Raw genomic sequence first — 72,089 nt, 5'->3', positions numbered from 1 at the left:
GCCGCAGGGAGGTTGATCCCCGAAATAAGCACAACTGAACATTGTATGTCATAGACGCTTATTATAGCTAACTCTATAGGAAACTAGACACCATTCTTCTGTCGGACGTTAATTACTAATTCTCGGTGTCTCACATTTTTATTATGTAGGTATTTAATAAAATGTGTAAATAAATAATATCACAGCATCATATTGTGAGAATAAATATTAAGTAATTAGAATCTGCGAACATATTAGTAGTGACCTCTGTTGAGAGGCAGGTGAACCAGATCCCAAATAGCTGGGTAAAGAACACCTTGGTAAATCCTACCTGGGGGATTCTTACAGAGTTCCTAAGAACCTTCGTGAAACAGCCCCCCCAAAAAAGCCATTCGTGATGCTTAGTGAATCTAGTTCTGAAGTGGTAGAATTTTGATGTTGTCTTTGTTAGTTTTTCTTGTGTTTATTACCTGGCTTTTCATAAATTTATTTAAGTTTTCGCTTGATATTGTTTTATTTATTTTTAATTTTCTGTTTAATAAAAGCATTCATGTTAATTGACTTTAATTCTGTCCAATTCTTGCATAAATTTATGAAACGCATTTCTTATCCTATAGATAAATATAATAATAAATTTTAATGTTATTTATAACACCTGTTCTGGTGATGAGAGTGCGTTTGTAGTTCATTATTTTTGTGAAGCAAGTAAAATGATCTCGATACTTTTGTTCCATGTGCGATGTAAAATGTGTATATAAGTTGTATGTGCGCATTTTACATCGAATTAAACATCATTTATACTATTACTACTACCTTCAAATGTCTCCCAAATATACCATTGCAAAAATTAGGACAATATATTTATAACATTTTCGAATACTTTAGCCAATTTATTTTTTTACGAATGGGTTAATAACTCTCATCTGAAACAATACATTGATAATATACATATATATCGCAATATAAACGTCCTCTCTATCTGGGATGGACTCCCCCCACCCCCCTCCAACCAAATGTATTGTAACAATTTTCTCTCATCCCCTGGACGGACCCCTGAATGTATCAACGATGTCCCTTCTTAAGCCGGACAGAGAGTCCTCACTTCACATTAATAAAAAACTATCCAACTCATGTGGGAGGGAGAGATCTAAAATTTCTGCTGTACGCTACTTTTAGGGAAAGACCAATAATCAGGAGTCTACTTTCTGCCAACGGCCTGCGTCAGGTACACTGTTATATTCAGTGGTGATAAACTTCAAATAACAATTAGAATTAAGTTAGTGTTAAGGCACTCACCAAATATAGTGAGTCTAACTGGTGGGAGGGCTCTCCCAGAGTAATTTACTAATGATGAAGCTCTCAACCTGAAACATCCGAGGCCCAGCCCACAGAAAAGTTATTCACCTGTTAAATAATTTACAGATGTCTAGAAGATATGACGGGATGGTAACAAGCACTGGACACTGAAACCTTATCCTAGAAATTAACAGTTTATTTCACAAAAAACCCACCTGACTCGTAACAAATATCAATAAACTTTTAGAGTGGAATCTAGGAATATTACAAACACCCATGTGATATCAGTCAACAGTGCACTCTATAGTTAAAATAATTATAACAGCACTACAGGGCACGGCACGAAAGAACTGAACTTAACTGAAAGACTCTCCATTCACAAGATTGGAGTGAAGCTGTTTCACTTCACCCATCACCAGGCAACTGCCTCCCTCTAACCCTCTTACCAATCAGAGGCAGCGCTAAATCCGTCTAAACTTATCGAACAGAACTGACTTGCTCTTCCAGTCAAGTTTGCCCACATACTTCCTAGTTATAAATAACTTTACAAATTCACTAGATATATCATAACACTCCACTTATTACTCCAACAGTCCAACACATATCATCCTAGGTATTTTTTTTATCTAAATATTCGTGGACCGGCAGTAGCGTCGCCACTGGGAATTTGCTCAACTGACAAAGCTCTTTCTCACGCTTTGCATTTCTCTCATTTCTGCTTGTTCCTCTTATTAAATATACTATTCAAGTCGTAACAGTTTGCTTCTTTTTTAAACAGACCACTATGGTTGTTACACTCTGCTTCTTTATTAAACAGTTTGCTCAGGTCGTAACACTTTGCTTCTTTATTAAACAGATCGCTCAGGTTGTAACACTTTGCTTCTTTATTAAACAGACCCCACAGATTGTAACACTTTGCTTCTTTATTAAACAGACCCCACAGATCGTAGCACTTTGCTTCTTTATTAAACAGACCCCACAGATCGTAACACTTTGTTTCTATATTAAACAGACCCCACAGTTCGTAACACTTTGCTTCTTTATTAAACAGACTACTCAGTTCGTTACACTCTACTTCGTTATTAAATTGACCACACAGGTCGTTACACTCTGCTTCTTTATTAAATTGACCACACAGGTGGTAAAACTCCTTCCAAGCCAGAAGGAAAAAAGAATTACTCTACTTGAAGAGTTGTGGCATTTTTTTTTGGCTGTTGGGGGAAGTTCACAAAGTTAAAAGTTAACAATTCCAACATAAGTATACCAAATTTAACATAATAAACCAAAATAATATATCCTGGTATAAACAACCAAAGACTTCAACAATACATATAAACTCTTCAACAACATATATAGGAAATAAGGAAATACATAACTCATCATCTCCATCGAAGTCACCATACTAATCCAAAATGTGAACATCAACTCTCAATAAGCACTAAACCATAATGCACAAAAATTATTCCAATCCACCAGATCACAAGCTCTGAAAGTCAACACCAATACACAAGAATCAATAGGCACTGTACTTTATTCACAAAAAGTATATCAGTCCAATACATCACAATCTCTGAAAAAACACAATTTATTTCCATCATTACACACTAATAATTTTTTTTAAATGCACATGAAATATAGTGTTACGGACCCGAGTCCAGCGTCCGAGCACGGAGCAGTGACGACCACGCCTTCTGTGGGTCAGCTCCCGAAACCCCCTCCAAATGGACGACGCCATCTAGTGAGGACGAGATATACCGGCCACAGGGGCTGGTTTCGCGCCTTAAACAGCTAGTAACATAGCCGCTGCTGACCTCTGGTGAGGTGACGCTTAGACAGCAACGCCATCTATGGAGTGGATAGGTGGGCGTTTGTGTCTATGCCTGTAAGTGAGGTGTCTTAGGCTGTCCCTAGTACTGATGACGTGTCTGATTACAGAGTCGACCTGGGACTGCTGGATTGGACGATGGGCAGTCTACCCAAGGCAGCCATAGTATCTCCACGTGTTTGCTGCAGAAGCTGTGAGTCCCCCCCCCCCCCCCCCGGATGAACACTGTTGTGTTAGCCTGCCTGTGACGAGGCAGTTGAGGAATTGTCGTACCCGGGGATGACTGGTGGAGAAAACTAGCCAATGGGGTGTTGTGGTGAGGAGAGTGATCAGCGGAATCACACGAGGCTCCTGCCTAGGGCTCGCAACCCTAGTATCGGTCGTGGAGTGTCCTACACAGCGTGGCTGATTGGAACCTGCCAGCTACAGGCTGGATTTGTGGTTGAAGGCCTCCACGACGGTGCACCCAGTGGGACTGTGATTTGGCTGGCCTGTGGCCGGTGTAGACTCGCCTAGGGAATCTAAGGATTCATCGTGAGGCCACAAGAATAGGACCAGGGCTACTCGTCTCGAGCACTGTGAAACATCCTGAGTCTTCGGAAGAAGAAGAAGTCATTGTACATAAGTGTAGTCATAGTAACTGCGTGTGACGGTTTATATATTTATTTATGGTGGTGGTGTAATAATATATTTAGTTTAGTGAATTTGTATCCCTTCCCCTTTAATTTAATTGCGTTACGGAACACACCCCTTGAAAGCCACTACTAACTTGGGGCCGGATACCCAAACTCTAATAACATCAGAGAAGAACCCCAGTTGCGACCAAATAGGGCCGTAACATATAGCAATGTGCAATATCACACTCCTCACACATAATCCAAAATATCACCAAGATCATCAGTATCCACAATGACATCCTAGTCATAATCACCATCATCAAAATCATGAACATCAGCAAAGTTAACATCATTAATGTCCATGTAACAATCATCAATATCGCAAATATCATGAACCTCTTAAATTTTATTATCAACACAAACCTCAATATGATTATAAATGACAACATCTTCAATATGAAACTCAACATCATCATAATTACCAATTAACATAACCCGTGTTATGGCTATACCGTAGCAACAAAATTACTATCAGCAATATCATAATCACTAATATCATCAAGGTCCAAATTCTCAGAATCCAGATGATTATCCATATCACCCCTATCATCATCATCAATATTATACTCATTATCAATATTTCAAGCATTTTCCATATCAGGAACAACATGACTAGCAAAACTATGATAAATATCATTAATATCAACATATTCCACATTACCAAGAACACCATCATTAATTTAAACAATACATACTATACATACCAAAGACTGTACAAAATACTGCACAAAATACCTGAAAATTCACAATATTATAATCCACCAAAACAAATTGGAACATTAGTTCACCATACCTTCAATCAAAATGACATTATGAACATACATTATCAATCAACATATCAACAATAAAAATCCCGAATATAACACATTTCTACAATGTTACCAAGAAGTCTTGCACCTCAGTTGATCCCTTGAATTTAACTTTCCTTCTGAACCATTGTAATAATGGAGTGTAACCCTGGTAACACTCCTACCAAAGTATCTGAAAGATCCCCCACATTCTCATAAATTATTCCCGTATATATTTACTTGGGACAAGGTATTGTGCAACCGTTGACCATTTATCTCCTCATGGCTTAGCTTTACCTGCAACCACCATATAATCAAAACATGTTACAGTACAGTGTTCAATAGAACACTTAGAATACATTAGAGTAAAATCAGATGTCTGTAACACATCAAACAATTTGGAGACTTGAGCAGATGTTTCTTCTAAGTGTGTGTAGACACCACGACGTCATCGAAACATGGTCTATATAAGGGAATATTAGCCAACAAAGTTTTCTGCAGTCTACACATGGTCTACACGTGGGAATATTAGCCAAAAACTTTTACTGTACAGGTAGAAATGTAACAGGAACCATATTTAGCCTAAAAGGTTTAATGACCAAACCGTCTTCCCGTAAAAAGTCCACCTCAGGCTGAACAATGGCAAGCTTTGTCAGGACAGATCCACAAAGGTTTTAGTCTTATTGGTGAGTAGGCAGTCAGTTGAACGTCATGGGTGATGACCGACGTCTGAGTAGGAACCTCTCCAACCAGGGTCAAGAAGTCATCAGGCAACTACTCTCTTGAGGTGATGTTGAAATGGTTTCGGGGCTTAGAGTCCCCACAGCCCGGTCATCGACAAGGCTTCCCTTTTATTACACGCCCCCCAGAAAGCAGACCGTAGCAGCTGTCTAACTCCCAGGTACCCATTTACTGCAAGGTGTACAGGTGCATCAGGGTGAAAGAAACTCTGCCCATTTGTTTCCGCCTCCACCGGGAATCGAGTCCGGAACCTTAGGACTATGAATCCCTAGCACTGTCCCCTCAGCTGTCAGGCCCTCACCTCAGTTGCTGCATGACCTCACGTTGAGTCTTCTGTAAGGGGGACATCTTCTCCTAATTGAATATCATAAGAGCTAAAATAGTTGGAATATAAATTAGTTGGATCTTTAACAGAGTCAGTATTGCCAGTAGCTAACTTAATAGAGTGAAATAAGGCAACAGGCAAGGGGACCCTGGAACCTCTTCAACCAGTTCAGGTGCTCAACCAGCCCATGTTTTCTGTCACCTGGCATGCTCACTCTATAGCATAGTTTAGTCAGGTCCTCCTGCATGACGTAGGGACCCTGATCTTTGTGGGACATGGAGCTACCAGAACGAGGCTTAAACCAACCCCTTCTCTCCTGGATCAACTGTATAAAGTGTAGCACTGTGATTATGATCATGTTGGTCTGCATCCTGTCCTGAACTTGCTTGAAATGTTGAGGAGCCACTTCTCTCACTGCCTGCAAATTTAGAAAAATAGCATGTTAGAGTCTTCAGTCCACTGTTGCTGTTTGACTGACTGGCTGACTGCCTTTACTGAGTTACTGAGTGATGGTAGAAGCTATTTCATCAAGACGGAAAAAATTTAAAACTGGTAGCCACCTTTTAAGATGTAAAATGTTTCCCTCATTCAGTAAAACGCTTAAAATGAGGTACAGCGCTAAATGGTTCAAGGTCTGACGGGGTCCTTATTCCCTTACACACTTAACCCCGAGCTAACTATTTCACTATCGACTCATCCGGTCTTATTCTCATCGGTTACTGTTTACATTTGGATAATGAAGGTCTTAGAGGCAGCCTTGAACTCAGTGATAATGAACAAGTCAATTTAAAATCCATATAAATAAAAATGGAAATGTTCGTTTGTTCAAAATCGCTAATCTCGGAAAGTTCTTCACCGATTGCCTTGAAATTTTCACACAACGTCCCATTCGCATCCGAGCAGGTTTTTATATATACACTATATAGATGTCACGTATGTGACGGGAAAAACACGTTTTTTTTTAAAGCTGTGTTTTTCGTGTTTTTCATGTGAGGGAAATCTTTGAAACCTCTTTACCGATTGCTTTGAATTTTTTACACAACATTACATTCGAATAGGCGAGTGTTCATATATACCTACTATATACATGCCTCACCTGTGACTAAAAAAACGAAAGTTCTTCACCGATTGCTATGAAATTTTGACACAACGTTCATTTGAATACATTCGTGTTTTGATATACCTACTATTTAGATGCCACACCTGTGACAGGTGAAAACAGGCGTTTTTTGGAAAACAGCGCCATCTGTTGCACGTAAGAGCAACACACGATATATAAAGTATGTTACGATTCGATTTCAATGTTTCCGATTGCATTGGTAGGTTATCTTGAGGTTATCTTGAGATGATTTCGGGGCTTTTTAGTGTCCCCGCGGCCCGGTCCTCGACCAGGCCTCCACCCCCAGGAAGCAGCCCGTGACAGCTGACTAACACCCAGGTACCTATTTTACTGCTAGGTAACAGGGGCATAGGGTGAAAGAAACTCTGCCCATTGTTTCTCGCCGGCGCCTGGGATCGAACCCAGGACCACAGGATCACAAGCCCAGTGTGCTGTCCGCTCGGCCGACCGGCTCCCGGTATATTGAATTTTTATAGATTTTTATTTATTTTCATTTTGATTTAATTCATTTGTGCGACGTTGCGTTGGAATTGAGCGGTGATGTATACCATACCGTTCATTTCTTGGGAATAGCTTATTTGTTTCTTTTTTAATTCTCCTTCATTTCTTTTTTTAACTGTTCATCATATTTTTCAATGCAATTGAAGGTGAAATTAATCTGCGTCGATTGATCTGTGTTTGAACAGAAATATTTCGTTACCATTTTTTGTTTTTGTTTTGAAAACCAGAAAATGGACACGTTTATTTCACAGCTGCAAATGTGCAACAATCATCTATGAATCCACCGGATAAAACGTTAACTGCTCTCTTCACGTTATGTCAGAATGACGCGTTTGCGAAAACACACAGTATTCGGAATTGCCTACGTACAAACATACAAAGCGAGGCAGTCACATATAAGTCCGTCGACACTGTTGTGGAAGCAGATGAAGCCGTTAATTATCCAACAGAATTTTTGAATTCACTCGATCTGCCAGGGATACCTGGCAGCATCCCATATATTGAATTCAAGTATATATTGAATTCACTCGATCACATGTATTGCAATGGAAAATCGGCTTGCCAACAATCATGTTGCGAAATATCAACCAGCCAAAACTTTGCAACATCAAGTTGCAAGTCAGCAACGTCGTAGAAGCAATAACCTTGACAGGACCTTGCAAAGGTGAAAATGTCCTCATTCCTCACATTCCTATAATTCCAACAGATATGCCATTTCAATTTGAGAGATTGTTATTTCCAATTCGATTGGCGTTTGCACTCACCATCAACAAAGCTCAGGACCAATCTTTAGAATTGTGCAGTTTATATCTAAATACGGATTGTTTCTCGCATGAACAATTATATGTTGAGTGTTCTAGAGTCGGCAAACCAGACAATCTCTTTATCTCCATACAATGGAACATCAAAAAATACTGTGTACCCACAAGCATTGTGAAATTAAACATAACAGAAACGTGCGCATTCTCTTTTCTTTCTTTTCCATTAAACCAGACTGAGCCACAGCAACGCGTGGCGGGTACAGCTAGTATAATAATAATAATAGTGTCAAGACTAAGATTTTCCACATTTGTCTTATACATGTTTACTTTGCTAACAGCGCATGCTTGGAATTTGTATGTGGGAACATTGCTCACCTAACGGAGAGAGAATGAATGGCGCGTTTGAGGTATAGCGGAGGTCAGACCGCGGTGTGTTTGCCGACCTCGCCCATCTCACTACACCTTAAACCACCACCCCAGATGTGTGTAATGGCGAAGTTCCTGGGATTGATCTAAAATTGCATATATTCATTCAGTAGTGGAAAACACATACGTGTAAGTCTCCTAGTGCTGCTGCTGCCTCCAGAAGTTGTCTTTCCCACATTCAGTAAAAATTTCTACTGGCTTTACCTGAGTGACTGTTTTACTGGCAGAGATTTGATTTGATAGAAGAAAATTGAAGACTGGTATACGATGAGGCTCGTTACTCAAGAATCAAAAGCAAAATTAAAAGGTCTATACCTCAGGCTATAGTCATTATTTAATATGAATACAGAGACACGCACTGCTGCTTAAGTGTTAAATGATAATAAAAGAATAAAAATTATATATAAACGGGTTTACTTTTCCTAACTATTTATTTATTTATTATTTATTATTCTGTATAGCGAGAAAAGCATGTAAACTGTTAACTTGTGAGTGACAAGTGTGAGGGGAGGGAGCGGTCGGGTATGGTGGGCGGTATCGCCTCATTTAGCCTCAGTTATGTGACAAACTTTACAGAGGCGAGCCGCCTCCGAAGGCTCGCTCTCCGCCCAAAATGTTTCCCTCGTTCAGTAAACGCTTACTTACTGACTTTAAGTTTACTGAGTGGTGCTGTCACTGATTTGATTTGATAGAAAGAAAAACAATTTAAGACTGGTAGACACTTTTAAGATGAAAAATGTTTCCCTCATTCAGTAAACGCTTACCTACTGACTTTGACTGAGTTTATTGAGTGATGCATATTTGCACTGATGCATAGATGCACTGATTTGATTTGATAGAAAAAAATTGAAGACTGGTAGACATCTTTTAAAATGTAAAAAACGTTTCCCTCATTCAGTAAGCGCTTACCTACTGACTTTTACTGAGTGATGCTAGCACTGATTTGATTTGATAGAAAAAATTTGAAGACTGGTAGTCATCATTTAAAATGCAAAAAATGTTTCCCTCATTCAGTAAACGCTAACCTACTGACTTTGACTGAGTTGACTGAGTGATAAGAGCACTGATTTGATTTGATAGAAAAAAATTGAAGACTGGTAGACATCTTTTAAGATGTAAAAAATGTTTCCCTCATTCAGAAAACGCTACCCTACTGACTTTGACTGAGTTTACTGAGTGATGCTAAATGCGGGGCAGTAGCTTGATTAGATAGAATAAAACTGAAGACTGGTAAGCGATGAGGCTCGTTACTCAGAGTGAAAGCAAAATTAAATATACCTCAGGCTATAGTCGTTATTTGTTGAGAATATAGAGACATGCGTGTAAGCCCCCCCCCCCCACCCCTCAACCTCGGAGGGGAAGATGTAAACAGACTTGTGTGCTAGGTGTAAGGGGAGGGGAGTGCGGGACCTTCTGGGTATGGTGTATGGTAATGTCTCATTTAGTCCAGTTACGTGTCAAACTCCCAAGAGGTTACCCGACGCCCCGAAGCCTTCTTCCTCAGCAAAATTATATATAAAGGGTTAACGCCTTTAACTATTTATTGTCTGGTGAAAGACATACAAGACCACAGGCTGATATATTCCTACGATATTATTATTAATATTATCGTTGTAAATCGCTTAAGTGTTTAATAAAAGAATAAATTTATATAATGTGATGACTTTTTCCCTCGTTTATTGTGGACTGAGGAAATGTGAAGTGTGGAATTGTCGAATGTTTGATGATGACTGACACCTGCATGGGAGGGGGGTGAGGGGAGGGTGCGACATATAACACCACCTTAACGCGCGGGGCATCAAAGACCACACACCGGTACAGTTCTCCTACATTGCGGTATGTGGGCTGCCTCATGGCCTATGTGCCGCTGCGTTGCTGCTATGTGGCAGTGTGAGCTGTAACAGGAGTGAGTATGGTACGCCGTATTGCTGTCATTCCCAGCAGTTGCGTCTCACTCTTCAAGAGGAGAGTGGTTCAAAACACTGGCTCCTGCACACATCCATGTGCCATGTGGTGACACTTCTCAGGTCTATGTGGCGGTATGTGGTCCTGCTCCGTACCACTCTAGAAGGTAAGGGAGGGGAGGGAGAGGTGTGCCTCCACCCACCCTGTTTACAAAAACAGTACGGGTAAATTCCCACCCTCATTTGTTATTGTGACCTCCATCCGTGTACACCTCTCGACTCCGACATGAAGATATTGGAGACCCCCACCACAGGAAAAGAATTGGTAAAAATATTTACACTACATAAAACAGAGACCCGCACTATCAGTCAAAGCTGCCGCCCGCTCCCCATCCCTTCCCCTCTCCCCTTAAACTCCTTCATGTGCCCTACCCCTAACCACCCATCTTAAGAGCCTGGTCTCCTACCATGTTAGAGGTAGGGCCCCCCCCTCCCCCTCAACATATCCTACATACTGTTATTTAACTATATATATCTACACGCAATAACTCTATGGCATATACTCATATATATTCATCTACTACTATTGCTCACCTGTTCCTATACTTACACTTTACCCTACATGACCCACATCGCCCCACATGCCGCTGCCCCAATCCAACATGATTACCGAGTGACTAGTGCAGCGCGGCCGGACGGTACGCCTGCACACCCCGGGTAACCCCCAGAACCCTTTGTGACTAGACACCTGCACACCACCTGAGCAGGGGGGGCCTAATTGGCACACCTGCTCATGTGGTGCGCGCGGTTCTATTCACATATTTCACTACTGCTATATATATATAAATAATAACCCCCCCCCCAGAATGTATTGGAAACGATTTTTGGGAATAAAATCATACAGTCCACTTTAAAGATCATACAGTCCACTATCGAAACAATTAAATTAACGTAAGAAATAAATTGCTAAATAATTAAATCGCACGAGTCAGTTTTCCCCACAGATGCTGATTGTTTCCAAGGATGTAGTACAGTAGGTGTTAGCTTCTATTTACCTGTCCCGGAACTAGATCTCATATTGAGTAATGATATTGCAGGAGATAAAATAGGAGGTAATCAATTGCCAATAATGCTGACAAATCCTCATTTTGTACCGAAGTCCAAGGCAGGAGAGGAGGATATTGTATACCCTGCATGTGCAGTGACTAGGTCTCTGGGTGTGATTATTTAGGGCAACCTTGTAGTTCCCAAGGTTATTGAGACTCCAGCCCCTGTAGACGCACCAAAGCGAGACGCTGAGGTCGTTCTTAGAGAGACTTTTATGCCCCATGTCGATGACACTCCTGAGGTCAGTGTGGAAGAACCACCATTAACTCCAGAGAGTGGAGAAGGTGAGGATGCCGCTGCTGTCCCTCCCTTTATTGCCTCAGACCGAGGACAAAAATGCATCTTAAGTGAACTACAGAGGGATGACCCTATGTTAAAAGAATGCCATAGCTCTGTCTGGAGGGGACTGTGACACCTTGTCTTCTGAATTCTATTACAAGGATCAGCTCTCGATGAGGAGATGGATACCCCACAATTCTCCCTCATCAGATGACTGGGAGAGCAGTATTCCAGTTTGTTGTACCCCAGCAAGACAGGGAACAAGTTATTTATGTTGCTCATGATCATCATATGGGGGGACATCTGGGTATTAATATAACTTATTCTAAAATTTTCATGTATTTCTTTTGGCCACAACTATAAAAAGATGTTGAGGTATTGTAGCCAGTGTATAATCTGTCAGAGGTTGGAAAATCCAACCAGTTACCCATTAAAGATCCATTAAGGCCAATTGTAGTGCCTAAGGAACATTTCTTCCATGTTGTATTAGACTGTGTTGGCCCATTACCCAGAACTAAAATGGGGAATATTTATTTGATAACTTTAATGTGCATAACAATACTGTTCCCTGAAGCTTACGAAGTGAGGAAAACCATAGCCAAGGCAGTAATTGCACAACTAATACGATACTTATCAGCATTTGATCTTCCCTGGGTAGTGCAGACTGATCAATGGAGTACTTTTAAGTCAGATTTGTTTGAGGAATTTTGCAGGGACAAGCGAATTCTTCATCCTTATGTCTTATTTGCAGCTAGAGAGGGGCTTCACAGTTCTTTAGGATGCTCCCTCTCCCTGGAATAGTATTTGGTCATAAAGTTCATGGTTCCTTATTAATCATGCAGGGTAAGCTTCTAAGCAATGTGGATGTTACTGAAGGGACTGAGTTTGAAAAGAAACCCTTTCAGAGATTGCAGGCAGTGAGAGTAGTGGCTCTTCAACATTTCAAACAAGGTCAGGACAGGATGCAGACTAACATGATCATAATCACAGTGCTACACTTTATACAGTTGATCCCGGAGAGAAGGGTTTGGTTTTAAAGCCTCGTTCTTGTAGCTCCATGTCCCACAAAGATGAAGGTTCCTACGTCATGCAGGAGGACCTTACCAAACTATGCTTTAGAGTGAGCATGCCAGGTGACAGAAAAAAAGGGCTGGTTGAGCACCTGAACTGGTTGAAGAGGTTCCAGGGCCCCCCTTGCCTGTTGCCTTATTTCACTGTATTATGTTGGCTACTCGCGATACTGACTCTGTTAAGGATCCAACTAATTTATATTCCAACTATTCTAGCTCTTATGATATTGGATTGGGGGGAAGACCCTTACAGAAGACTTAACGTGAGATGGTGCAGCAGCTGAGGTGGGGGCCTGACAGCTGAGGGGGTCCTGACAGCTGAGGGGACAGGGCTAGGGATTCGTAGTCCTAAGGTTCCGGGCTCGATTCCCGGTGGAGGCGAAAACAAATGGACAGAGTTTTTTTCACCCTGATGCCCTTGTTCACCTAGCAGTAAATAAGTACCTGGGAGTTAGACAGCTGCATTGGGCTGCTTCCTGAGGGTATGTAACAAAAAGGCCTCGTCGAGGACTGGACCGCGGGACTCTAAGCCACGAAATCATCTCAACATAACCTCAAGATAGCAGTGGCCTGATGACTTCTTGACCGTGGTTGGAGAGGTTCCTACTCAGACGTCGGTCATCATCCATGACATTCAACTTACTACCTACTCACCTATTAGATTACCACCTTTGTGGATCAGTCCTGACAAGCTTGCCATTGTTCAGCCTGAGGTTGACTTTCTACTGGAAGACGGTTTGGCCATTTAACCTTTTAGGCTAAATATGGTTCCTGTTACATTTCTACCTCTACAGTAAAAGTTTTTGGCTAATATTCCCACGTGTAGACCATGTTTGGTAAGGTAAGGTAATTATCAAAAGAAGGCACCAAACCGGGAAGGCTATGTAGCACCATCAATGTGCAAAATAATCAGAGGGCGCTAAATATCACCAAAAATGCCAATACGAGAAAAAAAACGCATAAGGCGAACGATATCAAAAGTATTCAATTCACCTAGAATTCTATCGAGGGACAAGTGACTGCGAGGGACGGTCGGAAAGCAAGACACACGCTCGTCCTGGAAGTCAGGACATTCAACAACTGTAGGAGGGACAACGCAATTCGGACAATAAGGAGCAGGGCGGCGCTCCATTAAGTGACCGTGGGATAAGCGAGTATGGCCAACCCGCAGCCGTGCCAAAGCAGTTTCCCACCGCCGGTTACGGTGGTAGGAGGAAGGCCACAGGGACACACTACGTTTGAGAGTACGCAGCTTGTTACTAACCACAGAGGACCAACAACCCTGTCAACGGGCAAGGATGGAGGAATGAATAATAGGATAAAAGTCGGAATAAGGAATACCTTTACGGGAGATGGGACAAGAACGGATAGCTTCCCTAGCGGCAACATCCGCACGTTCATTGAAAGAAACACCAATATGGCTGCGAACCCAGCAAAACTCTACTGATTTAAATTTACTAGAAATAAGAAACAGCCAATGTTGAATCTCGATGACCACCGGATGGACAGGATTATAGGACCCTAGAGCCATGAGGGCACTACAAGAGTCAACTACAACCACAAAGGAGGAATGAGAATGAGAAAGCAAGAGACGAAGAACATAGAGAATAGCATAAAGTTCTGTCGTAAAGACGCTAGTCTCCGAAGGGAGGCGACATATATAAGTAAGGTCAGGAAAAACAACAGAGTAGCCAACACCGTCCGCAGACTTAGACCCATCGGTGAAGATGGAAAGAGAGTGGGAGTGCGAAGAAAAGTGCTCAAGGAAGAGGCTTTTCAGAATTATAGGAGGGGTAAAGGCTTTAGTAATTCAAGTCAAGGACGTACAAAACTTGGGAAGGGGGACTCTCCACGGAGGCAAGGAAGGAACAATACGAGGAAAAACATACGAACAGAAAGATAATCCTGTAAGCGAGATAACCGGACAGAAAGTGGGAGACGATGAAGAGGAACAGGAACTACAGGAGGAGGAAAAGTCAAAGCACGACAGAGGCGAGAGAAAGGATGTTGTAAGGACCGCGCAAGATAGCGAAGACAGTAGCGATCACGGCGGTCCTGAAGAGAGAGAGAAAGCCAGTGTCAACATACAAACTGAGTGCGGGAGTAGAACGAAAGGCACCAGAGATGAGACGCAACCCAGTATGGTGCAAAGCATCAAGACGGCGAAGAGTAGGAGGAGAAGCAGAAGACTATGCAGGGACAACCATAATCGAGTTTAGACAGGAGACCATGTTTGGATGACGTCGTGGTGTCTACAGACAATTGGAAGAAACATCTGCTCAAGTCTCCAAATTGTTTGATGTGTTACAGACATCTGATCTTGCTGTAATGTATTCTAAGTGTTCGATTGAACACTGTACTGTAACATGTTTCGATTATATGGTGGTTGCAGGTAAAGCTAAGCCATGAAGAGATAAATTGTCAACGAATGCAAAATACCTTGTCCCAGGTGAATATATACTGGCATAATTTATGGCAATGTGGTGGCTCTTTCAGATACTTTGGTAGGAGTGTTACCAGGGTTACCACCCCATTATTACAATGGTTGAGAAGGAAAGTTAAATTCAAGGGATCAAGTGAGGTGCAAAACTTCTTGGTAACACTGCAGAAATATGCCATATACGGGATTGTTATTGCTGATGTGTTGATTGATAATGCATGTCCAGAATGTCATTTTGTTTGCAGGTATGGTGAACTAATGTTCCAGTTTGTTTTGGTGGATTATAATATTGTGAATTTTCAGGTATTTTGTACAGTCTTTGGTATTTATAGTATGTATTGGTTTAAGTTAATGATGGTGTTCTTGGTAATGAGGAAGATGTTGATACTAATGATCACTAGGAACACTATTATAGTGTTGCTAGTGATGTTATTCCTGATATGAAAAATGCTTGAAATATTGGTAATGAGTATAATATTGATGATGATGATGATGATGATAGGGGTCATATGGATAATCAACTGGATTCTGAGAATTTGGACCTTGATGATATTAGTGATTATGATATTGCTTATAGTAATTTTGTTGCTACGGTATAGCCATAACACGGGTTATGTTTATTGGTAATTATGATGACGTTGAGTTTCATATTGAAGATGTTGACATTTATAATCATATTGAGGTTTGTGTTGATAATAAAATTTAGGAGGTTCATGATATTTGCGATATTGATGATTGTTACATGGACATTAATGATGTTGACTTTGCTGATGTTCATGATTTTGATGATGGTGATTATGACTAGGATGTCATTGTGGATACTGATGATCTTGGTGATATTTTGGATTATGTGTGAGGAGTGTGATATTGCACATTGCTATATTTCATGTGCATTTAAAAAAAATGATTAGTGTGTATTGATGGAAATAAATTGTGTTTTTTCAGAGATTGTGATGTATTGGACTATTATACTTTTTTGTGAATAAAGTACAGTGCCTATTGATTCTTGTGCATTGGTGTTGACTTTCAGAGCTTGTGATCTGGTGGATTGGAATAATTTTTGTTCATTATGGGTTAGTGCTTATTGAGAGTTGATGTTCACATTTTGGATTAGTGGGGTGACTTCGACGGAGATGATGAGTTATGTATTTCCTTATTTCCTGTATATATTGTTGTAGAGTTTATATGTATTGTTGTATGTTGACCAGACCACACACTAGAAGTTGAAGGGACGACGACGTTTCGGTTCGTCCTGGACCATTCTCAAGTCGATTGTGATGAGGAGGTAGGGACAGGCAATAAATAGGCAAGAGAGAGCTGAGGAGGAAAGTAAGGTGTAGGGGATAGTAGTAATAATGAGAACTGCAGAAGGCCTATTGGCCCATACGAGGCAGCTCCTATTATAACCACCAAAGGAGATAGTAATAGGAATAAGAAGAGGATAGCAAGGGAGCGTAGGAGAAGACAATGAACAGAAAAATGGAGAAGAGAGAAAGAAAAGGAAAGAGAAGGAAAGATAAATGGAAGGGGTAAGCTTGTGTTAAGTCACGTTTGTTAGAAAGATTAGAGCATTTGAGTATATACTGTGAAAGGGAAGAGTCCACAGCAACAAAGCCAGGACTCAAGTTCATGTTGGGTACATTGTGTATAAGAGCCGATTCTACAAGACGGCGTCTGTGTAGAGTAGAGGCAGGAAAGATTATTTTGGAGGAAGACCAATCAATGGGATGATTAGAATCCCTCACATGGCAGAAGAGAGCATTGTTAGTGTCTGCAGACTTAACACTTCTCTTGTGTTCTTTAAGTCTGTCATTCAGTGTACGGCCAGTTTCGCCAAAGTATTGGAGAGGACAAGATGAACAGGAAATAGAGTAGACACCAGCAGCATTAGAAGCAGGAGGAGCAGTGTGAACTAGATTGCTACGAAGTGTGTTAGTTTGTCGAAAGGCGAGTTTAATGTCAAGAGGACGAAAGGTATTGGTAAAAGTTTTGAGTTCAGATATTAAGGGAAGGCATAGTACAGTGCTACTAGTGTTGGAAGCAGGTTTAGGATGAAAGAAATTTCGTTTAGCTTGAGAGTAGGCACAGTTGATGAAATGCAAAGGATAACCAAGGCAAGAGAATGATTTGTAGATAAAGGCAATTTCAGAATCAAGAAACTGAGGGTCGCTGATGCGTAGAGCGCGGAGGAAGAGAGAGACGAGGACACTTTTCTTAACAGAAGGAAGATGGTAGGAAAAGAAGTGAATGTACATGCCACTATGTACATTCCATATGTATGCGAGGCATGTGGCATGAATGTACATGCCACTATATATCTCCTTCCGTGGTTATAATAGGAGCTGCCTCGCATGGGCCAATAGGCCTTCTGCAGTTCTCATTATTATTACTATCCCCCACACCTTACTTTCCTCCTCAGCTCTCTCTTGCCTATTTATTGCCTGTCCCTACCTCCTCATCACAATCGACTTGAGAATGGTCCAGGACGGACCGAAACGTCGTCGTCCCTTCAACTTCTAGTGTGTGGTCTGGTCAACATACTTCAGCCACGTTATTGTGACTCATCGCCTGCATGTATTGTTGTACTCTTTGGTTGTTTATACCAAGATATATTATTTTGGTTTATTATGTTAAATAAGGTATACTTATGTTGGAATTGTTAACTTTCAACTTTGTGAACTTCCCCAAAAAGCAAAAAAATGCCACTACTCTTCAAGTAGAGTAATTCTTTTTTTCTTCTGGATTAGAAGATAGTTTTACGACCTGTGTGGTCAATTTAAAAAAGAGGCAGAGTGTAACGACCTGTGCGGTCTGTTTAATAAAGAAGCAAAGTGTAACGACCTGTGTGGTCTGTTTAATAAAGAAGCAAAGTGTTACGACCTGTGCGGTGTGTTTAATAAAGAAGCAAAGTGTAACGACCTGTGCAGTCTGTTTAATAAAGAAGCAGAGTGTAACGACCTGTGCGGTCTGTTTAATAAAGAAGCAAAGTGTAACGACCTGTGTGGTCTGTTTAATAAAGAAGCAAAGTGTAACGACCTGTGCGGTGTGTTTAATAAAGAAGCAGAGTGTAACGACCTGTGTGGTCTGTTTAATAAAGAAGCAAAGTGTACGACCTGTGCGGTGTGTTTAATAAAGAAGCAGAGTGTAACGACCTGTGCGATCTGTTTAATAAAGAAGCAAAGTGTAACGACCTGTGCAGTGTGTTTAATAAAGAAGCAGAGTGTAACGACCTGTGTGGTCTGTTTAATAAAGAAGCAAAGTGTTACGACCTGTGTGGTCTGTTTAATAAAGAAGCAAAGTGTAACGACCTGTGTGGTCACTTTAATAAAGAAGCAAAGTGTAACGACCTGTGTGGTCAATTTAATAAAGAAGCAGAGTGTAACGACCTGTGTGGTCAATTTAATAAAGAAGCAGAGTGTAACGACCTGTGTGGTCAATTTAATAAAGAAGCAGAGTGTAACGACCTGTGTGGTCAATTTAATAACGAAGTAGAGTGTAACGAGCTGAGTAGTCTGTTTAATAAAGAAGCAAAGTGTACGACCTGTGCGGTGTGTTTAATAAAGAAGCAGAGTGTAACGACCTGTGCGATCTGTTTAATAAAGAAGCAAAGTGTAACGACCTGTGCGGTGTGTTTAATAAAGAAGCAGAGTGTAACGACCTGTGTGGTCTGTTTAATAAAGAAGCAAAGTGTTACGACCTGTGTGGTCTGTTTAATAAAGAAGCAAAGTGTAACGACCTGTGTGGTCACTTTAATAAAGAAGCAAAGTGTAACGACCTGTGTGGTCAATTTAATAAAGAAGCAGAGTGTAACGACCTGTGTGGTCAATTTAATAAAGAAGCAGAGTGTAACGACCTGTGTGGTCAATTTAATAAAGAAGCAGAGTGTAACGACCTGTGTGGTCAATTTAATAAAGAAGCAGAGTGTAACGACCTGTGTGGTCAATTTAATAAAGAAGCAGAGTGTAACGACCTGTGTGGTCAATTTAATAACGAAGTAGAGTGTAACGAGCTGAGTAGTCTGTTTAATAAAGAAGCAGAGTGTAACGACCTGTGTGGTCTGTTTAATAAAGAAGCAAAGTGTTACGACCTGAGCGATCTGTTTAATAAAGAAGCAAAGTGTTACGACCTGTGGGGTCTGTTTAATAAAGAAGCAGAGTGTAACGACCTGTGTGGTCAATTTAATAACGAAGTAGAGTGTAACGACCTGAGCAAACTGTTTAATAAAGAAGCAGAGTGTAACAACCATAGTGGTCTGTTTAAAAAAGAAGCAAACTGTTACGACTTGAATAGTATATTTAATAAGAGGAACAAGCAGAAATGAGAGAAATGCAAAGCGTGAGAAAGAGCTTTGTCAGTAGAGCAAGTTCCCAGTGGCGACGCTACTGCCGGTCCACGAATATTTAGATAAAAAAAATACCTAGGATGATATGTGTTGGACTGTTGGAGTAATAAGTGGACTGTTATGATATATCTAGTGAATTTGTGAAGTTATTTATAACTAGGTAGTATGTGGGCAAACTTGACTGGAAGAGCAAGTCAGTTCTGTTCGATAAGTTTAGACGGATTTAGCGCTGCCTCTGATTGGTAAGAGGGTTAGAGGGAGGCAGTTGTCTGGCTGATGGGTGAAGTGAAACAGCTTCACTCCAATCTTGTGAATGGAGAGTCTTTCAGTTAAGTTCAGTTCTTTCGTGCCGTGCCCTGTAGTGCTGTTATAATTATTTTAACTATAGAGTGCACTGTTGACTGATATCACATGGGTGTTTGTAATATTCCATGATTCCACTCTAAAAGTTTATTGATATTTGTTACGAGTCAGGTGGGTTTTTTGTGAAATAAACTGTTAATTTCTAGGATAAGGTTTCAGTGTCCAGTGCTTGTTACCATCCCGTCATATCTTCTAGACATCTGTAAATTATTTAACAGGTGAATAACTTTTCTGTGGGCTGGGCCTCGGATGTTTCAGGTTGAGAGCTTCATCATTAGTAAATTATTCTGGGAGAGCCCTCCCACCAGTTAGACTCACTATATTTGGTGAGTGCCTTAACACTACCTTAATTCTAATTGTTATTTGAAGTTTATCACCACTGAATGTAACAGTGTACCTGACGCAGGGCCGTTGGCAGAAAGTAGACTCCTGATTATTGGTATTTCCCTAAAAGTAGCGTACAGCAGAAATTATAGATCTCTCCCTCCCACATGAGTTGGATAGTTTTTTATTAATGTGAAGTGAGGCCTCTCTGTCCGGCTTAAGAAGGGACATCATTGATACATTCAGGGGTCCGTCCTAGAGGATGAGAGAAAACCTTTACAATACATTTGGTTGGGGGGGGGGGGAGTCCATCCCAGATAGAGAGGACGTTTATATTGCAATATATATGTATATTATCAATGTATTGTTTCAGATGACAATTATTCCCCCATTCGTAAAGAAATAAATTGGCTAAAGTATTCGAAAATATTATAAATATATTGTCCTAATTTTTGCAATGGTATGTTTGGGAGACATTTGATGGTAGTAGTAATAGTATAAATGATGTTTAATTCGATGTAAAATGCGCATATACAACTTATATACACATTTTACATCGCACATGGAACAAAAGTATCGAGATCATTTTACTTGCTTCACAAAAATAATGAACTACAAACGCACTCTCATCACCAGATCAGGTGTTATAAATAACATTAAAATTTATTATTATATTTATCTATAGGATAAGAAATGCATTTCATAAATTTATGCAAGAATTGGACAGAATTAAAGTCAATTAACATGAATGCTTTTATTAAACAGAAAATTAAAAATAAATAAAAAAATATAAAGCGAAAACTTAAATAAATTTATGAAAAGCCAAGTAATAAACACAAGCTAAACTAACAAAGAAAACATAAAAATTCTACCACTTCAGAACTAGATTCACTAAGCATCACGAATACCTTTTTTGGGGCTATTTCACGAAGGTTCTTAGGAACTCTGTAAGAATCCCCCAGGTAGGATTTACCAAGGTGTTCTTTACCCAGCTATTTGGGATCTGGTTCACCTGCCTCTCAACAGAGGTCACTACTAATATGTTTCGCAGATTCTAATTACTTAATATTTGTTCTCACAATATGATGCTGTGATATTATTTATTTACACATTTTATTAAATACCTACATAATAAAAATGTGAGACACCGAGAATTAGTAATTAACGTTCGACAGAAGAATGGTGTCTAGTTTCCCATAGAGTTAGCTATAATAAGCGTTTATGACATACAATGTTCAGTAGTGCTTATTTCGGGGATCAACCTCCCTGCGGCCCAGTCTCTGAACTGGGCGCCTACAAGTGCTCCAGAAATGCCTTCGCATGAAGGCGTGTTGCTAGAAAGATCGGTATTAGTAAACAGTTTGTTGTATCACAACTTATAAACCGAGAACCCGATTAGAAAGAAAAGTTACCTTAAGCACTCTCGTTACTGCTTCATGAATCTGGACTAAGTTGTTGGTAAGTAATGAAGTGGAGATCAGGGGTCAGCTCGGACATGGAGATCAGGGTGGGGGCTGGGGGCTGTGGATCAGGGGCCAGCTGGGGGCTGGGGATCAGGAGCCACGAGGGGGCTGGTAATCAGGTGCCAGCTGGGAGCTGAGGATCAGGAACACGTGGGGGCTGGGGATCAGGAGCTCCAGATCCTTCTTGGGGGCTGAGGATCAGGAGCCCTAGATCCTTCTTGGGGCTGGGGATCAGGAGCCCCAGATCCTTCTTGGGGCTGGGAATCAGGAGCCCAGATCCTTCTTGGGGGCTGGGGATCAGGAGCCCCATATCCTTCTTGGGGGCTGGGGATCAGGAGCTTCAGATCCTTCTTGGGGGCTGGGGATCAGGAGCTTCAGATCCTTCTTGGGGGCTGGGGATCAGAAGCCCCAGATCCTTCTTGGGGAATGGGGATCAGGAGCTTCAGATCCTACTTGGGGGCTGGGAATCAGGAGCCCCAGATCCTTCTTGGAGGCTGGGGATCAGGAGCTTCAGATCCTTCTTGGGGGCTGGGGATCAGGAGCCCAGGATCCTTCTTAGGGGCTGGGGATCAGGAGCTATGTAAATTATTCGGATCGCATAAAATGTCTCAATCTCCTCTCTTTGGAGCGATGCATACTCGAACGATGCATCTCTGTCTACTCGAGAGAGACGAATAGTAGTTTACATTTGGAAAATATCAGAGACTGTTACAGAAATATCTCCTTGCGAGACTAGGGAACAGAACCTAATGTGCAATAGCTTCGTTGTAAAGCATACGAGCATTAGGAATGATGAAATAAAATTTTGTAAACATTAAAACCCCAATAATTTTCATCGCTCTCCCCTACACGTAGATTATAACTAGCCGAGCTAGTTATAATGTGTTCTCAGTGTTCGAATGGGAACTTGGTAAACCTTCAAATGAATTCCTGATCAACCGAGTGAGGAATTGATCATCGATCATTTATATCAAAGTGAATTATTCCTTGTCAATTACCTGGTTGACCAGACTCCAGCCAGAAGGCCTGGCCGGAGACCGAGTCGCGAGGACATTTAAAATTGAAACCAAGTTAGGTAAGGAGCTTTATATGATCAAATATCTAAATATGTGCTAAGTTAGGTGCTTTCTTTATGAGTCTGTGCAAGGTTTTGAAGCGATTAGTGCCCAGCAATATAGTGAAAGTGCAACTTACTGAAGAAGGAACAGGTAGGATTATTATTTAATGAAAGAGACTCCAGTGAGAATCTAAGGAAAGCAGATGGGATTCTATGGATGGTCAGATAATATGATTAATAAACAACAAACTGAATGAGACATTTAAAATATATAATTGAAAATGAGGGTTGCTGAAGATAACAGAGACTCAAGGAGGCTGAGGAGGGCATGTAAGTGAGGCTGAGACCTCATATATATTTGAAGTTCTTGCTCATAGACCTCGAGCTGAGGTCTGTCTTATACATGACTTCATAGTCTAGCTCCCCGGAGTTCAGCTGTGGTCTGCCTGCAAAAATCTGGCTCCCGGACTCCAGCAGTTCCTAACCTTATATATGTTTGCAAGCTCTGGCTCATGAACCACTAGCTGTGGTTAACCTTACATATGTCTGCAAGCTCTGGCTCATGAACCACCAGCTGTGGTTAACCTTATATATGTTTGCAAGCTCTGGCTCATGAACCACCAGCTGTGGTTAACCTTACATATGTCTGCAAGCTCTGGCTCATGAACCACCTACTGTGGTTAACCTTACATAAGTCTGCAAGCTCTGGTTCATGAACCACTAGCTGTGGTTAACCTTACATAAGTCTGCAAGCTCTGGTTCATGAACCACCAGCTGTGGTTAACCTTATATATGTTTGCAAGCTCTGGCTCATGAACCACCAGCTGTGGTTAACCTTATATATGTTTGCAAGCTCTGGCTCATGAACCACCAGCTGTGGTTAACCTTACATAAGTCTGCAAGCTCTGGCTCATGAACCACCTACTGTGGTTAACCTTACATAAGTCTGCAAGCTCTGGTTCATGAACCACTAGCTGTGGTTAACCTTACATAAGTCTGCAAGCTCTGGCTCATTAGCAACCACCTGTAGGTTAACCTTACATAAGTCTGCAAGCTCTGGTTCACGAACCACCAGCTGTGGTTAACCTTACATAAGTCTGCAAGCTCTGGCTCATCAACCAGCAGCTGTGGTTAACCTTACATAAGTCTGCAAGCTCTGGCTCATCAACCACCAGCTGTGCTTAACTTTACATGAGTCTGCAAGTTCTGGCTCATCAACCACCAGCTGTGGTTAACCTTACATAAGTCTGCAACCTCTGACTCATCAACCAGCAGCTGTGGTTAACCTTACATAGGTCTGCAAGTTCTGGCTCATCAACCACCAGCTGTGGTTAACCTTACATAAGTCTGCAAGCTCTGGCTCATGAACCACCAGCTGTGGTTAACCTTACATATGTCTGCAAGCTCTGGTTCATGAACCACTAGCTGTGGCCAATCCAATACATGTCTGGAAGATCTGGCTCCCCGACCTCCAGCTGTGGGGTAACCATTTTCAAGTTTTGAAAGTCTAGCTCTCGGGCCTCCAGATGTGCTTAGCCTTATACAAATGATGAAAGTCTGGCTCCTCGATCTCCAGCGGGGGATAAAAATAGCCTAAGCTACTCTATCCTTTAGAGATGTATTTTTTCTTGTCTCCATTAGCATACTTGAACTTGAACTCGACATCCAGCTGTGTTCAACCATGTACAAGTCTTGAAAGTCTGACTCCCCGGCCTCCAGCTGTGGTTGACCAAATACAAGTCTTGAAAGTCTGGCTCCCCGGCCGCAAGCTACGCTTAGCCACATACAAGTTTTGAAAGTCTGGCTCCCTGACCTCCAGCTGTGGTTAACCATATACAAGTCTTGAGAGTCGGGCTCTCCGGCCTCCAGCTGTAGTTAACCATATACACGTATTGAAAGTCTAGCTCGCTGTCTCCCGTTGTGGTTAACCCTATATTAGTGTTGGAAGTCTGGCTCCCTGACATCCAGTTGTGGTTAGCCATATACAAGTCTTGAGAGTCTGACTCCTCAGACTCTAGGGAGCCTTCCAGTGGCATCCTAAACAGATGCGCGTGATTCATTTTCTTTGCACATTATGGATATATAATTTAAGCTCCAGTTCCTCTAGTCGTTTATTGTGTGGTAGGTGATGATGTGGGATTGTTGTTGTTGTTGATATTGTAGTTTAAACAATTGTAGTAGTAGTTGTTATAGTAGTATTAGTAGTAGTAGTTGTTGTGGTAGTTGATGTTGTTATTGTTGTGGTAGTTGTTGTTGTTGTGGTAGTTGTTTCTGTTGTGGTCGTTGTATTTGATTTTGTTGTTGTAGTTGTAGTGGTTGTTGTTGTTGTCGTGGTTGTTGTTGTTGTTGTTGGTACCATGGTAGTTGCTACCGTTGTCATCGTGGTAGTTGAATTGTTGTTGTTGTCGTAGTAGTAGTAGTTGTTGTTGTTGTTGTTGATGTTGTTGTGGTAGTTGTTTCTGTTGTGGTCGTTGTATTTGATTTTGTTGTTGTAGTTGTAGTGGTTGTTGTTGTTGTTGTTGGTACCATGGTAGTTGTTACCGTTTTCGTCGTGGTAGTTGAATTGTTGTTGTTGTCGTAGTAGTAGTAGTTGTTGTTGTTGTTGTTGATGTTGTTGTGGTAGTTGATGTTGTTGTTGTCGTGGTAGTTGATGTTGTTGTTGTCGTGGTAGTTGATGTTGTTGTTGTCGTGGTAGTTGATGTTGTTGTTGTCGTGGTAGTTGTTATTGTAGTTGTAATGGTATTTGTTGTTGTTGTCATGGTAGTTGTTGTTGTTGTTGTTATTGTAGTTGATTTTGTTGTGGTCGTGGTAGGTGTTGTTGTTGTTGTCGTGGTAGTTTATGTTGTGGTTGTGGAAGTGGTGATTGATGTTGTTGATGTAGTAGTTGTAGAGGTGGTAGTTGATATTGTTGTTGTTGTCGTGGTAGTTGATATTTTGGTTGTGGAGGTAGTTGATGATGTTGTTATTGTTGTGGAGGTGGTGGTTATTGTTCATGTCTACATAAAGTGTTCGAAGTGTCATCAATGTGCATTAACAAAGGTGTAATGTAATTCTGATCAGCTTCCATATGTACTTTATACACATACATATATATATATATATATATATATATATATATATATATATATATATATATATATATATATATATATATATATATATATATATATATATATATATATATATATATATATATATGCAGAATAACCACATGTGAAAAATAGAAATGCTTATCGCGTTTTCGGCTAATTCGTCTTCATCAGAGCAAAGTAGAATGAAGAAAAGATTGCTGATCAGACTTTTATATCCGCCTGGGCAGATCACCTGACCACCAAAAATAAGTGAATTATAAGAAAGAAGGACTTGTATGTATTTAAGCCTCAATATAGCACGTCAAAACAATATAGCAATCATTTAACACGTATGGCACTTGGAGATATTGATAGGAGCTGCCTCGTATGGGCCAATAGGCCTTCTGCAGTTTCCTTCTTTCTTTTAATTCACTTATTTTTGGTGGTCAGGTGATCTGCATTCACTTACATTTGTCTCTTTTACACTGACAGGATGAGATAGCGGATAGAGAAACTAGTGTGCAATTAAGCACTTAATCACTGAAGGTGATTAAGTGCTGAAGGTGGTAGTTGAAGTGGTAGTTGAAGTTGTGGTTGTTGAAGTGGTAGTTTTTTTTGCAGGGATATTCCTGCGCGGGCCCTAAGCCTCTGGCTGGCTCACTAAGTGTTGCTTGTTTCTGTTTTACTTGGGCGGAGTATGAGTATATATGACTCGAATGGTCGCTTCAGTAAGATTTTGCCATATGTGTTTAACAACTTCTGCTCTGTTGAATCTAAGTTGAAATCATAATGGGTTTGTAACTGTGCACTGTGTTAGAAAATGTTCCAGTGGTCTGTCGGGCATTTCTTCACAGTGTTGACATTTCCTCTCATCTTCCGGAACCTGTAAGCCTTTTTCCCATGCACATGGGTATCCAAGCCTGATACGATGTAAATGCACTTCTGTTGCTCTACTGTTCCCTTTCATCAAACTAAGTGGTTCGTAGTTGGTTGAATTCTTGTACCAACCCGCAGATCCTGACGTTGCAACTGCTGTGTTGTGGTCACTGTACATCTTTTGCATTGCTCTGTTTCTAATTACTTTCTTAATCTGTGATAGACTCTGTGGTATGTAAATGTCTACATTTCTCCTCTTAGTAGCAAGTTCTGCACCTTGAAGTGGTAGTTGATGTTGTGGTTGTTGAAGTGGTAGTTGTGGAGGTGGTAGTTGTTGTTGTAGTTGTAGAGGTGGTAGTTGATGTTGTAGTTGTAGAGGTGGTAGTTGATGTTGTAGTTGTTGAAGTGGTAGTTGTGGAGGTGGTAGTTGTTGTAGTTGTAGAGGTGGTAGTTGATGTTGTAGTTGTAGAGGTGGTAGTTGATGTTGTAGTTGTAGAGGTGGTAGTTGATGTTGTAGTTGTTGAAGTGGTAGTTGTGGAGGTGGTAGTTGATGTTGTAGTTGTAGAGGTGGTAGTTGATGTTGTGGTTGTTGAAGTGGTAGTTGTGGAGGTGGTAGTTGATGTTGTAGTTGTAGAGGTGGTAGTTGATGTTGTGGTAGTTGATGTTGTGGTTGTGGAAGTGGTGGTTGCTGTTGTTGTTATAGAGGTCGTTGTTGACGTTGTTGTTGATGTAATAGTTGTTGAAGTGGTAGTTGATGTTGATGTTGTGGATGTGGAGGTGGAGGTTGGTGTTGTGCCCGTTGTGGAGGTCGATGTTGTACCCGTTGTGGAGGATGAAGTTGTGCCCGTTGTGGAGGTTGATGTTGTGCCCGTTGTGGAGGTTGATGTTGTGCCCGTTGTGGAGGTTGATGTTGTGCCCGTTGTGGAGGTTGATGTTGTTCCCGTTGTGGAGGTCGATGTTGTGCCCGTTGTGGAGGTCGATGTTGTGCCCGTTGTGGAGGTTGATGTTGTGCCCGTTGTGGAGGTCGATGTTGTGCCCGTTGTGGAGGTTGATGTTGTTCCCGTTGTGGAGGTTGATGTTGTGCCCGTTGTGGAGGTTGATGTTGTGCCCGTTGTGGAGGTTGATGTTGTGCCCGTTGCGGAGGTTGATGTTGTGCCCGTTGTGGAGGTCGATGTTGTGCCCGTTGTGGTGGTTGATGTTGTTCCCGTTGTGGAGGTCGATGTTGTGCCCGTTGTGGAGGTTGATGTTGTGCCCGTTGTGGAGGTTGATGTTGTGCCCGTTGTGGAGGTTGATGTTGTGCCCGTTGTGGAGGTTGATGTTGTGCCCGTTGTGGAGGTTGATGTTGTGCCCGTTGTGGAGGTTGATGTTGTGCCCGTTGTGGAGGTTGATGTTGTGCCCGTTGTGGAGGTTGATGTTGTTCCAATTTCATTAGTTGATATCGCTGTCCCGGAATTTGTAGTCTGACCTGATGGATTTGTGGTCTGACCTGATGGATTTGTGGTCTGACCTGATGGTTTTGTAGTCTGACCTGATGGATTTGTGGTCTGACCTGATGGATTTGTAGTCTGACCTGATGGATTTGTGGTCTGACCTGATGGATTTGTGGTCTGACCTGATGGATTTGTTGTCTGACCTGATGGGTTGGTTTTCTGACCTGATGGGTTTGTTGTCTGACCTGATGGGTTTGTTGTCTGACCAGATGGGTTTGTAGTCTGACCTGATGGATTTGTAGTCTGACCTGATGGATTTGTAGTCTGACCTGATGGGTTTGTAGTCTGACCTGATGGATTTGTAGTCTGACCTGATGGATTTGTAGTCTGACCTGATGGATTTGTGGTCTGACCGGATGGATTTGTGGTCTGACCTGATGGATTTGTAGTCTGACCTGATGGATTTGTAGTCTGACCTGATGGATTTGTGGTCTGACCTGATGGATTTGTAGTCTGACCTGATGGATTTGTAGTCTGACCTGATGGATTTGTGGTCTGACCTGAGGGATTTGTTGTCTGACCTGATGGGTTTGTTCTCTGACCTGATGGGTTTGTGGTCTGACCTGAAGGATTTGTAGTCTGACCTGATGGATTTGTAGTGTGACCTGGTGGATTTGTAGTCAGACGTGATGGATTTGTGGTCTGACCTGATGGATTTGTTGTCTGACCTGATGGATTTGTTGTCTGACCTGATGGATTTGTTTTCTGACTTGATGGATTTGTTGTTTGACCTGATGGATTTGTTGTCTGATCTGAATGATATGTTGTCTGACGTGATGGATTTGTTGTCTGATCTGAATGATGTGTTGTCTGACCTGATGGATTTGTTGTCGGATCTGAATGATATGTTGTCTGACCTGATGGATTTGTAGTCTGACGTGATGGATTTGTGGTCTGACCTGATGGATTTGTTGTCTGACTTGATGGATGTGTTGTTTGACCTGATGGATTTGTTGTCTGATCTGAATGATGTGTTGTCTGACCTGATGGATTTGTTGTCTGATCTGAATGATATGTTGTCTGACCAGATGGATTTGTAGTCTGACCTGATGGATTAGTTGTCTGACCAGATGGGTTTGTTTGACCGGTCTGATGTGTTGTCGACTGTTCAACATTATCTGTAAAAATGCAATAATTAAACATTCGTTAGGTTAATCCTTGATCTAACCCCCTTTCCTGATATTCCCTAAGATATATATATATATATATATATATATATATATATATATATATATATATATATATATATATATATATATATATATATGTATGTAATATAATATTATATGTAAATATGTATATATATTATATATATATAATATATATATATATATATATATATATATATATATATATATATATATATATATATATATATATATATATATATATATATATATATATATATATATATATATATATATATATATATATATATATATATATATATATATATATGTATGTAACCTAACGTACCTAACCTATCTTAATGTAACCTTAACTAACATAACTAAGTCAATAATATATGTTCTTAACATAATATAATAATAATAATCCAAATAAACCAATTGGAAACAATATTTTGATATATATATATATATATATATATATATATATATATATATATATATATATATATATATATATATATATATATATATATATATATATATACATATATTAATCCAGTGTAATTGGCCTGTTATGTTGGACATTGTCTTCTGTGTTGGCATCGATATGTTCTTGTCTTGTCCTTACTCTCATGGTGGGTAGAGTAAATAGTTCCGTGATTTGGGTGTTCATGGTAGGTCGCTCTATTCTTATGTGAATTGCCTCAAGAATTTGTAATCTTCTTGAATCTTGGGTTTTGTCTATTATGCAAGTATTCTTGTTCAACATTTCTCTTGTTAGAGTAATGTCATGGGCTTGTCTCATGTGATTCCTAGGGGCACCAGATTGAAGATGGCATGTCAAACGCCTCGTCAGCTTGGTCGACGTCATACCTATGTGCTTACATTGAAGGTTACATCCTTCGTGGGGGCAAGTGTACATGTATACAACGCTTGACTGCTGTAGAGGGTTCTCCGTCGGCTTCGGGCTGTTTTTGATAAGGAGTTCGGAAGTCTTCTTGGTTTTGTAGAATATTATCAGGTTTATGTTTTGGTTAGGAGTAGTGCTTTTTACTCCTTTACGGATTATTTCTTTCATTATTCTTTCCTCTTTTATATGTTCATTGTGCATGGTTGATTTGTAATATAATTTTATTGGGGGTGTTGTGGTTTCTGTTCTAGGTTCTGAATTATACCAACGGTCCAAGTGTCTTCTTATAGCAGCGTTTATTTCCGCGTTGCTATATCCGTTGTTCACCAATACCTGAGTTACTCTTTCAAACTCTCTACTCACGTTGCTCCATTCAGAGCAGTGGGTAAGCGCTCGACGAATATAAGCATTGAGAACACTGGCTTTGTATCTTTGGGGCACTCACTTCTACCGTTCAGGCATAATCCTATGTTGGTGGGCTTGGTATATACGTTGGTGCTTAAAGAGGTTCCTGTTTTTGTTATTAGTACATCCAAGAATGGCAGACTGTTGTTTTCACTATTTTCATGTGTAAATCGGAGTACTGACTCTCTCTAGGTGTCTTTTTAGGTCAATTAGTTCATCTGAGTCTTTTACTATTACGAATATGTCATCTACATAACGGCAGTATACAGTTGGTTTTTGTCTGCTACTGAAGACCCTATCTTCGATGGTTCCCATATAAAAATTAGCAAATAAAACTCCTAAGGGGGAGCCCATTGCTACTGGACAGAGTATACAGAGACGAGAGCACCCCCAAATTAGACATACCTGAGCCACACTTGAAAAGTCTTCTCGAAGCATGTACAAAGGAAGCCCCTTTCATCAGTCCACAAGGAGACATGTATTTACAAATAGACGGAGTAGCAATGGGCTCCCCCTTAGGAGTTTTATTTGCTAATTTTTATATGGGAACCATCGAAGATAGGGTCTTCAGTAGCAGACAAAAACCAACTGTATACTGCCGTTATGTAGATGACATATTCGTAATAGTAAAAGACTCAGATGAACTAATTGACCTAAAAAGACACCTAGAGAGAGAGTCAGTACTCCGATTTACACATGAAAATAGTGAAAACAACAGTCTGCCATTCTTGGATGTACTAATAACAAAAACAGGAACATCTTTAAGCACCAACGTATATACCAAGCCCACCAACATAGGATTATGCCTGAACGGTAGAAGTGAGTGCCCCCAAAGATACAAAGCCAGTGTTCTCAATGCTTATATTCGTCGAGCGCTTACCCACTGCTCTGAATGGAGCAACGTGAGTAGAGAGTTTGAAAGAGTAACTCAGGTATTGGTGAACAACGGATATAGCAACGCGGAAATAAACGCTGCTATAAGAAGACACTTGGACCGTTGGTATAATTCAGAACCTAGAACAGAAACCACAACACCCCCAATAAAATTATATTACAAATCAACCATGCACAATGAACATATAAAAGAGGAAAGAATAATGAAAGAAATAATCCGTAAAGGAGTAAAAAGCACTACTCCTAACCAAAACATAAACCTGATAATATTCTACAAAACCAAGAAGACTTCCGAACTCCTTATCAAAAACAGCCCGAAGCCGACGGAGAACCCTCTACAGCAGTCAAGCGTTGTATACATGTACACTTGCCCCCACGAAGGATGTAACCTTCAATGTAAGCACATAGGTATGACGTCGACCAAGCTGACGAGGCGTTTGACATGCCATCTTCAATCTGGTGCCCCTAGGAATCACATGAGACAAGCCCATGACATTACTCTAACAAGAGAAATGTTGAACAAGAATACTTGCATAATAGACAAAACCCAAGATTCAAGAAGATTACAAATTCTTGAGGCAATTCACATAAGAATAGAGCGACCTACCATGAACACCCAAATCACGGAACTATTTACTCTACCCACCATGAGAGTAAGGACAAGACAAGAACATATCGATGCCAACACAGAAGACAATGTCCAACATAACAGGCCAATTACACTGGATTAATCTTTGTGTTTAGATAGGATATACACATATATATATGTATATATATATATATATATATATATATATATATATATATATATATATATATATATATATATATATATATATATATATATATATATATATATATATATATATATATGTCGTACCTAATAGCCAGAACGCACTTCTCAGCCTACTATGCAAGGCCCGATTTGGCTAATAAGCCAAGTTTTCCTGAATTAATATATTTCCTCTAATTTTTTTCTTATGACATGATAAAGCTACCCATTTCATTATGTATGAAGTCAATTTTTTTTTATTGGAGTTAAAATTAACGTAGATATATGACCGAACCTAACCAACCCTACCTAACCTAACCTAACCTATCTTTATAGGTTAGGTTAGGTTAGGTAGCCGAAAACGTTAGGTTAGGTTAGGTTAGGTAGGTTAGGTAGACGAAAAACCATTAATTCATGAAAACTTGGCTTATTAGGCAAATTGGGCCTTGCATAGTAGGCTGAGAAGTGCGTTCTGGCTACTAGGTACGACATATATATATATGTCGTACCTAGTAGCCAGAATGCCCTTCTCAGCCTACTATGCAAGGCCCGATTTGCCTAATAAGCCAAGTTTTCCTGAATTAATTGTTTTTCGACCACCTAACCTACCTAACCGAACATAACCTAACTTTTTCGGCTACCTAACCCAACCTAACCTATAAAGATAGGTTAGGTTAGGTTAGGTAGGGTTGGTTAGGTTCGTTCATATATCTACGTTAATTTTAACTCCAATAAAAAAAAATTGACCTTATACATAATGAAATGGGTAGCTTCATCACTTCAGAAGAAAAAAAATAGAGAAAATATATTGATTCAGGAAAACTTGGCTTATTAGGCAAATCGAGCCTTGCATAGTAGGCTGAGAAGTGTGTTCTGGCTACTAGGTACGACATATATATATATATATATATATATATATATATATATATATATATATATATATATATATATATATATATATGTCGTACCTAGTAGCCAGAACGCACTTCTCTGCCTACTATGCAAGGCCCGATTTGCCTAATAAGCCAAGTTTTCATGAATTAATTATTTTTCGACTACCTAACCTACCTAACCTAACCTAACCTAACTTTTTCGGCTACCTAACCTAACCTAACCTATAAAGATTGGTTAGGTTAGGTTAGGTTAGTTAGGGTTGGTTAGGTTCGGTCATATATCTACGTTAATTTTAACTCCAATAAAAAAAAATTGATCTCATACATTATGAAATGGGTAGCTTTATCATTTCATAAGAAAAAAATTAGAGAAAATATATTATTTCATGAAAACTTGGCTTATTAGGCAAATCGGGCCTTGCATAGTAGACTGAGAAGTGCGTTCTGGCTACTAGGTACGACATATATATATATATATATATATATATATATATATATATAAATATATATATATTTATATATATATATATATATATATATATATATATATATATATATATACATATATATATATATATATATATATATATATATATATATACATATATATATATATATATATATATATATATATATATATATATATATATATATATATATATATATATATATATATATATATGTCGTACCTATTAGCCAGAACGCACTTCTCAGCCTACTATGAAATGCCCGATTTGCCTAATAAGTCAAGTTTTCATGAATTAATTGTTTTTCGACTACCTAACCTACCTAACCTAACCTAACTTAACTTTTTCGGCTACCTAACCTATAAAGATAGGTTAGGTTAGGTTAGGTAGGGTTGGTTAGGTTCTGTCATATATCTTCGTTAATTTTAACTCCAATAAAAAAAATTGACCTCATACATAATGAAATGGGTAGCTTTATCATTTCATAAGAAAAAAATTAGAGAAAATATATTAATTCATGAAAACTTGGCTTATTAGGCAAATCGGGCCTTGCATAGTAGGCTGAGAAGTGCGTTCTGGCTACTAGGTAGGACATATATATATACATATATATAAATAATATATATATATATATATATATATATATATATATATATATATATTTATATATATATATATATATATATATATATATATATATATATATATATATATATATATATATATATATATATATATATATATATATATATATATATATATATATTGTTGGGGTTTTAGTTCTCTCTCTACTCGGTGAGCAACCGTAACGGTACTTAATCCTGGCAAGGTCGCCAATGTTGGGGTTTCACCTTTACCTGTTGTTCCTCGGTGAGCAACCGTTATGCTCAAGGTCACTCACCGTAGCCCTGCGGGTCTTCACTCTATCCTCGCGGTGCCACTGCACGCCAGGAGTGTATCCCAGTAAATCCCAACCGGCCTCTGATTGAGAAGGAGTGGGAACACACTTCTTTTTCACTTAACTGTTGTGTGCCCGCCCCAACAATAGGGCTTTACTATTAACCACAAGGTCGCCAACTGGTGTTTTCGGTGTCCAGTAACACGTCAGTGGACTCGTTGAGTTGCGGTATTGTGGCAAGGTCACACTCAATAGATCAGGATATCAGGCAGGTATCTACTTCTGTCACTCTCTGCTTTCAGGTATATATATAGCCACAAGATAAATGGAAGGGATGATATAAACACAGATGTATTTTGTACTTTACTTAAAACTCATTCAAAAGGCATCACAAGGTCATATCAATAAATAATCAGCTGATCCAGGCGGGAGTCGTTCGTTCCCACGAATAATATGCGCTCACTAAGTGGCAACACCTCCCCCTCTCGTCAATGTCATAATCAGCTGGGCGACCTCCCCCGCGCGACTGCTTATTGCTTGTTTCTCTAGCGGCACGCGCGCTGTTTCTTTAAGTTCCCAAAGATCACTAGAAGTTCGAACACTCGATATTTGCGACAAATAGCACTTATTACTTCGCTACACTGATCTTGGGCTCAAACAAATATTTTATATTAAATGCGACAATAATTCACTGTTATGATATTTCACACTGCCCTTCACTCAATGATAACTTATGAAGTGTTTAACACTGGAGTTCTCAGTATTTCCTTTCGTGGGCGATAACACAATATCACTGCACACTTGTTTGATTGTTCAATGCACGAACATAGACATATATAATATAGACAAATCAGACATCAATAAATTGTAATAAAATAGTTCCTAGGCACATAGCCTATCTTCCAAATACTGGCATAATATTATATATATTCTATCACTATATATGATTACATTAAAGTCTTATATAGACATTCTCAACACAGTAAATCACCAATTAATTCGGGTGCCTGTACACACCAATAATAATATATATATGTATCGTGAGTACTCTTGATAGTACTACCCTGCACACTGGTGCCTCACTGTGACATGGGTGAGCCTTGCTCACGACATACAAAATCCTCAAGCTAAATATATATAGCTGAATAATAAAGCTGACTAAAGGGGAATTGGGAGGGAAACTAGAACCACCTACTTTCACCTATCCTCCGATGAGAGTTGAGTAGTAACTCCTGGTCCTGGCTCCTGCCCTGTGTCGGGAACACCCCCACACACACACGTCGTCGTGTCCACCAGGAACTCAACCAATGTCCCACCGTAAGCGCGTCGTCTCCGTGCCTTAATCCCTGCAGGTCCGTGCTCCTCCTCGACTTCTTGTAGGGTTGGAGTCGGTCTCCCGGCCGTCGACTTCTCCCAGCTACGGCTGCCGCCTACGTCTCGGCTGCAGTCGTCCGGATTCCCAAATAGTCCTCTTCTTCCTCTGCTACCCAGTGGCTCTATCCAGCCACTACGCCGTCTCGAATGGGTGAACTGCCTCAGACGTCACATACGTCACTGCACAGACTTCACTTCTTCTCGCACAGTACTTGTCCTGGAGCACTTGTTGCTCAATAACCGTCGATTCCCTCTGTGGTTCAACACATGAACGAAGGAAGACCTCACAGAGTACTGGCAGACTTCAGGTGACGCGTAAAATCCAAGGGAGCAGGAAACAACTGTCAAACTGACAGGACCAATCCTCGCACGTCCCACCTCCTTGACGTGTCGTGTCTGACTGATGGCGCCAACGCGGCGCGCTGCCCGGACCCCCCTTCCTTCGTGACGTCACATTCGCCACGGGAGGTTTTCATTGGCTCCCTGTGCCACATTGCTGTCGGTGACCAATCCGGTGTCACTGACGTCACACAGTTTTGGCGGGGAAACAGGAGAGCCAGCGCCATCTTGGCATCCTAAAGGGCCTAAACCACAGGCCAAAATATTATTGTTTCATAAATTTCTCGGCACACCGAGAACACTCCACTCTCCCACATATACCAAATTGATGCCTGCGACGTAGAGAACGCTTGGGTAAAGTGGACATGACTCTTACTGCAGGCGTGAGAGAAATATAAGGGGGGGAACACCGTCACAATATATATATAAATATATATATATATATATATATATATATATATATATATATATATATATATATATATATACATATATATATATATATATACATATATATATATATATATATATATATATATATATATATATATATATATATATATATATATATATATATATATATATATATATATATATATATATATATATATATATATATATATATATATGTTCACGGTTCCTGCCCGCCATCTGAGGAGCTGGAGAAACTCGACAACCTATGATAACAATTTTTGTATCCTATATGTAAGTTCTTTTTTGTAACAAAGTAAAAATAAAACAAATATATATGTGTACATACAAAAGAATGGGGGTGGTAGGAGAAGATAATATTAGTGTTCAGTGAGAAACCACAAGGTCTCCTCTGAATACTTTTCATTTTCTTCTCTGAGGCTATGGGTCCCCACATTGGCACCAGAGGTTGTATCCTCACAAACTTATATATATATATATATATATATATATATATATATATATATATATATATATATATATATATATATATATATATATATGTATATATATATATATATATATATATATATATATATATATATGTATATATATATATATATATATATATATATATATATATATATATATATATATATATATATATATATATATATATAGATATGCAATTGACGATCACAAAACACTGATCATTTTATGCGGAAAATCCACTGAGAAATATGAAATGAGGTGAACGTTTCGGCTTGTTAAAGCCTTTGTCAACACCAGACTGACTAAGGAGAAGGGAGAAGGGGGAAGGATATATAGGCTGACACCTGACCAACCCATCCCTAGGGAAAGAATTAACCAAAAACAGGTATAGCTTAGCTTAGAATGGTCAAAGAGGATAAAGCGGTCAGAGAATAAGGATGAAATATTAAATAAAAGCCTCATGAACACAGAATATATGAATATACAATTATAATGAGACATTGTAAGCCTCTCTATCAGAGTTGTTTCTTAAACTGTTGTGCAATATTATAACTTAAAAATGGATCAAGTTTGTACATACCAGTACTAACATTAAGAAGATTTGGACACTGACTGATTAGAGCAGACTCAATCAAATTCCGTTCCACGAAATCCCCACAATTGGTAATGCTTTTTGCCCCATTCCAGTTAATATTGTGATCGCATAAACTCGTATGTAGATACAATGCATTAGACGTTTGGGCAGTTCTAATACTATAAGCATGTTGTGACAACCGCAATTGTAAGGACTTTCCTGTTTGTCCAAGGTACACAGAATCACAATCATTGCAGGGAATCGAATACACACAACCTGCTGTGTCAGGGGAGTTTTTTATTAAATTGGATTTGATCTTTTAGTGAACACCAAATTTATATTAAGTTTCTTAAAAATCAGAGACAATTTTTCAAGTCCACTCGCATAAGGTACCACCAATGAGTTAATAATATTTGGTTTCGCCTTAGGGACGTGATTATAAAACGTACGCTTGGCTTGTACAAACGAGAAATCCAAAAACCTCTTAGGATATTGTAAACTCTTCCCAATTTCATATATTTTAGCAATCTCTTCATCAAAAAACTCAGGGCTGCAAACCCTCAAAGCTCGTAGAAACATTCCTGAAAATACTGCTAAAGTTAAAGTTAAACAGGCAGTATTTTCAGGAATGTTTCTACGAGCTTTGAGGGTTTACAGCCCTGAGTTTTTTGATGAAGAGATTGCTAAAATATATGAAATTGGGAAGAGTTTACAATATCCTAAGAGGTTTTTGGATTTCTCGTTTGTACAAGCCAAGCGTACGTTTTATAATCACGTCCCTAAGGCGAAACCAAAAATTATTAACTCATTGGTGGTACCTTATGCGAGTGGACTTGAAAAATTGTCTCTGATTTTTAAGAAACTTAATATAAATTTGGTGTTCACTAATAGTACGATCAAATCCAATTTAATAAAAAACTCCACTGACACAGCATGTTGTGTGTATTCGATTCCCTGCAATGATTGTGATTCTGTGTACCTTGGACAAACAGGAAAGTCCTTACAATTGCGGTTGTCACAACATGCTTATAGTATTAGAACTGCCCAAACGTCTAATGCATTGTATCTACATACGAGTTTATGCGATCACAATATTAACTGGAATGGGGCAAAAAGCATTACCAATTGTGGGGATTTCGTGGAACGGAATTTGATTGAGTCTGCTCTAATCAGTCAGTGTCCAAATCTTCTTAATGTTAGTACTGGAATGTACAAACTTGATCCATTTTTAAGTTATAATATTGCACAACAGTTTAAGAAACAACTCTGATAGAGAGGCTTACAATGTCTCATTATAAGTGTATATTCATATATTGTGTGTTCATGAGGCTTTTCTTTAATCTTTCATCCTTATTCTCTGACCGCTTAATCTTCTTTGACCATTCTAAGCTAAGCTATACCTGTTTTTGGTTAATTACACCTGACCAACCCTAGGGATGGGTTGGTCAGGTGTCGGCCTAGATATCCTCCCCCTTCTCCCTTCTCCTTGGTCAGTCTGGTGTTGACAAAGGCTTTAACAAAGCCGAAACGTTCACCTCATTTCATATTTCTCTGTGGATTTTCCGCATATATATATATATATATATATATATATATATATATATATATATATATATATATATATATATATATATATATATATATATATATAAACAATATGGAAGGGAGTACCACCTCTAGCTGGAAGAAGGGGGACCCATAGCCTCGGAGGAAACCATGCATAACGCATTAGAGGGAATGTTTAGTTATATATATATATATATATATATATATATATATATATATATATATATATATATATATATATATATATATATATATATATATATATATATATATATATATATATATGTGTGTATATCACGAAAATAAACACGTGATTAAGAATGTGACAATGTCAGACAATGTCTTACATTGACAATGTCTTCACCTTCTGAAGATGTATTTAATATACGAAAGTACTTAAGGAAATTTCCTGTTTCATTTTTCCTCCGTGGTCTGACATTGTCATATATATATATATATATATATGTCGTACCTAGTAGCCAGAACTCACTTTTAAGCCTACAATGCAAGGCCCGATTTGCCTAATAAGCCAAGTTTTCATGAATTAATATATTTTCTCTAATTTTTTTCTTATGAAATAATAAAGCAACCCATATCATTATGTAAGAGGTCAATTTTTTTATTGGAGTTAAAATTAACGTAGATATATGACCGAACCTAACCAACCCTACCTAACCTAACCTAACCTATCTTTATAGGTTAGGTTTGGTTAGGTAGCCGAAAAAGTTCGGTTAGGTTAGGTTAGGTAGGTTAGGTAGTCGAAAAGCAATTAATTCATGAAAACTTGGCTTATTAGGCAAATCGGGCCTTGCCTAGTAGGCTCAGAAGTGAGTTCTGGCTACTAGGTACGACATATATATATATATATATATATATATATATATATATATATATATATATATATATATATATATATATATATATATATATATATATATATATATATATATATATATATATATATATATATATATATATATATATATATATATATATATATATATATATATATACATATATATATATATGTCGTACCTAGTAGCCAGAACGCACTTTTCAGCCTACTATGCAAGGCCCGATTTGCCTAATAAGCCAAGTTTTCATGAATTAATGTTTTTTCGACTACCTAACCTACCTAACCTAACCTAACCTAACTTTTTCTGCTACCTAACCCAACCTAACCTATAAAGATAGGTTAGGTTAGGTTAGGTAGGGTTGGTTAGGTTCGGTCATATATCTACGTCAATTTTAACTCCAATAAAAAAAATTACGTCATACATAATGAAATGGTTAGCTTTATCACTTCTAAAGAAAAAAATTAGAGAATATATATTAATTCAGGAAAACTTGGCTTATATATATATATATATATATATATATATATATATATATATATATATATATATATATATATATATATATATATATATATATATATATATATATATATATATGTCGTACCTAGTAGCCAGAACGCACTTCTCAGCCTACTATGCAAGGCCCGATTTGCCTAATAAGCCAATTTTTCATGAATTAATGTTTTTTCGACTACCTAACCTACCTAACCTAACCTAACCTAACTTTTTCGGCAACCTAGCCTAACCTAACCTATAGAGATAGGTTAGGTTAGGTTAGGTAGGGTTGGTTAGGTTTGGTCATATATCTACATTAATTTTAACTCCAATAAAAAAAATTTGACCTCATACATAATGAAATGTGTAGCTTTATCATTTCATAAGAAACAAAATTAGAGACAATATATTAATTCAGGAAAACTTGGCTTATTAGGCAAATCGGGCCTTGCATAGTAGGCTAAGAAGTGCGTTCTGGCTACTAGGTACGACATATATATATATATATATATATATATATATATATATATATATATATATATATATATATATATATATATATATATATATATATATATATATATATATATATATATATATATATGTCGTACCTAACAGCCAGAACACACTTCTCAGCCTACTATTCAAGGCCCGATTTGCCTAATAAGCCAAGTTTTCATGAATTAATGTTTTTTCGTCTACCTAACCTACCTAACCTAACCTAACCTAGCTTTTTTTGGCTACCTAACCTAACCTTACCTATAAATATAGGTTAGGTTAGGTTAGGTAGGGTTGGTTAGGTTCGGTCATATCTCTACGTTAATTTTAACTCCAATAAAAAAAAAATGACCTCATACATAGAGAAAAGGGTTGCTTTATCATTTCATAAGAAAAAAATTATAGTAAATATATTAATTCAGAAAAACTTGGCTTATTAGGCAAATATATATATATATATATATATATATATATATATATATATATATATATATATATATATATATATATATATATATATATATATATATATATATATATATATGACTATCTGCTCGTTAGTCAAGTTAGTGTATGATTGTCAGGTCGTTTTAAGTAAATACTTAACCTGATATTTTTCTTTAGTTAGGCCTGTCTGTAAATAGTTATTTGCAATTTGTCCATTATTAAACAGTGTTTTCAGTGAGCCACACAGTTCTTGGGTGTGTAACATTAGAATACAATTAAACTTGTGTTTGTTGGATACTTACTTTGACAGCAGATACAATCGTCTCCGGAGCAATGGTAGTAGGTGAGAGGTACACGACAGTCCGTCTTATGTGTACAGATGCCGGGACAGGCAGCGGTGTGAGGACAGGTCGGATGGTGTCTGGTGCAGCACCTGCAGCCCCGGCCACCACAGCCTCCAGACACCTCACGCTCCTCTCCCTTACACGCAGACTTGCACACTCCCAGGCTCTCCTCACACCGCTCAGACCGTCTACACTCTGTTCAATCGTCAAAACCTTTCAGATATCGAAATTTACAACAAAATGATCGAAAAATTTACTTTCATTTTATGCAATTATCATTGTGAAAATTATTAATTTTTATTAATTAGAATTGATCCTATAAACTAGCAACTTTTGAAGCAGAGTACAAGAGAGGTAAGCCTAATGCAGAATAAGCTAATACATGTATCCTGTGCATGATTAGGTGTCCCAGCAACCCAGATGCAAATACCCAGTAAACTATAAGAACATAAGGACATCAGAATAAATAACTGTAGAAGGCCTCTTGGCCCATAGGAGGCAGCTCCTATTTATACCGACCCAATCCCAATCATGTACATGTCAAACTCAGGCCTGGAACAATCAAGGGACCCAACTTCCACCACATAAGAACATATGAACAGATCCACAAGGGTCGTGCTGAGGGTTCGAAGATACTTCCTAGAGGATCCCAGACGCTCCTTAATCGACTGTATATCGCGATTAATCGACATGGTAAAAGAATTACAACCAGGAATGTAACTGCCCTCGCACGGGTCCTGCAGTCTCTCCGAGACACAAACCCGGTTTTTACAAAATTTTCTCCATGCACCAGGGCTCTGTCAACAAGAAGTTCTACCTCTTTGCCCTTCATTACACACAGAAATCCCAATAGCGTGATGCATCAAATGAACAAATCCACAAGGGCCGTGATGAAGGTTCGAACCTACGTCCGAGAGGATCCCAGACGGGTCTTAATCTGCTGTTCCATGACATGGTAAAGGAATTGCAACCGGGAGTGCAACTGGTCCCACACGGATCCTGCAGTCTCTCCGAGACACAAACCAGGGTTTTACACAATTCCCCAAGGCAAGGTTGGAACCCGCATCACGCTCCTTGTGGATATGTTAATTGATGCATCATGCTATTGTGATTTCTGTGTGTTATAAGAATAATGGTAACTACAGACAGCATATTGGCCCATACGAGGTAGCTCCTATTTATAACCGACCAATCCCACACATATACGTGTCCAACCCACGTGTGATACAATCAAGGGACCCCATTTCCACCACGTTACGTGGTAATTGGTTCCACAAGTCTACAACCCTGTTACCGAACCAGTATTTACTCAGTTCTTTCCTAAATCTAAACTTATCCAATTTATACCCATTGTTTCGTGTTCTGTCTTGTGTTGATACTTTTAATCAGCCCTTAATATCCCCTTTGTTATATCCATTCATCCACTTGTACACCTCTATCATGTCACCAGTAACTCTTCGCCTTTCCAGCGAATGTAATTTATTAAGCTTTGTCAATCTTTCTTCATGTGATAGGTTTCTAATATGCGGAATTAAGTTTGTCATCCTACGGTGGACGGGTTCTAGTGAATTTATATCCATTCTATAGTACGATGACTAAAACTGAACTGCATAATCTAAATGGGGCCTAACAAGAGCAAGATATAGCTGAAGAACAACACCAGGTGTCTTATAAGTAATGCTTCGAATAATACATCCAAGTGTCCAATTTGCCTTATTACGAACATTTGTGCATTGAATTTTTTATTTTAAATTCTTAATAGATTTTTTGGCTTTAAATTATTAATAGATTTTTTGGTTTTTAAATTCTAAATAGACCTAAAGGTAATTAGCTGATCGTTTGATGCAAATAATCTATCAACTATCTTGAAAATAGGTGCAACATTAGCAACCTTCCACGACTCTGGCACTCTGCCTGACTCTAATGATTTATTATATATATGGTAGACAATGGCTAGCAAAGCTCCTCTTTGCATTCCTTAAGCATCCTGGCAAACACTTCGTCAGGCCCTGGGGATTTGTTTGGCTTGAGTTTCACTATTTGTTTAATAACATCCTCCCTGGTAACTACTAAACTAGTCAACCTGTCCTCTTCCCCACCTACATAGACTTGTTTGGCTCAAGGTATAATGTTCAGTTCTTCTTTAGTAAATACCGAGATAAAATATTTATTTAAAATACTGCACATCTCTCTGTCATTATCAGTTATCTAACCTGTCTCAGTTTTTAATGGACCTGTCCTTTCTCTAATCTTTGTTCGATATAACTGAAAAACAAAACTTTAGGATTTGTCTTTGCTTGCCCTGCGAAGTGAACTTCATAGTTTCCTTTTGCCCTCCTTATCTCTTTTTTAACATTTCTAACAAGTTGGACGAATTCTTGTCCCAATCTGACTTCCTCATTCTTAATTCTTTTGTACCAAGCTCTCTTTCTACCTATAAGGTCCTTCAGGTCCTTTGTTATCCATTTTGGGTCATTATTATTCTATCTATTCAATTTGTATGGTAAACTACGTTCCTATGCTATGCTTAGAATATTTTTAAAATAAGCTAAATTTTCAATCCACATCGAAATCCCTTTTTACATCACCCATCGCTGGGTTTACGTCTCGCTCCAAGAACAACCCACACGCTTATGCCCAGGACGTTCCAATTATTTCACCCAAAACATTTCTTAGATAATTGAACTCTGCTTTTCGAAAATCTTGTACTTGCGCAGAATTACCATACACATTAACTGAACTTCTTTTGAACTACCAAGCTAACTACACATTGCTAACATTCACCTGCTTTTGAACAGCATTGCAAACATTCAGCTTCTTTGGAACTACCAGGCTAATTATACACTTAACCTTCTTTGGAACTACCAAGCCAGCTACACAGTATTAACATCTTTGGAACTATCTAGGTAGCTACACATTATTAACATACACCTTCTTTGAAACTACCATGCTAGCTACACATTATTAACATCTTTGGAACTACTAAGTTAACTACACATTTTAATATCTTTGAAACTTTCAGGCTAGCTACACATTAGTAACATCTTTGGAACTACCAACCAAGCTCCTCATTATTAACATCTTTGGATGTTAATAATGTGCAGCTTATAATAATAAAAAATAATAATAAAAAATAGTATTATATAACATTACATTATATATATTGTATAATATATATTGTATTATATATATTGTATTATATATTACATAATAATAAAAAACTACCAAGCTAGCTACACCTTGTTATTATCTTTCGAACTACCAAGCAAGCTACACATTATTAACATCTTTGGAGCTATCATGCTAGCTACACATTATTAACATCTTTGAAACTACCAAACTAACTACACATTATTAACATCTTTCGAACTTATTAACATCTTTAGAACTAGCTACGTATTATTAAGATCTTCGAAACTACCAAAGAAAGGTAAACATTATTAACATTTTTGGAAGTACCAAGTAAGCTACATATTTTGTACATCTTTGGAACTACCAAGCAAGTAAATTATTAACATCTTTGGAGATATCATGCTAGCTACACATTAATAATAGTGTGTAGCTTGCTTGGTAGTTCCAAAGATGTAGAAAATATGTAGCTTGCTTGGTACTTCCAAAGATGTTAATAATGTTTACTTTTCTTTGGTAGTTTCGAAGATCTTAATAATACGTAGCTAGTTCTAAAGATGTTAATAAGTTCCAAATATGTTAATAATGTGTAGTTAGTTTGGTAGTTTCTAAGATGTTAACCTTCAACTATACAACTACTATGATGATCAACCCACACATCAGGAAAGTGAAGCAACGACGACGTTTCGGTGATGATCGATGAAGATTAAGCTACCCAAGAGGTGGCACGGGCATGAATACCCCGTATGTGGTAGATTTATTTGGAGTGAATGTGATCTTTAGTAGTGAAAGGATATACTACGTGCTATGCTCCCATTTTGATAATCAGTCCTTACTATGTGGCAGCAATCGCGTGGGAGGACACTGCTTGACAGTGCTTATAAAGGTGTCCAACTGCTAGATACTTGAAAGAAGAGAGGAAGGAACAGGTAAATATAAGGTGAGAGTGAGGTTAGGAGCAGGTAGGAGAAAGGTAAGAATAAGATAAATGTAAGAAGAAGGTATGACAAGAATAATGTAAGAATAAGGTAAGAATATGATGAATGTATGAATATGATGGATGTATATGATCAATGACAAATTTGATGAGTGTAAGAAAAAAAGGTAAGAATTGGAGGGAAGGTAAGAATAATATAAGGAGTAGGAATGACCAACATGGGCAAAGCTACGTCAGATCGCGATTGTTAAGATGGTTAGAGCATATAAGTATGTACTGTGATTCAAATAGTTCTTTAGAATGAACTACCGAACGATGTGTAGTTCACCATCTTAGGATCTACACATCGATAACATACATATACTGACTTATAAATTACCAACTAGCCCAGATACACATCGTTGCTATATGATCAACTATTGCCAAGTTCATATTCCAATGTTTTAATTATTATTATTAATAGCGTTTCTTGCGGCTTGGTAATAAACACTAGATATTGTATTTATTGTAAAATACGAATAATATTTAATAATAATATGTTTATAATTGTGGCACATGAGGTGACAACTAATATACGATGAGCCAGTCAACACGTACTGTTATGATGGGCGGCACAACACCGACATTTGCTACCACTGCAGCCCTTCTTAATCTCTCGCTCTTCTCGGCCACACTTAGACTTGCAGGTTCCCTTCTGTTTCTTGCACTTTTTCTTGGTTTTGCACTCTGCAAGAATATATTTCAGTTATTGCAAACATTTGTCGTCCTATGAAGTCAACTTAAATTGCACTGACTTACCAGAGATTAGTGCACATCTCATGTACTCGTACTCAAGGAAAATCAACAGCATTTGCCAAAAAGTATGTTTAAGATGACAACGAATATGGTGTCATATTATAAATACAGTATTGCAATGATGCTTTAAAAGTTCTGTACATATCTATTGTACGACAGTAGTCATGTAGCAGTCGAGTAATATCTGCTTCAACATCAACAAGGCTTTACTAGTGATTATTCATTTGCTAAAGACTGATAGAACTGTAGTTCCATCCGTTCTTATTTTTCTAATTAACTTGCATCGTAGACACAAAGAGTTTCATATTTTATTTTAACAAATTGTTAATACAAGCAGACAAGAATGTTTCCGCATATTTTTAATAAAGTCGCATTATAATAAATATTTAATTTGCTTTAAACTTTAACTTAAAAATAATAAAAAAATATTGGCAAGCGAGCATTAATTAAGAGTTTAGTGTACAAATACAGAGACTTGCTGCACATAAGAACTAATTTGGCTACACAACCTGATCAACTGACTTCGCCGACAACATCATCAGTTTCATGCAACACTGAGCATAATTAAAGGACATAACAAACACAAATTCTACATGCACATATTACCCTTGCAATATTATAACATATATTGAATGCGCTATAAAAATATTGTTTGACAGACTGTATGTTGAAAGTTTTTGTATAATTAAACATAAAACAAATAAAATACTGTAAAAAGTGTAATGATATATAAAAAAATATCATATAATGTAAATCACTGGTGATGTGTTAAAAGAATAGAATGATGCAAACTGCCATCAGATGACAAATCAAGTCAGTTTGAGCTCGTCAGTTTGGCGTATCACATTAACTTAACATTTATACTCCACAAAAAGGTTGAAAAACACCAACTAATATAAAGTAATATCCATACTATAATGTTAAGGATGAAGAAAGCATGCGCAGTACACTCACTGGTCTTGTGCGGGGCACAGCATCTGCAGCTGGAGGAGCCCTCACAACCCTTCTTGACCTCACGTTCCCCTGCTGAGCACCGTTCATCACATCTGCCACCGTGTTTCTTGCACCTTCTCGTGATTTTACACCCTGTTAAAGCTTATTATTAATATATATATATATATATATATATATATATATATATATATATATATATATATATATATATATATATATATATATATATATATAACTGGAAACTCACCCCAGAAGTGACTCGAACCCATACTCCCAGAAGCAACGCAACTGGTATGTACAAGACGCCTTAATCCACTTGACCATCACGACCGGATATAATGAGGTGATAGCCGAGGCTATTTGAACCATCCCACCGCCGGCACTCGGATAGTAATCTTGGGAATAGCATTTTACCAAATCACCTCATTCTTTGGGGCACACGTGAGGAACACAAATGCGAACAAGCCTGAATGGTCCCCAGGACAATATGCAACTGAAAACTCACACCCCAGAAGTGACTCGAACCCATACTTCCAGAAGCAACGCAACTGGTATGTACAAGACGCCTTAATCCACTTGACCATCACGACCGGACATAATGAGGTGATAGCCGAGGCTATTTGAACCACCCCACCGCCGGCACTCGGATAGTAATCTTGGGCATAGCATTTTACCAAATCACCTCATTCTTTGGGGCACACGTGAGGAACACAAATGCGAACAAGCCTGAATGGTCCCCAGGACAATATGCAACTGAAAACTCACACCCCAGAAGTGACTCGAACCCATACTCCCAGAAGCCACGCAACTGGTATGTACAAGACGCCTTAATCCACTTGACCATCACGACCGGACAAAATGAGGTGATAGCCGAGGCTATTTGAACCACTCCACCGCCGGCACTCGGATAGTAATCTTGGGCATAGCATTTTACCAAATCACCTCATTCTTTGGGGCACACGTGAGGAACACAAATGCGAACAAGCCTGAATGGTCCCCAGGACAATATGCAACTGAAAACTCACACCCCAGAAGTGACTCGAACCCATACTTCCAGAAGCAACGCAACTGGTATGTACAAGACACCTTAATCCACTTGACCATCACGACCGGACATAATGAGGTGATAGCCGAGGCTATTTGAACCACCCCACCGCCGGCACTCGGATAGTAATCGTGGGCATAGCATTTTACCAAATCACCTCATTCTTTGGGGCACACGTGAGGAACACAAATGCGAACAAGCCTGAATGGTCCCCAGGACAATATGCAACTGAAAACTCACACCCCAGAAGTGACTCGAACCCATACTCCCAGAAGCCACGCAACTGGTATGTACAAGACGCCTTAATCCACTTGACCATCACGACCGGACAAAATGAGGTGATAGCCGAGGCTATTTGAACCACCCCACCGCGGCACTCGGATAGTAATCTTGGGCATAGCATTTTACCAAATCACCTCATTCTTTGGGGCACACGTGAGGAACACAAATGCGAACAAGCCTGAATGGTCCCCAGGACAATATGCAACTGAAAACTCACACCCCAGAAGTGACTCGAACCCATACTCCCAGAAGCAACGCAACTGGTATGTACAAGACGCCCTAATCCACTTGACCATCATGACCGGACATAATGAGGTGATAGCCGAGGCTATTTGAACCACTCCACCGCCGGCACTCGGATAGTAATCTTGGGCATAGCATTTTACCAAATCACCTCATTCTTTGGGGCACACGTGAGGAACACAAATGCGAACAAGCCTGAATGGTCCCCAGGACAATATGCAACTGAAAACTCACACCCCAGTAGTGACTCGAACCCATACTTCCAGAAGCAACGCAACTGGTATGTACAAGACACCTTAATCCACTTGACCATCACGACCGGACATAATGAGGTGATAGCCGAGGCTATTTGAACCACCCCACCGCCGGCACTCGGATAGTAATCGTGGGCATAGCATTTTACCAAATCACCTCATTCTTTGGGGCACACGTGAGGAACACAAATGCGAACAAGCCTGAATGGTCCCCAGGACAATATGCAACTGAAAACTCACACCCCAGAAGTGACTCGAACCCATACTCCCAGAAGCCACGCAACTGGTATGTACAAGACGCCTTAATCCACTTGACCATCACGACCGGACAAAATGAGGTGATAGCCGAGGCTATTTGAACCACCCCACCGCGGCACTCGGATAGTAATCTTGGGCATAGCATTTTACCAAATCACCTCATTCTTTGGGGCACACGTGAGGAACACAAATGCGAACAAGCCTGAATGGTCCCCAGGACAATATGCAACTGAAAACTCACACCCCAGAAGTGACTCGAACCCATACTCCCAGAAGCAACGCAACTGGTATGTACAAGACGCCTTAATCCACTTGACCATCACGACCGGACATAATGAGGTGATAGCCGAGGCTATTTGAACCACCCCACCGCCGGCACTCGGATAGTAATATTGGGCATAGCATTTTACCAAATCACCTCATTCTTTGGGGCACACGTGAGGAACACACATGCGAACAAGCCTGAATGGTCCCCAGGACAATATGCAACTGAAAACTCACTTCCCAGAAGTGACTCGAACCCATACTCCCAGAAGCAATGCAACTGGTATGTACAAGACGCCCTAATCCACTTGACCATCATGACCGGACATAATGAGGTGATAGCCGAGGCTATTTGAACCACCCCACCGCCGGCACTCGGATAGTAATCTTGGGCATAGCATTTTACCAAATCACCTCATTCTTTGGGGCACACGTGAGGAACACAAATGCGAACAAGCCTGGATGGTCCCCAGGACAATATGCAACTGAAAACTCACACCCCAGAAGTGACTCGAACCCATACTCCCAGAAGCAACGCAACTGGTATGTACAAGACGCCTTAATCCACTTGACCATCACGACCGGACATAATGAGGTGATAGCCGAGGCTATTTGAACCACCCCACCGCCGGCACTCGGATAGTAATCGTGGGCATAGCATTTTACCAAATCACCTCATTCTTTGGGGCACACGTGAGGAACACAAATGCGAACAAGCCTGAATGGTCCCCAGGACAATATGCAACTGAAAACTCACACCCCAGAAGTGACTCGAACCCATACTCCCAGAAGCCACGCAACTGGTATGTACAAGACGCCTTAATCCACTTGACCATCACGACCGGACAAAATGAGGTGATAGCCGAGGCTATTTGAACCACCCCACCGCGGCACTCGGATAGTAATCTTGGGCATAGCATTTTACCAAATCACCTCATTCTTTGGGGCACACGTGAGGAACACAAATGCGAACAAGCCTGAATGGTCCCCAGGACAATATGCAACTGAAAACTCACACCCCAGAAGTGACTCGAACCCATACTCCCAGAAGCAACGCAACTGGTATGTACAAGACGCCTTAATCCACTTGACCATCACGACCGGACATAATGAGGTGATAGCCGAGGCTATTTGAACCACCCCACCGCCGGCACTCGGATAGTAATATTGGGCATAGCATTTTACCAAATCACCTCATTCTTTGGGGCACACGTGAGGAACACACATGCGAACAAGCCTGAATGGTCCCCAGGACAATATGCAACTGAAAACTCACTTCCCAGAAGTGACTCGAACCCATACTCCCAGAAGCAATGCAACTGGTATGTACAAGACGCCCTAATCCACTTGACCATCATGACCGGACATAATGAGGTGATAGCCGAGGCTATTTGAACCACCCCACCGCCGGCACTCGGATAGTAATCTTGGGCATAGCATTTTACCAAATCACCTCATTCTTTGGGGCACACGTGAGGAACACAAATGCGAACAAGCCTGGATGGTCCCCAGGACAATATGCAACTGAAAACTCACACCCCAGAAGTGACTCGAACCCATACTCCCAGAAGCAACGCAACTGGTATGTACAAGACGCCTTAATCCACTTGACCATCACGACCGGACATAATGAGGTGATAGCCGAGGCTATTTGAACCACCCCACCGCCGGCACTCGGATAGTAATCTTGGGCATAGCATTTTACCAAATCACATCATTCTTTAGGGCACACGTGAGGAACACAAATGCGAACAAGCCTGAATGGTCCCCAGGACAATATGCAACTGAAAACTCACACCCCAGAAGTGACTCGAACCCATACTCCCAGAAGCAACGCAAGTGCCGGCGGTGGGGTTTTTTCCATCTTGCTGCTTTAAGTCTTTGTTGGTGAGTCAGAGTTGCTTGAGGAAGTTGAGTGGAACTAGCTCTTGAAGCAAATAGATTTGCTAACCTTTCTGCTTCATGTTCTGGATGAACATAATGCGGAGGAGCATAAGGCGATTTTCCTTTGGCCTTGTTGATCTGCCTCTAGATGTCACCCAAGGATGTATGCTGATTTAGCTTGGCACACCACTCGAGCCAATTCCCCTCTCTGATTTTTGCTGTTTCTTCGTGCACATGATCTCGGACAGCTCTAAGAAGTCCCAGATTAGCTTCGGTTCTATCTCTTCTAAAATTCTTTCGTGCACCATTTAGTCTGTTATGTAGTTCTTTGATCCTGTCACAGTAATACCAATGGTCCTTACGTTGTTGGGTAATTGTTTTCCTCTTGGAGATGGCGTAATTTGCTGCTCTATGCATTGCATTTACTAAATCTTTTTCCACTTCTTCGGTGTTGTCAGGAGGAGTGTAGTTTTGGTGCCAAGTTTCGAGAGATTCCTGAAACTTCGTCCAATCTGCTTTGATAAAGTCCCATCCGGGCTCGGGAGCTGGAGGTCTGGGAGGTAGTGCTATATATTAATAACTGTTTTTGTAGCAAAGTGGTCACTGGTCAGAACATGATCAACTGACAAATGACACAACTCATAAATACTGGTAGTAACAAACGTGAGAGCCAGCTTTCCCCCACCAGTGTGGGTTGGTTCCGTCGAATTAAGCAACCTGATTTCAGGCACTTCATAAAAAAGGTGTTCAATATGTCTTCCGTTGGCGTCGGTTCTTGGTGAATCAAGTAGTAATTCACTATGAGCGTTGAAGTCGCCAGAGATGATAGTAGGTGTAGTGACTGCTATTTCAAAGATTGCTGAGAGATCCATGTCGTGTTCTCTATGGCTCCTGTATACATTGAAGATGGACAGCATTGAGTTCCTCATAGTGAATTAACTCCCATAATTTCGACGTTCTCGCCACATTTAGGCAGGTCTGTGACTGCCGTGGCATTGATATGATTTCTTACTTGAATTGAATTGCCTCTGGTGTGACCTTGTGCCATAGGGCAGTGGAAACCTTGATAACCTAGGATATTGATATTTCTTTCAGTCCTGGTGAGTGTTTCTTGAAGTAGAACAATACCAGTGTTGTCCTTGAAAAGCACTGCTCTGAGTGTTTTCGCTTTGTTTTTGAATCCTTGAATATTCCATTGCATAATCTTGAGATTGTTCATTATTCCGTTATAGTGGAATCATTGAGTCCATGTTAGTTTTTACAGTGCTGATTTTCCCGACTTTTTTCTTGGTGGGTGAGGAGACTCTTAGTTGGGTTGGAGCGTCACAATGTGGTCATGGTAACACACAACAGTCACAATGTGGTCATGGTAACACACAACAGTCACAATGTGGTCATGGTAACACACAACACAGTCACAATGTGGTCATGGTAACACACAACAGTCACAATGTGGTCATGGTAACACACACAACACAGTCACAATGTGGTCATGGTAACACACAACAGTCACAATGTGGTCATGGTAACACACAACAGTCACAATGTGGTCATGGTAACACACAACAGTCACAATGTGGTCATGGTAACACACAACACGGTCACAATGTGGTCATGGTAACACACAACAGTCACAATGTGGTCATGGTAACACACAACAGTCACAATGTGGTCATGGTAACACACAACAGTCACAATGTGGTCATGGTAACACACAACAGTCACAATGTGGTCATGGTAACACACAACACAGTCACAATGTGGTCATGGTAACACACAACACAGTCACAATGTGGTCATGGTAACACACAACAGTCACAATGTGGTCATGGTAACACACAACACAGTCACAATGTGGTCATGGTAACACACAACAGTCACAATGTGGTCATGGTAACACACAACAGTCACAATGTGGTCATAGTAACACACAACAGTCACAATGTGGTCATGGTAACACACAACAGTCACAATGTGGTCATGGTAACACACAACAGTCACAATGTGGTCATAGTAACACACAACAGTCACAATGTGGTCATGGTAACACACAACAGTCACAATGTGGTCATGGTAACACACAACAGTCACAATGTGGTCATGGTAACACACAACACAGTCACAATGTGGTCATGGTAACACACAACAGTCACAATGTGGTCATGGTAACACACAACACAGTCACAATGTGGTCATGGTAACACACAACACAGTCACAATGTGGTCATGGTAACACACAACAGTCACAATGTGCTCATGGTAACACACAACACAGTCACAATGTGGTCATGGTAACACACAACAGTCACAATGTGGTCATGGTAACACACAACAGTCACAATGTGGTCATGGTAACACACAACAGTCACAATGTGGTCATGGTAACACACAACAGTCACAATGTGGTCATGGTAACACACAACAGTCACAATGTGGTCATGGTAACACACAACAGTCACAATGTGGTCATGGTAACACACAACAGTCACAATGTGGTACTGGTAACACACAACAGTCACAATGTGGTCATGGTAACACACAACAGTCACAATGTGGTCCTGGTAACACACAACAGTCACAATGTGGTCATGGTAACACACAACAGTCACAATGTGGTCATGGTAACACACAACAGTCACAATGTGGTCATAGTAACACACAACACAGTCACAATGTGGTCATAGTAACACACAACAGTCACAATGTGGTCATAGTAACACACAACAGTCACAATGTGGTCATGGTAACACACAACACAGTCACAATGTGGTCATGGTAACACACAACACAGTCACAATGTGGTCATGGTAACACACACAACACAGTCACAATGTGGTCATAGTAACACACAACAGTCACAATGTGGTCATGGTAACACACAACACAGTCACAATGTGGTCATGGTAACACACAACACAGTCACAATGTGGTCATAATAACACACAACAGTCACAATGTGGTCATGGTAACACACAACACAGTCACAATGTGGTCATAGTAACACACAACAGTCACAATGTGGTCATGGTAAAACACAACACAGTCACATTGTGGTCATGGTAACACACAACAGTCACAATGTGGTCATGGTAACACACAACACAGTCACAATGTGGTCATGGTAACACACACAACACAGTCACAATGTGGTCATAGTAACACACAACAGTCACAATGTGGTCATAGTAACACACAACAGTCACAATGTGGTCATGGTAACACACAACACAGTCACAATGTGGTCATGGTAACACACAACAGTCACAATGTGGTCATGGTAATGCTCGTTACGAGTCACAGTAACGTTGTCAGGGTGAAATGGACATATAAACAAGGAGATACTTACTTCTTTTGTCATCGACAAGTCCATATGACTTCACATTCTGTCTAAAACGATGTCCTTCACCCAAGGTTGGTCTTCCCAGAGTGTCCTTGGAAGCTGGAGACAAAACCTCGGTTATTATATAATCTCAGAATATAAAAGTTATTCTACACCTTTAACTATGCCAGTGTTTTTGTCTACTTCCAATGTTTTCGTCGTAAATTTCAACCCCCAGGCTTTACACATTGTAATACTTTTGTACACAATATATACAACTGTATTTTCAGCAAGATATTAGCCAGCCAATATGACTTGTACGATCCAAACTGAGAAAGCCGATAAAACAGGCAAGCTGAGCACCATGGAGGGAGCAATTACATCAATGGAAACCTTACCACAGCCTAGTACCAAGTTGAGGGACGGAATTATTAGAACAAAGCACTAAGCCATTAAGACTATATAACACTGGGAATGGATCAGGATAAATATTTGGGATGGGGCGAGGGAGGGGAAGGAATGGTGCCCAACCACTTAGACGGTCGGGGACTGAAACCTCCATGAAGTGAGATCGTCGCTCTATCGTCCAGTCTAAGTGGTTGGGTAGTACCAAGCAGAGAAAACCAACTTGTATTGGTTAAATAGTCTCTGGCCAGTCTGCTTTCCTTTAAAACGGGATAATATTATATATCTGGATGAACGAGGATGCAGGGCTGTGACACAAACATATGTCCATCTTGGTTCACACCCACATCCCCCTATGGTTAACTTGTATCTAAGTATCTCTATGTTAAGCCTTTAAGTCTCTTTCCGTTAAACGCCTAAGTATTTCTCCAATAAGCCTTTATGTCTCTTGCAATCCCTTATAATTTTGGATGCATTATATATGCCTTAAAATAATGACATCAAACATTGTATTTATCAATACAAAATAGAATACGAAATAATGGCTAAAATTGGATAAGTTTGGATTGTTGATTTCTGGGAACAAATTATTGGGATAGATGGATTGTTTCAAGTATAAGTTATACAAACATATCAATAAGTTTGGAATGATATAAATAGCTGCCTCGTGTAGGACCACGGGCCTTCTGCAGTTTCATTTATTTTTATCTTGATAGTTTTTGAAACACTACTGATCTTGACCATAAATATGTTGGACAAAGAAATTTGTCAAAAACACAAAAATAATCAAGTATAATATTTTTTTTTCGTTTTAGATCTAATTTTAACCTATTGACGAGTAGCTGTTGATCCTATTAATCACTTGTCACTACTGTGATATTAATTTTTTTTTTAAATATTACATTTCAAGACTTAAGGTCACGCCTTTTTCTTTCGAATCTACACAAAGAGCTTCTAGTAGGAGAAGATACCAACGCTGGTTCTTTAAAAGTGTTTAGGACAGGTATTCCCTTCCGTGAAGGGAACATAAAATTTCTTTAACACAGGTGAGGCCATTCAAGTTTATAGTATTAAGTCAACAGCCTATGTTGGCTCATTTAAATTTTTTACTGCACTTGAATGGAGAATAAATCCTATCATATATTAAATTTTTAATAAACTTGTGTCGAAGCTGAGGCTTAAGCTTCAAGATAGCATTTTTAATACATTGCATGTCATTGAATTACAGAATGATCACGAAATACAAAGCTCTTTCGGGAATTGATAGTTAGCCCCCATAACATGGGTGTGCCACGAACCGGAGGACACTTGCAAACTAAATATTCGAATAAGCCACAAGAACTATAATTAACTTTTTTTTATCAAAGTAGTCAAACAAAAGGAATAAATTGAGGAGTGAAATAGTGGAGGCAAACTTTTAACTCGGACTCAAATGTAGATACGACTTAAGCCAATATATCCGGGTACACGTATATAATGATATTGAAGGTTAAAAGGCTGAAGGATGAAGCTCAGCTCCATGTGCACATTAAGCTTCATCTAGGGAAGTAAGCACACATCCCCACATCAAAATAGCAGGTCACCAGAGGGAAATCCAGAGTTTGCGTTATGACAACATGTTGAGGGTGTGATAATGAACGCTCACATTTTAAGCGAAGAGACCATAAGCTGCTCAAGATCTGAACAGTTGGTAAAAGGTTAACAAGTGTTTGTGTTTATTAGATATGTTTTATGTGTGCTTACTTCACCGTAGTATTTCTTGGCATGCGGTCTGTCACTATTCCTCCCTCTGTTGGTTCTAGTTAACCAGACCCACACCTACCTTTCCTCCTTCCATCGCTCAGGATCTTCTTCCGTAGGTTCACTTTGTTCATGTCTTGATCCTTTCTTCTTCCTTTAGCCTTTTTCTTTGCATATTTTCTTTTCTGTTTCTTGATTTTCACATTTCCTTTAATTTGTTTATTTTTACTACGTTCTCTCTTACCTTTAGTATTTTCCATTTGTATTTTTCCTTTGATTCCCTTAACTTTCTTCGGTCTTGTGCCACGTTTGTTGTCTTCCATTCCTTTGTTTTTCTTCAATTTGTTTAGCATTTTGAGACGTTTACTCTCATTCATTCGCCTGTTTTCCTTATCTTTATTTGGTTTTCTTTGCCGCATTGTCTTTCCTTTGTTTTTGTGCATTTGTTTACGTATACCATTTATTTGTTTACGTTTCCGTTTAATCTTTGAATTTGCTTTATGTCCTTTCCTTCTTTCTTTTTGTGTGTTGCTTGTTTTCTTTTTCATTAATTTGTTCATATTTTTCACATGTTTTTTGCGATATTTGCTCTTCTCAATGTTTTTGTTTAGCTTATTTGTGTTTTGTTTCCGTAGATGTTTAATACTTGGCTTAAGTTGTCCCACTTTTCCTTGTCCTCTGCGACGCTGTGTCATTTCTTTTCCTCCAGGTTTGTGGTTTCTACCTCGTGTTCTACGACGGTCAGCTCCGGTTATCTTACCACCTCCCACAATGTTCTTCTTTCTTCCATTCCTCTTGCTCTCTTGATTTTCCTTGCCCTTTTTCTTCTCATTTCTGTTATGACGTATTTTCTTGTTAGTTTTCTTGTGTGTTTTATTGTGTTCTCTTGGTTCTCTTGCGGAGTTGTCGTCGCCTCTGGAACGTTTGTTGAGACCTTCCCTTCTCTCCCGCTGAAGCCTTCTTGACCCAAGGTCCTCCACTGTGAAAAACACCAGTCAAATGTTCAACAGTAAAATGCCTAACTTAATATCATACATAAATTATTTACATTTAAGTTGAACAAAATATTCGGAAATGTTATCAGACATTACACATAACTTCTTGAAAAAAATAAATATCCTTAACTGAGAATGTGAAGAGATGAACATTAACTCATTAAAATTAATAGTCATACATTAATAAAGTTTATTCACAAACATTTGCACATACACAACAAGTACAAGTGACCTTCACAGAGATTACATACTCTTAACTGTCCATCTGGGTGTTTCAGTAATTCTTTAATATTACGTATCGAGGATGGTACACTGTATATTAACTAAGTTAGTACAGTACTCTGTTGTGTCATTGACTGAGGGATGCATTACAAACCTAAAAGGCTTCCTGATAATAACCATGAGAAGTCAAGTGTGCCATACTGATTCATACTGTTGGTGTATACTGACACAAGCATCAGATGTAAAGCTCAAGCTGCTGCCAAGAGGAATACACGCAGGTGGTCAGGCGGATCATTCTCATGTATTTTGTTATAATAAAGTGGTCTCAAACGCTTCTTAAAGAACTGCAACAGGATCGATGGATATCATATGGGAAACAAATATCATTTTTATGTTCCAAGAATAAGATTGATCCAAAGCAGAAATCTCACGTAAATAAAAGATTGTATATTGAAGAATCGAGTAGCATAAATATTACATTTTACTTCATTCTAATTAAAGGATTTTGTGTTAACTGTTATTATTAATATGAATTGCTGAAATGGACTGTTATAAGAGTTACCATTACACTTCAACATTTCAAATAAGGAACTCAAGAATTTTCAGCTTTAAGTATCACCGTAGACAACTATAATATTTGCTTAATTTAATACATCCCATTTAGCACTTTTGGATGAAGAATAAGGTATTTTTTTAAAGTGAACTGGGTTGTTAGAGTGGTATATGGTCATTGGAACGTGATCAGGTCCTGTGAGAGATCCAGGTGATATGTAGTGATGAAGATGATTACCTAGTCTTTTCGTAAAGCTAAAATCAGGCCTAACAGATCCAGTGGGTGAATATATCGGTATAAAATCTGGTAAAAAAATTAATTAAATTGTTAGGGAGATTAATGCTTTGGTGCATTATATGATGTTGAGCGTTGAGGCCTGCTATTAGAGTGACAGGTTATATCTTGAAATGATTTCGGGGCATTTTAGTGTCCCCGCGGCCCGGTCCTCGACCAGGCCTCCACCCCCAGGAAGCAGCCCGTGACAGCTGACTAACACCAAGGTACCTATTTTACTGCTAGGTAACAGGGGCATAGGGTGAAAGAAACTCTGCCCATTGTTTCTCGCCGGCGCCTGGGATCGAACCCAGGACCACAGGATCACAAGTCCAGCGTGCTGTCCGCTCGGCCGACGGTGGGAGAGTATATTTTGTGTAAAATGTTAATTTTTATGTAAATGGTTCTTCTTATGTATGTATATTGTTGGTCATGAAGTCTTTGTGATGCCAAAGGTATCTGTAATGTTCGAGTTTATTGTTGGGCTTATTTAGAAATTGCAATGCCCACATGTGCCTCTCCACGTGAATGGTGAGTATTGTAGCCATATTGTCTGATCGTCGGTGAGTTTTTAATGTATTTGCTGGTTAAAAGTAGAACGTCCAGTCTCTCGATCTAAATTGAGCCACCAGGTGTCGAATGTTAAAGTATGTTCTAACATTAAGATGTGTTGCGTCTAAGAATACAGATGACATTTGTATACGTAGATCTGAGCTCATGGACAACGTCAGAAATCTTATCAGCCTACAACACCATCGATTTTTTTACCATAATCAGAATTTCTTTTGAAATATATTATTTAGATATTAAAACTACGATAATAAAATTTAACCAAAGAACCCTAACATAAGAAGGATATGCTGTTTACATTCCGTTAATGTATTCACGTGGAACATCGGTGTTGCTATTAAAAACTTCGTCTATTGTGGTAACTATTATGTTTTGAGAAAGTCAATAGGAGCCATGAAAAGGATTCGAACCCGAATACTTGGTACTCCCAAGCACACGCCCTAGGCCACTACACCACGATATGGCCAAAACTAATGCAACTTGGGATTGAACTGAATCCTCTAGAGGTCCAGTGGATTCCATTGAAGGCCAATCAGTTGTTTTAAACCTTGTCCTCATTCACTCTGGCTGTGGCCCAGGAATTCTACCTCCAACGCTTCTCTTATTTCACGTGGCATCAGTTTACATTGATACATCATGTAAATGTGACTTCACTTTGTATTAATGTTTTTTTTTGCTAACGACATCATAAAATGTTGTTGTGGTCAAATAAATTAAAATGTTTGTTTCATACCCTACATGTATTCCTGATTTAATGTGATGGCTACCCTCTCTATTCTCCTCGACTTTTTGTAAATTTTAACAGAGTATTTTTCAGATTAATTTTGCTGCATATATGTCAATTCTTGATCAGTAAAGTCTATCGTGTAACAAAGTGAACAATGTTTAAAAGAAGTTTACCAGTAAACATTTTCAGTCCAATGAAGCACAATAATTGATCTGTAATTGGGTAGTAAAGATAAGGAACACTTTACTAAATGTATCAACTGAGCCACACTAAAGTGTATTTATTTATAAATTGGCTGGGTAAACGTTTCAATATAATTACAGTGTTTGATCTACTACAAGACTTCCATACACAAAGATATTCACTGGAATTTTATGGTCTATGTGTGTGTTCCACGTAACTCTTTGGTTTGGTGTTAGGCTTAAGGCCTATCAACCTCTGGAAGGTTATTAAGACAACCATGAATTCCTTCCTGATAAGCAACAATGAAGCATACCAGAAGCAGGTATACTCTAGTTTTGGGCATAGTTGAAAACTAAAGTAATCTTTCAGTTTATATTCATCGAGAAGCCGGGAACACGTCTGGGTGTATATATCGGTGATAACATGTGTATAACATAAATATACTCACTGAGGCAGCATCGGGCGCCATGAAGGCAGTCATCATATTCAGTGAGGATGGCGAGACAGTCAGCCCGGGCCTCCACACACACTCCTCCACCTGTGGTGCACGTCCTGCTCTCGCTCTCCTGCAAGCATATTGATGCATATTTTCAGTGCAAGTTGATGACCTCAATGTTGCAAGTATTTTCTCTGTCCTTCAGTATTATAAATTACAGACTTTCTGTGTTGTGTACAAATATGTATGTGTCCTCAGGGAGGAATTCCGCTCACTGGAATGGATTCAGCACAACTACATAACTATCTACTATCTACTAAGGTTAGATTAGCTTAAGGTTATGATGGACAAACCACATATCAGAAAGTGAACAAACGACGGCATTTTAGTTCGTCCTGGACCATTGACAAGTCGTGTAAAAGGAGAGGATTGTGTCATGGATGAAGATTAAGCCACCCAAAAGGTGGCACGGGCGTGAATAGCCCGAAATAAAGGACAGGAATAAAGGACAGTCTTGACAAATATATAAGGTAAGAGAGCGAAAAGATAGGGGAGGATCAGGTAAGAATAGGATGAATGTAAGAAAAAGATAGAAATAGGATGAACGTAAGAATAAATTAATATATGATGAATGTAAGAAAAAGGTAAGAATAGCATGAATGTAAGAATAAGGTAAGACTAGGATGAATGTACGAATAAGGTAAGAATATGAGGAATGTAAGAATAAGGTAAGAATAGCATGAATGTAAGAATAAGGTAAGACTAGGATGAATGTACGCATAAGGTAAGAATATGAGGAATGTAAGAATAAGGTAAGAATAGCATGAATGTAAGAATAAGTAAGACTAGGATGAATGTAGGACTTTGATTAAAGGTAAGAAATAGGTAAGAATAGGATGAGTGTAAGAATAAAATAATAATTGGATTAATGTAAAGATAAGGTAAGACTAGGATAAATGTAAGAATAAGGTAAGAATAAGATGAATGTAAGAATAAGATGAATGTAAAAATAAGATCAATGCAAGAATATCATGAATGTAACACTAAGATGAATGTAAAAATAAGGAAAGAATAGTATGAATATAAAAATAGATTGGAATATGATGAATATGAGAAGTCTTTTGAATTCCTGTGACCTGACGGCCGAGTGGATAGTGCTCGGGGTTCGAAGTCTTAAGTGTCCGGGTTCGATCCCCGGCCGAGGCGGAAACAAATGTACAGAGTTTCTTTCACCTTGATTCACCAAGTAGTAAATAGGTACCCGGGAGTTAGACAGCTGCTACGGCCTGCTTCCTGAGAATGTGGGTGTGTGAAATTTAGGATTAAGGAATTGCCCGAAACGCTATGCGTGTTCTAGGGTGTACAAGAATGTAAGAACTTTTGTATACATAAATAAAAACAAAAAGAATAAGGTAAGAATGGGATGAATGTAAGAATAAGGTTATAATAGGAATAATGTAAGAATAAGAGGAGGGAAGGAGTAAGAGAAATATAAGAGTAAGAAGAAAGATACGAATAAGAAAAGGGTAGGAATAAAAAATCACATTTGTTAAGAAGGTTAGAACATTTAAGTATGTATTGTGAAAAGGAATAGTCAACAGCAACAAAGCCATTGTTAAAGTTCATGTTGGGTATGTTGTGTATCAGAGCCGATTCGACATGATGGTGAATACGTGTTCAATTTAAATTATAAACAAATACTTATTGTGTGTGTGTGTAAGTGGTTGAGTCTGTGCATGTTTCTGTATGTGTATGTTTGTGCTCACCTAATTGTGCTTCCGGGGGTTGAGCTTTGTCTCTTTGGTTCCGCCTCTCAACCGCCAATCTACTGGTGTACAGATTCCTGAGCCTACTGGGCTCTATCGTATCTACATTTGAAACTATGTATGGAGTCAGCCTCCACCACATAACTTCCTAGTGCATTCCATTTATTAACTACTATGACACTGAAAAAATTCTTTCTAACGTCTCTGTGGCTCATCTGGGTACTAAGTTTCAACCTGTGTCCCCTTGTTCATGTCCTACCCGTGCTGAAGAGTTTGTCATTGTCCAAACTGTCAATTCCCCTGAGAATTTTGTAGGTGGTTATCATGTCTCCCCTTACTCTTCTGTTTTCCAGGGACGTGAGGTTCAGCTCCTTTAGCCTTTCCTCGTTGCTCATTCCTCTCAGTTCCCGAACGAGCCTGGTGACATACCACTGAATCTTCTCTAACTTTGTCTTGTGTTTAACTAGGTATGGACTCCAGCCTGTACTCACATAATTGTGCTTGCGGGGGTTGAGCTCTGGCTCTTTGGTCCCGCCTCTCAACCGTCAATCAACAGGTGTACAAGTTCCTGAGCCTACTGGGCTCTATCATATCTACACTTGAAACTCTGTATGGAATCAGCCTCCACCACATCACTTCCTAATGCATTCTATTTGTCAACCACTCTGGCACTAAAAAAGTTCTTTCTAATATCTTTGTGGCTTTTGGGCACTCAGTTTCCACCTGTGTCCCCCTTGTGCGTGTGCCCCTTGTGTTAAATAGCCTGTCTTTATCTACCCTATCAATTCTCTTGAGAATCTTAAATGTGGTGATCATGTTCCCCCTAACTCTTCTGTCTTCCAGCGAAGTGAGGTTTAATTCCCGTAGTCTCTCCTTGTAGCTCATACCTCTCAGCTCGGGTACTAGTCTGGTGGCAAACCTTTGAACCTTTCCAGTTAAGTCTTATCCTTGACTAGATATGAACTCCATGCTGGGGCTGCATACTTTAGGATTGACCTAACATATGTGGTATAAAGAGTATTGAATGATTCCTTACACAAATTTCTGAATGCCATTCTTATGTTGGCCAGCCTGGCATATGCCGCTGATGTTATCCTCTTGATATGGGCTGCAGGGGACAGGTCTGGCGTGATTTCTTTGACTCTTGGAGAATTTCATCTCCCAGATGATACCTTGTATCTGGCCTCCTCCTCCCTACACCTATCTTCATTACATTACATTTGATTGGGTTAAACTCTAACAACCATTTGTTCGACCATTCCTTCAGCTTGTTTAGGTCTTCTTGAAGCCTCAGGCAGTCCTCTTCGGTCATAATCCTTCTCATAATTTTGGCATCGTCAGCAAACATTGAGAGAAATGGATCTATACCCTCCGGGAGATCATTTACATATATCAGAAACAAGATAGGACCGAGTACAGACCCTGTGGAACTCCTCTGGTGACTTCACGCCAATCTGAGGTCTCACCCCTCACCGTAACTCTCTGCTACCTATTGCTTAGGTACTCCCTTATTCACTGGAGCACCTTAGCAGCTACACCTGCCTGTCTCTCTAGCTTATGTACCAGCCTCTTATGCGGTACTGTGTCAAAGGCTTTCCGACAATCCAAGAAAATGCAGTCCGCCCAGCCTTCTCTTTCTTGCTTAATCTTTGTCACCTGGTCGTAGAAGTCTATTCATCCAGTCAGGCAAGACTTACCCTCCCTGAACCCATGCTGGCGATTTGTCACGAAGTCTCTTCTCTCCAGATGTCTTTACTAGGTTTTTTCTCACGATCTTCTCCATCACCTTGCATAGTACACAAGTTAGGGACACTGGCCTGTAGTTCAGTACCTCCTGTCTATCCCCCTTTTTGTATATCGCGACTACATTAGCTGCTTTCCAGATTCTTTGCAGTTCTCCTGTTGCTAGTGATTTGTTGTACACTATGGAGAGTGGCAGAGACAGTGGTTCTGCTCCTTCCTTTAGTATCCAAGGGGAGATTCCATCTGGACCTATAGCCTCTGACACATCCACTTCTAGCAAGAGCTTCCTTACATCCCCACTGGTAATCTCAAATTCTTCTAGTGGTTCCTGTTTAACTATTCCCTCTCTTATCTCTTGAACTTCCCCTTGCTCTATAGTGAATACCTCCTGGAATTTCTTATTCAGTTCCTCACACACTTCCTTGTCGTTTGTAGTGACTCCGTCTGCACCAATCCTTAATTTCATTACCTGTTCCTTTACTGTTGTGTTTCTCCTGATGTGGCTGTGCAGTAATGTAGGACGTGTGTTTGCCTTGCTTGCGATGTCATTTTCGTATTGTCTTTCTGCCTCTCTTCTCAACATGAATTATTCATATCTGGCACTCTGGTATCTTTCTCTGCTCTCAATTGTCCTGTTATTTCTATAGTTTCTCCATGCCCTTTTACTTTGCTGCTGAGCTAGCCTACATCTCTGATTAAACCATGGGTTTCTCATCCTCATTTCATTGTTTTCCTTTTGGACTGGGACAAACTTGTTTGCTGTTTCCATGCACTTCTGCGTGATGTAGTCCATCATTTCTTGTGCCCACTTTCCCCTGAGCTTTGTTTTGTATGTTATGTCTGTTTGGAATTTTTTTATCTCCTCATAGTGTCCCTTTCGGAATACCAACGTTTTGTTTTCAGTACCCTTCCTCGAGTTCAATAACCCTTCTTCAATCAGATACTCAAACACTAGTACACTGTGGTCGTTCATTCCTTCTGGGGGCCTCGAATCAGGTTTCCCTTATGTCGGTGTCGTTCAGAGTGAAGACTAGGTCGAGTCTCGCTGGTTCCTCATTTCCTCTCATCCTTGTGGGCTCCCTTACATGCTGGCTTAAAAAGTTTCTTGTGCACCTCCATTAGTTTGGCTCTCCATGTTTCCTCATCTACATGTGGTTCCTTGTTCTCCTAGTTTATCCTTCCGTGATTGAAGTCCCCCATGATGAGCAGATGGGATCTATTTCTACAGGCAGAAGAGGTTGCCCTTTCAATTATTGTGTTAACTGCCATGTTATTGTTGGCAGTTAACACTGCCAACAAACACACTGTTTGTGTGTTTGCCTGGGTCTTCTGTCATTGGTGGAGGGATATATATCACTGCTACTATTACTTTAGGTCCTGCCATTGTCATGGTGCCTGTTATGTAGTATCTAAATCCCTCGCATCCCAGGATAACTATCTCTTTGAAACTCCATTCCTTTCTCATTAGTAGGGCCACTCCACCTCCTCTCCTTCCTTCCCTCTCTTTCCTAATTACTGTGTAGTCCTGGGAAACACCACATTTGTTATGATTCCTGAGAGTTTTGTTTCTGTGAGTCTGATTACATCTGGGTTCACTTCTTGTGCTCTTTCTCTGAGTTCACTTGCCTTGCTTGTGATCCCATCTAGGTTTGAGTGCATGACCCTGAAACTGACTCTCTTCTGTCCTTTCTCAGGTCCTATTGCTTCTCCTGAAGTAGGGAAACAGTGAGGGACAGAAATGGGAGGGCCTATGAAGGGGGACCTGGGGGATTTGGGGTGTGCAGGGGGCTAGGCAGATCTGGTACGGAAATGGTGGTGCAGGAGAATGGGCTTGGGAGGGAGGGGGGGGGGTTAGGGGAGAAATGAGGGCTTGGGGGGGGGGGTGGAAAGCGGGGAAGGCTTGGGGGATGATGGGGAGGTTCTGGGGAAAATGGGAGGAGGGATGGCTTGAGGGGAATGGGGAGCAGAAGAGGAAGGAGGGCTAGGCGGGGGGGGGGGGAGGGAGTGCTGAGAGAAACGAGGAAGAAGGGAAGGCTTAGAGGAGTGGGGGTGAAGGGAGGGCTCAAGGGGCTGGGGGATACTGGAGGGTTGGGGCGAGAGAATGGAGGGCTTGGGGGTGGGGGAGAAGGGAGGGCTTGGGGTGGGGGAGAAGGGGGAAGTGGGGGGAGGGTGCCATTGGTGGGCACCTTGGGCACCAGGGGTTGGAGCATGTAGGACATCTATGGGGTGGCAGATGGGGGTGGTGCTATTCTCACTACGTCTGTTGAGCTGCTTGTGGAGGGTTCCCCACTCCCCTCTGGGATTGTAGGGCTCGGGGTTGAGACTCCCTGATTCCTTTCTCTCTCCCTGCGCTCCCTCCTTGCTCTTGCTGCCCTCATTACCTCGTTCCTTGTCATATTCTCTGCAGGAATACTTTTTAGAACTTCTGTACATATGCTAGTCTGCTCCTCCTTTCTAACAAGTCCTCTTCTGTTCTCTCACTTGTGAATACCACCTTAATCAGTCAGTCACTGTCCTTATTGCGCCTCCAATTTGCCGCCACAGTCGATGCAATACTGCGTCGTTACCGGACTACCCTCTAGTAAAGGAACGACGCTATGCTGAGTCGTTACCGAGCTAAAGTGTTCAGATCTCATTAACCTCATTTTTGTCCTTATCTCTCCTCTCCACTGGGCTTGTTTGTGTTTGTTCCTTAATGCCTACTATTATGCCTAATTAATGCCTATTATTACGTGTGTGTGTGTGTGTGTGTGTGTGTGTGTGTGTATGTGTGTGTGTGTGTGTGTGTGTGTGTGTACTCACCTAATTGTACTTGCGGGGTTTGAGCTTTGTCTCTTTGGTCCCTCCTCTCAACTTGAGATGTGTGTGTGTGTGTGTGTGTGTGTGTGTGTGTGTGTGCGTGTGTGTGTGTGTACTCACCTATTTGTACTCACCTATTTGTGCTTGCGGGGGTTGAGCTTTGGCTCTTTGGTCCCGCCTCTCAACTGTCAATCAACTGGTGTACAGATTCCTAAGCCTACTGGGCTCTATCATATCTACATTTAAAACTGTGTATGGAGTCAGCCTCCACCACATCACTGCCTAATGCATTCCATCCGTTAACTACTCTGACACTGAAAAAGTTCCTTCTAACGTCTCTGTGGCTCATGTGAGTACTCAGTTTCCACCTGTGTCCCCTTGTTCGCGTCCCACCAGTGTTGAATAGTTTATCCTTGTTTACCCGGTCGATTCCTCTGAGGATTTTGTAGGTTGTGATCATGTCTCCCCTTACTCTTCTGTCTTCCAGTGTCGTAAGGTGCATTTCCCGCAGCCTTTCCTCGTAACTCATGCCTCTTAGTTCTGGGACTAGTCTAGTGGCATACCTTTGGACTTTTTCCAGCTTCGTCTTGTGCTTGACAAGGTACGGGCTCCATGCTGGGGCCGCATACTCCAGGATTGGTCTTACATATGTGGTGTACAAGATTCTGAATGATTCCTTACACAGGTTCCTGAACGCTGTTCTGATGTTAGCCAGCCTCGCATATGCCGCAGACGTTATTCTTTTTATGTGGGCTTCAGGAGACAGGTTTGGTGTGATATCAACTCCTAGATCTTTCTCTCTGTTCGTTTCATTAAGTACTTCATCTCCTATTCTGTATCCTGTGTTTGGCCTCCTATTTCCACCACCTAGTTTCATTACTTTGCATTTACTCGGGTTGAACTTCAACAGCCATTTGTTGGACCATTCACTCAGTCTGTCTAGGTCATCTTGTAGCCTCCTACTATCGTCCTCAGTTTCAATCCTCCTCATAATTTTTGCATCATCGGCAAACATTGAGAGAAACGATTCTATACCCTCTGGAAGATCATTTACATATATCAGAAACAGTATAGGTCCAAGGACTGACCCCTGCGGTACTCCACTCGTAACGTCTCGCCAATCTGAGACCTCACCTCTCACACTGACTCGTTGTCTCCTGTTACTTAGGTATTCCTGTATCCAACGGAGTACCTTCCCTTTCACTCCAGCCTGCATCTCCAGTTTTTTCACTAGCCTCTTGTGTGGCACTGTGTCAAAGGCTTTCTGACAATCCAAAAATATGCAGTCTGCCCACCCTTCTCTTTCTTGCTTTATTTTTGTTGCCTGGTCGTAGAATTCAAGTAACCCTGTGAGGCAGGACCTGCCATCCCTGAATCCATGTTGATGCTGTGTTACAAAGTTCTTTCGCTCCAGATGTTCCACTAGCTTTCTTCGCACAATCTTCTCCATCAACTTGCATGGTATGCAGGTTAGGGACACTGGCCTGTAATTCAGTGCCTCCTGTCTATCCCCTTTCTTGTATATCGGGACTACGTTAGCTGCTTTCCAAATTTCTGGCAGTTCCCCTGTTGCCAGTGATTTGTTATACACCATGGAGAGCGGGAGGCACAGTTCTTCTGCTCCTTCCTTTAGTATCCAAGGGGAGATTCCATCTGGACCTATAGCCTTTGTCACATCCAATTCTAGTAAACACTTCCTTACTTCCCCGCTGGTAATCTCAAACTCTTCCAGTGGTTCCTGGTTAGCTATTCCCTCTCTTATCTCTGGGATTTCTCCTTGCTCCAAGGTGAAGACCTCCTGGAATTTCTTATTCAGTTCCTCACACACTTCCTTGTCGTTTGTAGTGAATCCTTCTGCCCCTAACCTTAATTTCATAACCTGTTCCTTTACTGTGTTTTTCTCCTGATGTGGCTATGCAGCAATTTAGGCTGAGTCTTTGCCTTGCTTGCGATGTCATTTTCGTATTGTCTTTCTGCCTCTCTTCTCATCCTAACATATTCATTCCTGGCATTCTGGTATCTTTCTCTGCTCTCCAGTGTCCTGTTATTCCTATAGTTTCTCCATGCCCTTTTACTTTGCTGCTTAGCTAGCCTACATCTCTGATTAAACCATGGGTTTCTCATCTTCATTTCACTGTTTTCCTTTTGGACTGGGACAAACTTGTTTGCTGCATCCTTGCATTTTTGCGTGATGTATTCCATCATATCTTGGGCCGTCTTTTCCCTGAGCTCTGTTTCCCATGCTATATCTGCTAGGCATTTTCTTATCTCCTCATAGTTTCCCTTTCGGTATGCTAACCTTTTGGTTAGCATACCGAAAGGTATTGTGTGTGTTGCATTGTGTGTGTGTGTGTGGTATGTGTGTGTGTGTGTGTGTGTGTGTGTGTGTGTGTGTGTGTGTGGGTGTGTGTGTGTGCGCGTGTGTGTGTGTGTGTGTGTGTGTGTGCGTGTGTGTGCGTGTGTATGTGTGTGTGTGTGTATGTTTTTGGTGTGTTTTGTTTGTGTTTGATGTGTGGTTTGTGTGTTTGTATGTATTTGGTGTGTGCATGTGTTTGGTGTGTTTGTGTGTGTTTGATATGTTTGTGTACATATTTTGTGTGTGTGTTTAGTATGTGTGTGTGTGTGTTTGGAATATTTTTGTGTGTTTGGTGTGTTTGTTTATGTTGATGTTTGTTTGTGAGTTTTTTGTTTGTTTGTGTTTGGCGAAATGGAGTTTTTGTGATCGTTATGTTTGTATTTATTATGAGCACTTATGTTTAGTGTGTTTGTGTGAGTGTTTGTTTGTGTTTTGTGTGTGTTTGGTGTGTTTGTGTGTTTGGTGTGTTTGTGTGTTTGGTGTGTTTGTATGTGTTTGGAAAGTTTGGGTACGTATTTGATGTGTTTATGTGTGTGTTTAGTATGTTTCTTTGATTGGAATGTATTTGTGTTATCTTGAGGTTATCTTGAGATGATTTCGGGGCTTTAGTGTCCCCGCGGCCCGGTCCTCGTCCAGGCCTCCACCCCCAGGAAGCAGCCCGTGACAGCTGACTAACTCCCAGGTATCTTATTTACTGTTAGGTAACAGGGGCATTCAGGGTGAAAGAAACTTTGCCCATTTGTTTCTGCCTCGTGCGGGAATCGAACCCGCGCCACAGAATTACGAGTCCTGCGCGCTATCCACCAGGCTACGAGGCCCCCTATTGTGTGTTTGGTGTGTTTGTGTTTGTTTGTGTGTTTTTGTGTCTGGCATATTTGTGTGCTTGGTGTTTATGTGTGTGTGTTTGTGTTTATGTGTGTTGTACGTTTGGTGTGTTTGTCTGTGTGTGTTTGGTATGTTTTGGTGTGGGTTTGGTATGTTTATGTGTTGTGTGTGTGTTTGTTGTGTTTTTGTCTGTGCTGAAATGTTTTTGTGTGTGGTGTGTGTGTGTGTGTGTAATTACCTAAGTGTAATTACCTAAGTGTAGTTACAGGATTAGAGCTACGCTCGTGGTGTTACGTCTTCCCAGCACTCTTTGTCATACAACGCTTTGAAACTACTGACGGTCTTGGCCTCCACCACCTTCTCACCTAACTTGTTCCAACCGTCTACCACTCTGTTTGTGAAAGTGATTTTTCTTATATTTCTTCGGCATCTGTGTTTAGCTAGTTTAAATCTGTGACCTCTTGTTCTTAAAGTTCCAGGTCTCAGGAAATCTTCCCTATCGATTTTATCAATTCCTGTTACTATTTTGTATGTAGTGATCGTATCACCTCTTTTTCTTCTGTCTTCTAGTTTTGGCATATATAATGCCTCTAACCTCTCCTCGTAGCTCTTGCCCTTCAGTTCTGGGAGCCACTTAGTAGCATGTCTTTGCACCTTTTCCAGTTTGTTGATATGCTTCTTAAGATATGGGCACCACACAACCGCTGCATATTCTAGCTTTGGCCTAACAAAAGTCGTGAACAATTTCTATTGTATATCGCCATCCATGTATTTAGAAGCAATTCTGAAGTTAGAAAGCGTGGCATAGGCTCCTCGCACAATATTCTTTATGTTGTCCTCAGGTGATCTAGAACCTAGATCTATCTAGAACCACCTCTAGATATCTTTCTTTATCAGAATTCTTTAAAGATTTCTCACATAATATATAGGTTGCGTGAGGTCTATGTTCTCCTATTCCACATTCCATAACATGGCATTTATTAACATTAAATTCCATTTGCCAAGTGGTGCTCCATATACTTATTTTGTCCAGGTCATCTTGAAGGGTATGACAATCATCTAAGTTTCTTATCCTTCCTATTATCTTAGCATCATCAGCAAACATGTTTATATAATTCTGCATACCAACTGGTAGGATCAT

The 72,089-nt window shown here is 40.0% G+C and overlaps 3 protein-coding genes across 3 annotated transcripts in view; 1 reads left to right on the top strand and 2 right to left on the bottom strand.

Annotated features, from left to right (window-relative positions):
* The window catches only part of LOC138353254 (uncharacterized), a 9,574-nt gene extending 5,261 nt beyond the window's left edge, over positions 1-4,313 (bottom strand). The window contains exon 1 of the mRNA XM_069306144.1: positions 4,230-4,313. Within this exon, the coding sequence (XP_069162245.1) occupies positions 4,230-4,313 (84 nt within the window). The remainder of the gene's footprint in view (positions 1-4,229) is intronic.
* Positions 4,314-10,629: 6,316 nt separating this feature from the next.
* On the top strand, positions 10,630-28,199 carry LOC138353253 (uncharacterized). The gene is made up of 3 exons (XM_069306143.1): positions 10,630-10,668; positions 11,575-11,734; positions 27,439-28,199. Exons 1-3 carry the CDS (start codon positions 10,630-10,632, stop codon positions 28,197-28,199), a joined length of 960 nt encoding a protein of 319 aa, XP_069162244.1.
* Positions 28,200-39,693: 11,494 nt separating this feature from the next.
* LOC123770918 (splicing regulatory glutamine/lysine-rich protein 1) lies at positions 39,694-58,926 on the bottom strand. The gene is made up of 7 exons (XM_069306142.1): positions 58,872-58,926; positions 57,583-58,479; positions 55,383-55,475; positions 47,375-47,406; positions 46,655-46,783; positions 41,950-42,186; positions 39,694-39,717 (listed from the first exon to the last, which is right to left on the bottom strand). The coding sequence occupies exons 1-7, from the start codon at positions 58,924-58,926 to the stop codon at positions 39,694-39,696; spliced, it is 1,467 nt and encodes a 488-aa protein (XP_069162243.1).
* Positions 58,927-72,089: the final 13,163 nt, after the last annotated feature.

Source organism: Procambarus clarkii, chromosome 56, assembly GCF_040958095.1.
Source record: "Procambarus clarkii isolate CNS0578487 chromosome 56, FALCON_Pclarkii_2.0, whole genome shotgun sequence".
In the NCBI taxonomy this organism is placed as follows: Eukaryota; Metazoa; Arthropoda; class Malacostraca; order Decapoda; family Cambaridae; genus Procambarus; species Procambarus clarkii.
Note: the sequence above shows the minus strand (reverse complement) of the source record. Positions and strands in the feature narration are given on the sequence as shown.

Excerpts from the sequence above, each read along its gene's own strand:
- LOC138353253 (XM_069306143.1), top strand. The coding sequence starts at position 10,630 with ATGAAGATATTGGAGACCCCCACCACAGGAAAAGAATTG. Across the intron at positions 10,669-11,574 it reads CCACCACAGGAAAAGAATTG|GGCAACCTTGTAGTTCCCAA; the intron begins GTAAAAATATTT and ends GTGATTATTTAG. Across the intron at positions 11,735-27,438 it reads AACTCCAGAGAGTGGAGAAG|AGGTCGTTGTTGACGTTGTT; the intron begins GTGAGGATGCCG and ends TTGTTGTTATAG.
- LOC123770918 (XM_069306142.1), bottom strand. The coding sequence starts at position 58,926 with ATGAATCAGTATGGCACACTTGACTTCTCATGGTTATTATCAGGAAGC. Across the intron at positions 58,480-58,871 it reads ATTATCAGGAAGCCTTTTAG|TGGAGGACCTTGGGTCAAGA; the intron begins GTTTGTAATGCA and ends TGTTTTTCACAG. Across the intron at positions 47,407-55,382 it reads ACTTGTCGATGACAAAAGAA|TGTTGCATGAAACTGATGAT; the intron begins GTAAGTATCTCC and ends AATTATGCTCAG.